At 40.3% G+C, this 72089-nt stretch overlaps 1 protein-coding gene across 2 annotated transcripts; it reads right to left on the reverse strand.

Annotated features, from left to right (window-relative positions):
* Positions 1-21159: 21159 nt before the first annotated feature.
* irx6a (iroquois homeobox 6a) lies at positions 21160-26797 on the reverse strand. 2 transcript variants are annotated; one of them, XM_073069978.1, is made up of 7 exons: positions 26032-26797; positions 24892-25155; positions 24638-24747; positions 24179-24489; positions 23264-23833; positions 22494-22602; positions 21160-22063 (listed from the first exon to the last, which is right to left on the reverse strand). In XM_073069978.1, the coding sequence occupies exons 1-7, from the start codon at positions 26095-26097 to the stop codon at positions 22054-22056; spliced, it is 1440 nt and encodes a 479-aa protein (XP_072926079.1). In that variant the 5' UTR covers positions 26098-26797; the 3' UTR covers positions 21160-22053. The 2 variants fall into 2 exon arrangements, with proteins under 2 accessions (XP_072926079.1, XP_072926080.1); XM_073069979.1 differs by having other exon boundaries at positions 21161-22063; positions 22489-22602.
* Positions 26798-72089: the final 45292 nt, after the last annotated feature.

Genomic DNA, 72089 nt, shown 5'->3' on the forward strand with positions numbered 1-72089 from the left:
ATGCCCCTCCTGCATTAATCCTTTCATTCCCAGGATCATTCTCATGAACCTCCTTTGGACCCTCTCCAATGGCAGCACATCCATTCTTAGACATGGATCCCAGAAATATGCAATGGCTCCTCCATATCAGATGGTGATGCAACCAGTTAGAACGCTCTTCACAATGCATCAGTAGAAATTTGCCAGAATATCGGCTCTTTTTAATATATTGTAATGTTTACAATCACATGTCAAAGGTCTAGGTGGGAGGTGTACTCTGATCTCTTTATTTACTCTAAATTAGATAAATTAGATTCATTGTCTGAGATGTAAGATATCTAGTCAAACAGTTTTTGACGATTCAAAACTTGCAAAACACATAGGATTCACGCAAGCTCTTTCTTTTCCAACATCCGGGTTAAGTTTTCTAGTTAGTTTAATGAATAAAAGCTTTAGAGGAGGCACCAGGACATTTGGTAACCAGGATAGGAAAGTAAAACACTGCCTAGTAAACTAGAGTCCAAATGGGGTATAAGGCAAAAGGAGAACAAATTTACTAGCACTATATATTTCATGACAAAATACTCAATGGATTGAAAAACATTTGGATTATTCATTCACAAATATAATGAGAGGTACCAGAGTTACAATAAACTGCTGCGAAATCACATCTGGAGTAGAGAACTTCAAGTAAGAAAATACATACAGTACGTCTAGAAATCTGATCATTTAACATTTTTATACATTACGCTGTCTAATTTCTACGTACAATGAAACATTATTGCTGAGCAAGGGTTAACTGCCTGGATCACAAAGTTGGCAATTTTGTTCCTGGTGCTCTCTGTGTTTGATGTGATGCAATGCTGTCACCTCGGACCTACACAATCGAATCCAACAACCTGCATCAAATATGTGGAGCAAACATGAGGAAATCTGGAGATGTTGGAAATTCAAACAACACACACAAAATGCTGGTGGAACACAGCAGGCCAAGCAACATCTATAAGCAGAAGAGCTGTCGATGTTTCGGGCCGAGACCCTTCGTCAGGACTAACCGAAAGGAAAGATAGTAAGAGATTTGAAAGTAGTGGGGGGAGGGGGAACTGCGAAATGATAGGAGAAGACCGGAGGGGGTGGAATGAAGCTAGGAGCTGGAAAGGTGATTGGCGAAAGTGATACAGAGCTGGAGAAGGGAAAGGATCATGGGACGGGAGGCCTCAGGAGAAAGAAGGGGGGGGGGGGGAAGCACCAGAGGGAGATGGAGAACAGGCAAACAACTAAATATGTCAGGGATGGGGTAAGAAGGGGAGGAGGGACATTAACGGAAATTAGAGAAGTCAATGTTCATGCCATCAAGTTGGAGGCTACCCAGCCGGTATATAAGGTGCTGTTCCTCCAACCTGAGTTTGGATTCATTTTGACAGTAGAGGAGGCCATGGATAGACATATCAGAATGGGAATGGGATGTGGAATTAAAATGTGTGGCCACTGGGAGATCCTGCTTTCTCTGGCGGACCGAGCGTAGGTGTTCAGCGAAACGGTCTCCCAGTCTGCGTTGGGTCTCACCAATATATAAAAGGCCACACCGGGAGCACCGGACGCAGTATACCACACCAGCCGACTCACAGGTGAAGTGTCGCCTCACCTGGAAGGACTGTCTGGGGCCCTGAATGGTGGCGAGGGAGGAAGTGTAAGGGCAGGTGTAGCACTTGTTCCGCTTACAAGGATAAGTGCCAGGAGGGAGATCGGTGGGAAGGGATGGGGGGGACGAGTGGACAAGGGAGTCGCGTAGGGAGCGATCCCTACGGAAAACAGAAAGAGAGGGGGAGGGAAAGATGTGCTTGGTAGTGGGATCCCTTTGGATGTGGCTTAAATGTTACGGAGAATTATACATTGGACCTGGAGGCTGATGGGGTGGTAGGTGAGGACAAGGGAAACCCTATCCCGAGTGGGGTGGCGGGCGGATGGGGTGAGGGCAGATGTGCGGGAAATGGGAGAGATGCGTTTGAGAGCAGAGTTGATGGTGGAAGAAGGGAAGCCCTTCTGTTTAAAAAAGGAATACATCTCCTTCGTCCTGGAATGAAAAGCCTCATCCTGGGAGCAGACTGTCAAAATGAATCCAAACTCAGGTTGGAGGAACAACACCTTATATACCGGCTGGGTAGCCTCCAACCTGATGTCATGAACATTAACTTCTCTAACTTCCGTTAATGCCCCTCCTCCCCTTCTTACCCCATCCCTGACAGATCTAGTTGTTTGCCTGATCTCCATCTCCCTCTGGTGCTTTCCCCCCCACTTCTTTCTTTCTCCCGAGGCCTCCCGTCCCATGATCCTTTCCCTTCTCCAGCTCGGTATCACTTTCACCAATCACCTTTCCAGCTCTTAGCTTTATCCCACCCCCTCCGGTCTTTTCCTATCATTTTGCATTTCCCCCTCCCCCCACTACTTTCAAATCTCTTACTATCTTTCCTTTCAGTTAGTCCTGACGAAGGGTCTCGGCCCGAAACGTCGACAGTGCTTCTCCTTATAGATGCTGCCTGGCCTGCTGTGTTCCACCAGCATTTTGTGTGTGTTGTTCAAATATGTGGATACCGTTTCCATAATTTTCAATCATGTACGCATGGTCCATTCACATAAAGGCATGCTTTCACAGTGCCTAACAAGCTCCATCAACATGACTTAAAAGGGACCTCTCCACGCAAAGTAAGACAGACAGACAAACTTTATTGATCCCAAGGGAAATTGGGTTTTGTTACAGCCGCAGCAACCAAGAATAGAGTAGAAATATAGCAATATAAAACCATAAATAATTAAATAATAATAAGTTAATCATGCCAAGTGGAAATAAGTCCAGGACCAGCCTATTGGCTCAGGGTGTCTGACACTCTGAGGGAGGATTTGTAAAGTTTGACGGCCACGGGCAGGAATGACTTCCTATGACGCTCAGTGTTACATCTCGGTGGAATGAGTCTCTGGCTGAATGTACTCCTGTGCCTAACCAGTACATTATAGAGTGGATGGGAGTCATTGTCCAAGATGGCATGCAACTTGGACAGCATCCTCTTTTTAGACACCACCTAAGTAACTTAGGTAGGTCCCTTTAAGTACTCTGGTCCTTGTTTTATACCCTGACTCAGTGTTCACACAACAATCAATCACCTCCACAGGTTGCAGATTTTACCCTCCAGTTTGACCATCCCCAGTTACTAACTTGTGATCAAAGCTTCCTATCTTGACCATTCTTACTCAACCTACCATCCCAGAATTGCTCCTCACCCCATCCTTCCAATTAGCACTTGCACCAGGCTCTCATCCAACCTTCCCATCCAGATCCTTCTCCATACCTCCAGCTTCTTCTGCCTAACTCCAGCCACTTCCCCCTGCCAGCCCCCCGTAGATCTTGGCTTATCTAATTTTTTTGTGTGAAGTTGATTGTACAGTGAAGAATGTTGAAAACCACATGACTGACTGAGTTTCTTGCTGGACCCATAAATAGAATGGAGACATAGGAGACTGCGGGTGCTGGAATCTGAAACCCCACACTTGAGGAACTCAGCAGAACGGGAAGCATCTACGGAGCGAAATGGGTAATGGGTCTCGGTCCAGATGGAGGACTATCTCAAACTAAAATATCAGTTTGTCCATTTCCCTTCATAGATACTAACTGACTTGCTAAGGTCCTCCAGAGTTCTGTGTGTTGCTTCACGAATAAGATGTTTGCTTAACTGCCATTGAACCGATTGAAGAATATACCTTGATCTGAGCTGGGTTCTGCACATATGTGCCATCACAAAGAAGGCACAATAGTGCCTCTACTTTCTTTTGTTTGTGTAGATTCAGTATGTCATCCAAAACATTGGCAAACTTCTATAGATGCATGGCAACTAGTATCCTGACTGGTTGCAATACCAATGCCCAAAATTGGAAAAGTCTACAAACAGTGGTGGAGTTAGCCCAATCCATTACAGACAAAGCCCTCCATGGAACACATTTCCAATAAGCGCTGCCTCAAGAAAACAGCATCCATCATCAAGGACCATCATCATTCAGGCTATGCTCTCTTCTCACTACTACCACGGGGCCTGAGGTCCAGAGCCTTAAGTCCCATGCCACTGGGTTCAGGAAGAGTTATCACGCTAAACTGTCAGGATCCTGAACCAACGTGGATAAATCCACAGACTAAGACTCACTCCCAAGGACTCTGCAACTCATGTTCTTAGTACATTAACTTTCTATATTTAATATTTGTACGATTTGCCCTCTTTTCCATATTTGATGTTTATCAGACTTTGTTAACATAGTGTTCATAAATTCTATTGTATTTCTTTATCTTCTTGTAAATGCCTGCAAGAAAATGAATCTCTAAGTAGTATATGGTGACATATATGTACCTTGATGATAAATTTTCTTTAGCATTTGGACATTGACAATTGCTGGCTGCGTTCTGAGCCTTGGGTCACTGAACATAGTCCATGGAAGATGTTCAAGGATCATACAATATTGATTATGCAAAACTGTTCAGAAGCTTGGTTTTTTCTCCCCTATATAGAGAAAATTAATGCATGGCTTAATGCAGGTTTAGCATCAGGAGCTGAGTAAGTTTATAAGGGATAGTTCAATCTATAATAATGAGATAATCACTAGCAAATCCCATGAAGAATTAAGGACAAATAACTTTACCCGGGGAGCTGGAATGTGAATCTTAAGGAGAAGCAAGATGAATACATGAGGACAAGGAGAATAGAAGGATTTTCAGAGAGACGAGGTCAAAGGTAAGCGGGGGTTCACTCCTGGGTACTTGAATGCAGGCATAGGTCACTTGAGCCAAATGGATTGTGGCTGTGGGTCATCATCCTTTAAATGTAGTCAATGGGAAGTGGAATATAATTCCTTACTTAAAGGAAGGCAGTCACTGCATACTTGACTAACTTCTTCCCACCCTATCACTCCTACGAAATTTATTGCCTTGCATCAGTTCCTCTGTCTCCACTGCTCATGATGCAGCTGACCATTCGTGGGATGCCATGAATGATCAGAAACTACTATCTGGAGAAAAAGAAATGGAGATTACACCCACTGCTATCATTGCGGCCTACACCCACAACTTCTCTATTTCCTGCACGTCAGCCCTCACTCCCACCCTCTGCCAAGACATAACAGGGATGGAGTTCCCCTTTTCCTCACCTCCCACCCTTCAAGCTTCTACATCCAATATATCATTCCCAGCAGCTTCTGCCATCTCCAGTAGGATCTCATGTTGTCCACTCCCCTCCCCTCTTCGCTTTTTGTAGGGATCATTCTCTCTGTGACTCCCTCACGCACTCCTCCCTCCCCACTATTCCCCATCCAGGCATTTATCCCTGCAACCATGCTTAGTTACATCTGCCTCAGCACCTTCCATCTCATCAGCATTCAGGCCTTGAACAGTTCTTCAGGGGTGAGTGTGAATCTACTAGTATTGTTTATTGTATCCGGAGACCCAACACATATTTGGCAAAATCACTTTGGTGAGCTTCTTTGCTCTATCTGCCGTAACAGTATCACTCAGTGGCCAGCCATTTTAATTCCACTTACCATTCTCACACCGACACATCTGTCCATGGTCTCCTCTACTGCCAAGTTGAAGCTAGATGCAGATTAGATGATTATGCTCCATATTGAACCTTTGTCATCTCCAACCTGATAAATACACACTTCTCTAACCAGTAACCACTTCCCTTTGTTCTGCCCCCCGTTATCCTACTGGCCACATTTCTCCTCTGTCCTCTTCCCCACGCTCTTGATTTTTGTCCACCATCCACACATTCCTCCCTTCAATTCCTTTCCTTTCCTCTATTCCAGGGTAAACTGTCCTTTTCTATCAGATTCTATCTTCACCCACCTATTATCTCCCTCTCAGCTGGGTTTGCCTATCATCTTCCAGCTCTTGCTCCACACCCTTCCACTACCCTCTTACACTGGCTATCTCCTCTCTTTCTTTCCAGTTCTGACAAAGGGTCTTGACCTGAAACGTTGATTCTTGATTTCTCTCCATAGACGTTGCCTGACCTGTTGAGTTTTTCCAGCATCTTGTGGGTTGTTCCAGATTTCCAGCATCTGCAGTCTTTCAATTGACTGCATACATAGCATGTTGCTTAAGCCAATGAACTGGCATATCCAATAACTATTGTACTTGGATGCCTGGAACATTACAACGTTGGCACTCTGCAAATTGCCTGAGTGAGTTGCCAGATGTTTGCCAAAAGATGACGAAGGAGTTTAAGTCTCCTTTATTATGATTTTGAAAACATAATCTACACAGAAACTGCACAACAATAACATAGGTAACCACATCCAGCTGTAAAACGAACAGTTCATCCCATCCATGATCAGTTGTTTCCTTGAGATGGAATTGAATTTAAAATAATGTATGGTATTGTAAGGTGTCAACTAAACCAACATTCATGGGTGTAATCCAATAACCGATTGGGTGGGTCTATGGCATGCCTTGTGATTGTTTAGATGATCAGCCATCTTTATGAAACCCAAGGGAGGAAGCTAGTTATTAGCTTGGGGAATCAGTCTATTCAGGGTCAGATAACATTGCCATATTGAGAGTGGCCCTATCTCGACAGGCAGCTACTTTCCTAAGTATTGCTCAGTGTCTGTGGGATGTGCGTTCCCAGCACACATCCAGGGAATCTGTTGATTTTAGTTGTCTGAAACTATAGAAATAAATTTCTGCATTGACACTATGCACATTCCACGTCAGGTAACTGGAACTTCTGTTTTGTGGAATTTTTAAAACATATTGTATGGACACCATACAACATGATGAATTTCTGTGCCAGCTGCCATGGAGTTTAATTTTCCTCTTGTATCCTATCTGAGCCATCACGCTTGCTTTGAATTAAAACACAAGGGTCAAAAATTATCTCTCTTTGTTGAAATTATAGTGGAATCACTCACTTTCTTGTGATATAGTGTGTGTGGTGCTATGCCTAAATTATAACCAAATTGTAATTGCGGTGAGATTTATTTATTTTTAAATCATCAAATCAAATAAAATAAAGTTATAATTGCAGAAAAAATACAAATACACAAAATTATGCTTCCAAATAATAAGTGGTATTATAAATAGATAAACACTAGATTTATGTGAACTTAAAATATATCTCTCTGATTTGTCTTTTAATTTAAGTTGCCTAATTCAGACCCAGCCAGCAATCTGTCACGTCTCAAGGAGAGAAGCTAAATGCCTTAATAAAATATTGATGCAGCTGCACATATGAAGGCTGACCAAATATTTCGCCTAGACAGTCAAATAAAATCAGCATTGGTGATCTTGAACAGCTCTCCTTACAGTACTGTGGAAAAGTGCACTGAATTGAACAGTTCAGCTATCAATAGTTAGCAATTCAAAAGCAATAAAGTAATAAGCAAAACAAAATATTTGAAACATGTAAGGTCTTTATATTAGTTATATTATCCCAAGAATTGTACCTTGCTTAACTTTAATTTCCTGGTGCTCGTACTTTGTGCATACTTTAGATCAGGGTGTACCATTTTTATTAAGTTTAAATTCTACCTTTTTCAATTTTTTCATGTTTCATATTAGTTCTGCATCTAACCCAGCTACAATTTTAATCAAAAACAGTATTCAGAATATGATTTCAAAAGATTATATCTTTGGAGATTTGTGATACATATCTTCACTGTATGACAGATTGCATAGACTTCTGATCTGTCTGGATAATCTGAATGACTGGTGGTTGACCTTTAATAAAAGAAAATAATAAAATGTCCTAAGAGATGGCAAACGAGTCACGTTCTCTTCCTAAGAAATGCTAGAACTGTAGGCTCATCCTAATCATTATATTTCAAATTAAAATTACTGCATCTGTGGAAATATAAATCATTAAGTATAAACCTCTCAAATATATTAACAGACCTTTACAGATACATAGATGAGTATGGGAAATATGAGCACTGCTGTGTTCCAGTAACGTCAGCCTGATTATGAACATGATGCACAATTCAGGCAGGGAAGTGTTAAATGAATGAAAAAACCTTTTTAGTGCCCCAACATCCATGGTTCATTCTTTATGTAGTCACTTCCTTGAGAGTTATGGGGAAAAAAGACTTTGTACCAGATTATGGTTTCCAATGCCAAGAACAAATATTCTTTGAAAGAACTTGTGCATGATTGGCATCGTCAAGGAATGTGAGAGGGATAGTGATTCCATAAATTTAAAAGGTACAGGATTTTTAATATATTTTTCTGTTATTTGGCTTTTTTCTGAAATCAGTAACTCCTTCTCAGGTACAGCTTCCTGGAGAAGACTTTTCTTTGACATCCTAATGCTACGGCCATGTAGATGCTTATTGTGAATGTTGAAGGGACGTGGAAACAAATAAGAGACCTTCTGCTACCTGATGTGACACTAACGCATTCATCTTTCCAGTAAGGAATGCTGAATGACATTTAGGAAACAAAAATCTATCTATTTCGACCCTTCCTATCATACTGTAGCTCTGCACACCACCACAAACACATCAACTGAAATCAGTTGCTTAAACATTTGGACTATCCTGATAGGAAGAGATTCGTTATCTACTGAAAAGGCTGGCTGAGCCATTTGTAACCTCAAGAATTGTTCTTTCTGCACAAAGTCATGGGTGTTGATTTCAATTAGGCTTCCAGATAGGGGACAGTGAATGCAATGGTGCCTATACACCCTCCTGGATATTCCTTAGTGAATCTGGTTTAACTAATTGCATTTAGTGTATAGTGTTTAACTATCTGAAAGTTCATAGTTGACACAATATACCACTAACAAACAAAAATTAAATCATACTAATGAGGAGCAGGTCTTCAATTCTGCTCCAACACTGATAAGAACTATTATTAACCTGACTGTAACCACAACTCTGCATTTTTTACAGCCTATGGGATCCTTTCACTCCCTTTATTATCACGAATCTATCTACCTTTTCCTTAAAATATACCAAGATTCTGCTTCTATCATCATTTGAAGAAGATGAGTAATCATCATTTGAAGAAGATGAGTAATCATCATTGATTACTCAGCCCTCCAAGTGAGTAAAATTAATAACTTAATCTCCATCATAAATGGGTGACCCTTTATTTTAAAACAGTGCTTCCTGTTCCACTCGTAAGAGGAAATATTTTCTACACTTCCAGATCCCAAAGAATCTTGTATGTTTTACTCATGTCATCTCCTCCTCCATTTGCTTATCTTTGCCTACTCATTTAACACACCTGCACAGATTTGTAGTTTCCCTGTCTCCTCCTCACAACTAATATTGCTGTCTATTTTCATGCCCTTAGCAAAGTTAGTTAGCTTTCCTAACTTCAGCCAGGTCACTTACTGAAACTGTGCAGAAGTTAAGGACCCAGCACCATTCCCTGTGGTACACCACTGGATACATCCTGCCAACCAGAAAAGGGACAGTTTATGCCTACTCAACCATCCAATCTTCCATCCATGCTCCAAATGTTGCCTCCTACACCATCAATTTTAAAAACAATGATGTCAAAATTGTTTAAATGTCATTCTTAATAGTTTTCAAGGTCATTCAGAAACATTGCCATCTGTCAGTCTGTTTCATTTATTCAGTGCTGGTGACGTGGATTTGCACCCTGTCAATATTTTCATCTCATATGAAATGCAGATTTCAGTGAAAGTGCTCCTTCTTTCCTTGAGTGAATTTTCATTTGATGCTTGCTTTTGGAGAGAGAAATCAACATTAAAGACAAGTGAGTGATGTGAGTACATGAGTCATGTAGTATGTGGAAAGAAAATGCAGTGTCTAATGAAACAGTGAACACCAGCAAAAGCTCGTGTAGCCGGAAAGTGAACTAAAAAGTTGCTGTAGCAGAATCTTTACATGGGCTACCCTTGGTATAATTGGGAAGTCATTCGATCAGAAAAAGGATTGGGCATTTCCCTTCACAGAAAAGACTTCAGGAAAGAGCATAAAAAGTATGATACTCAGTAAATAATTCTACTTGCTTTGAGTCTAGAACTAAGGGCCTTATATGTATAGCAGGAAACAATAAATCCAATATTTTCAACAATAATTTTCCTTAAAAAATTCAATAATTTCAAGGTGAACCTCTTTATCCAGGTAGTGGTTAGAATAACAAATCAGGGCAAGCAGTACAAATGCAATCCGTGGCAGAGTTTGCCTTCTGAGCAGTGCTGCCAGACTTTAACCCAGTGACTCACTGTTACAATAGTGGTTTCATAATTACCTACTTCAAGCAGATACAGGGAACACCCATCATTAACTCTTGGGTCTGTGGAGATGTGATTGTATCCTCCAATGCTGCTCCCTGTGGGCATCATGTGATGGCAACAAAAAGGAACTTTGATAAGCCTACAAGAAGAAATTTACAGAAGGTTATATTAATGGTCACAGGTGAGGTAACATTATGGTAGGCTCACAGTCTCTGCAACATCAGATACTCAAGAGAGTCTAGATATCAGTAAAGAATGGCATCAAGCAGGTCTAGAGCTGTGTCTCACCTCTAAGAAGCTGCCCAGTGGAGTAGAGGTAATCTATAGAGCAATGAAAGTTGGGCCCATTGGTTACATTGGGTTTATATGCCACGGTACTGATGTTGCTTCCATTCCACCAATGTGCTCAGTCCAACCTCAGTGAGAGGCACAAAGGAGAAGAGGCCATCCATACAAACCTACCCTTTTAGTACTACCATGCCTCCAAAAATAAGCTTGCAACTAGTCCCTGGAGAACATGGACCATACTGCAGGAGTCAGGAAAAAAGGCAGATGAGAAATTCAGCATCACCTACAATACCAGCATAGCCTTTGGTGATCAGAAAAATCAAGACTTCTGGCAGAAATTCCACGGCCTGCCGAGCAACACCATGCCAGGTTCTAAGATACAGCAAACGTGCTGAGGCACACACCACAGGTTGGGTAGATACCAGCAGCACTGTCTCCACAGAATCCTCTGAAGAGCAAGTGAGCCAACTTGTATGCCCTTTCCAGCCAAACATCCCCAGCAACAAGCATACAATGGCTGACATCAGACTTCTAAAATGTACTCGTCTAAGTTCCATCGTGGCAAGAGATTACCAAGTGACTATGGAGGTTCTCAATACTCCTCTGGGGAAATAGTGCAACATCAACAATTTGCAGAAGCCCCTGACACACAATAACTCAAAGTGGAAAAGGACTTTTGGGACAGCAATGAGAACCTCAAGTCTGTTGCTTGGAAGCAGATAAAGTCAATGTAGATGGAGTTGACCAGTTCCCATACTGCCTACTCACCATGTCAAGCCTGACCTGTGGCCACCACAGGAATGGAGTGGAAACCATACTCAATCCCAAGGGCCTGGTGAAGGAAAAGTTAAATCTAAATCTCTCTAAAACCATGGATAGATCTGTACTCTAATCCAGATAACTTCAGATCTTTTTCAAACAAGAGGCCAGGAATAATCTCCATTTTAAAGGGAATACCATTCTTTGAACAACTTCTCCATCAGGAGGTTGAATTATTTAACAGCTTTAAGCATTTTTATTGTTTAAATTTTGTTCAATCTCAATGTACCATGTAATGAATTGACCTGTATTGACAGGATGGAAGACAAACTTAGATATTAAAACTATACAAATAACAATATCTTATTACTACCATCAGGGAAGAGGTTACTTAACCTGAGGACACATATCCACATTTTAGGAACAGCTTCTTTGCCTCCACCATCACATTTCTGAGAAGTCCATGAACCTATGAATATTATTTCACTCTTTTTCTTTCTTTTTCCAATATTTATTTACTTTTATGTTAACTATATATTTTATATATGTTTGTCATAATCTCTTTTATATTCCATCCTGTGTAATGAATGCAAGTTTCACTTAAGCCTTCTTGCTTACCTTTGGAGATCCATAGAACTCTCCATTCCTCAGAGGTTCCTAGACCCTATTCATTTTATATGTCCTGATCTTAATAGTTCTTTCAAGCTGTAGCTTCTCATATTTTTCAAGATTAAATTTAATTTCTCTGTCCATCTTACCAACTGATCAAATCTCTGTAGCCATATATTACTTCATCTCTATTCACAACACCACCAATCTTTGCGTCATGTGCAATAACAACAGTCATATACAATGCCTATAGTGTACCACTAGTTGCAGACTCCAGTTACCAAAGCAATGCTTGACCAGGATCTGCTGCCTCTGACCATTTAACTAATTTAGGATCCAAACTTCTCCAAACCCATTCTTGGATCAATTGCCACTGACTGTTAAGTTTGAGCTCTGCTTCTATGCTCCTTGGCTCTGTTATTGGATAATAGCTGTGACCGCCAGCATTTCCCAATAAACATTTGTCTTGGAGGATATTTGTCCTATAAAAATAGGTGGACAAGTTATCAAAGCAAATTTGGCTCCAAAGATATATCAGTTCCTTTCCAAATAGTAAATTTCTTTATGTTTCAAAACAAGCATGTTCTAAATGAAGCACAAGTGGTTTCATATCGTAAAATTATCACGTATAAAATCTGAGAATTTATTGCCAAAGAATCCGCCTTGATGACACATGCACACTTTGTTCATCCATTGTATTATGTCTAGCAAAAACACTGCATTTGTAAGGCTAAAATATACTGGTCAGGAATATTCTCCTGAATATATTTTAACAATCCTTCACTCTCCTTGTTTACTACTATATTTTATCCTAATATTATAATATGTTAAGCCCTCTACTATATTGCTATTGTGTCATACTTCTCTGAAATTTGCCTGTAGATTTGATCCTATGTCATTACTAAAGCATCCTGTTTAATAAACCTACAGGTGTTTTTTTTGAGAATTTAATGGATAGAGTAGGTATAAGTGAATCATTGGATGTACTGTATTTGGACTTTCAGAAGACCTTTGAAAAAGCAACAATTTCAAGATTAATGTGTGAAATGAAAGTGTGTGAGACCAGGGCAACATTGCAAGCATGAGCAAAAATTGGTTGACGGATAAGGACTAGAGAGTCGGTATAAGTGTGTTGTTCTCGAGCTGGCAGATTGAGACGAGTGTAATTCAAAGCTTACCAATGATTTAAATAAGCAAGTCAAATTATTTCTTCTATCCTGGCATCAGAGAGGCAATGCATGATGTTGTACTTATAACCTTTGATAAGACACATTGGCTGGACCATCTGTGATTTGGTAGTCATGCTCTGTGACACTTCCTATTACTCTTCTGTGGAATTGAGCAACCCAATGGTCTGGATGCCTTCGCCATCCTGTGAAGCAGAGCAAGCCGATCCTGAGACCCACTGCAAAGTACCCTTTTTGAAAATCTTCTATCATTAATATGATCTGAGTCATCAGGGAGATTTAGAAACAGGTTTTTTAGTTATGAATTTAATTTAAATCATCTGTGATGTCAGGAAATAATACAAAACAAGATGCAGTAAAATAGAGATAATTATACAAAGAACTTCCTTGCATAATTGAGGTTTGATGACATTGAATTCAGTTGCACCACTTACTCAGCTAGGGCTTTGTAAAGCAGATGTGAAGAGCTTGTTACTGGTACAATGTGTTGTGCTGAAATACATTGCATCACAGCACATCTTGTTCCATTTCTATTATGAGCTGGTTGGAAAATGTTTTGCTAATTGTCAAATGGGCTACAGTAAGTACCGAATAATGGAAAATCAAAATGGGCAAAGTATCAAAATGAACCTTTTCCCTGTTGAAGGATGTGGGAAATTGTGCAGGTGGTAAACTGAAGATAGATAGAAAACAGACTTGTACCTTCCTTTGGACTTCATATCAAGAAAGGATGTGTTGGCACTGGAGAAAGTCCAGAGGATGTTTACAAAAATGATTCAGGATGAAAAGGTTAAGGTTATAAGGAGCATTTGATGGCTCTGCACCTGTACTCATTGTGTGGGGTGAGGGGGGTGGGTGGAAGAGAGGATCTCACGGAAATCTCTTTGACCATGATTGTTCTTAGCAAATCTTTCTACAGAAGTGGTTTGCCATTGCCTTCTTTTGGGCAGTGTCTTGACAAGACAGGTGGATGGGTGACCCCAGTTTATCAATACTCTTCAGAGTTGTCTGCTTGGTGTCGCTGGTCACATAACCAAGATTTACTATATGCACCAATTGCTCAGACGACCGTCCACCACCTGCACCCATGGCTTCATGAGACCCAGATTAAGGGGCTTAGAAAGTGCCACACCTTTCCCAAGGGTGACCTCCAGGCTAGTGGAGGGAAAGAGCACTTTACACCTCCTTTGGTAGCGATGTATCTCTATCTCACTACCCTAAATAATAAATTAATAAATATTGAGAATATGAGTTGTAGACTCCTTGAAAGTAAGTCCATGGGTTGTGGAATCAGTTCATTGTTGGAGTGAATGAAGTTGTTGACTTTGGTTCAGGAGCATGATGGTTAAAAGGTAATTATTATTCCTGAACTGGTTAGTATTGGACCTAATGCTCTTGTATCTCCTTCCTGATAGCAGCAGTGAGAAGAGGGCATGGTCATGACGTTGGCGGTTGTTGATGATGAATGCTGCGTTCTTGCGACAGTGCTCCTGGTAGATGTGCTCAATGGTAGGGAGAGCTTTACCTGTGATGGTGACACAACCAAGGGTCATTTTTAAAAGAAAAAGAATAGTTTTTTTTTTCTGTTTGTATATGGATTGTATTTTCTCACCGTCATTCCATGGGTATGCAGTGTTCCTTGGATTGTTCACCTTTTATGTCCTATTGTTTGTCCTTGGACAAGCTCTGGTTTTCACTTTGTTTTGCAGGTGCCTTATCTAGGATCATGGGGATTTTAAGCTCTTCTTGTATTTATTACTTCTATTCAATTAATTAGCACAGTATATTCAATATTTTGTATTGTAGTTGTTGTCTTTGGAGATTGCTGCTTTATCTGGACACCTATGTGGTCTGGTTCTGAATTCCTACAGGATACAGGGTGTATTTTGAGGGGTGGGGCTTGCCAACCCCTCTTTGCTCGATCATTATGTATCCTTGTCTGATAAAACTCAGACCGAGTTCTTCAATGTATCGTGAGTGATTTCAGTTCTATATAGTTTGCCTGAGTTCTTCTTAGTTTTGCTGGTTAATTTCTGTAATAAGTCTTTTTTTTTTTGTTTGGTTTGCTGAAGTCTCTGTGATTCCTGCACTTGAGTTCTCTAGTGACCCTTACAGATGGACTGGTCTGTATCCACCAAAGGCTTTTCCATTCAAGGACATTAGTGTTTCAATGCCAGTCTGTGATGCATCGGGCATCTACAGAAGCTTATCAAAGTTTTAGATGACATTCCAAATCTTCACAAACCTCCTTAAAGCAGGAATGCTGCCATGCATTCTCTGTAAGACAGTTTAAAAACTGAAGAACAGCCAATAACGACGAGTTTTTTAGGATGTGACAATCCTTTGTAAACCTGGATATTTCAGTTTCACGTGCATATTGATCTCTAGATAATGGACTTTAACTGTTTGAACTGATGGATCAGGAGTAATTCACCCATAATGGCCTCACAATTTGTGTTATTCAGTTAGGAAGGCTTCTTTGCAGTCATTTGAATACTTTTACTTCAAGGATGTTCCCAAAGATTCCTTGATAGAGTTATGTCACCAACTCCTGGAAATCCTTTGCCCATGACTGCTAAAAGTAGAGAAGTGTTCAGGAAGAACCTTCAGTCCATTCATTAGGAACACATAGAAACCTGATGTAACTGGCAGATAGGGAGCACCCATTCACAAACTACTTCCTGCTAGTCCTGCTACAAACAGATTACTCACCAATTGGAGAATCTGTGGATGTCACAATGGACTCACTGACCACTTCAGAACACACACAACTGCATCTGGAAGCAAGTCATTCTTGAAACTGACGGACTGTCAAGGGAGAAGAACAGGTTGACTACATATGCCAGATGACATGATGCCAATTTTTTTGTTGATCCTCTCACATCAGACCATCTATTGCCCTCTGTTTCTTGTTTACAAGCAGCATGTAAATGATGTGTCATTTGAGTATCATATTTAACACAACTAATCTGCTTGTGCATTTGTTTTTTAAACTTCCATTGCTCTTTCCTAACAGCTCATATTTTCAGTACATGTCCAGTTAGTTGTCAGGTGCATGAAACCAATTTTATCACCTACTGTATGTCAATCTTACCTCAGTTTCAATATCAAAAATTCCCAGCTGTTGTTGTGTACTTTACAAGGCTTGAAAGGATTATTGAAGAAAGGGCCCTTTTGTTGCCCCCTAAAACAACAAGCAGCCTAGTCCACTCTGCTTTGAGGTGAAAATTTGATTCAGTGACATCAGGTTATTGAAACGTCCATAAATTGCTTTGCAATTCTACAGAACAGAAGTGTTGTTTGTTCTGGTTACACTGAAGTTGTGTGTTCATATTGATTGACAGATAGGAAATGCAAACAATTCAGAAATGGTTACTCTAATTACATTTCACAGCAAGAACTCCAATCATCTATTATCTAACTGTATTCCACTACAAATTCAGAAAACTCATACAAACTCTCCCATTTATTGAGAAACTTTCTTTTAACTTTATGGTTCTTAATTAGACCCTTTAACTTTTTCCCTGTGGCACTTGGCAATATTTCCCTATTTCAGAATACATTCTAAGAATACCTTGAGGTAGTATATTTGTGTCTTAGCTATGTAATTCTTATTATTAAAGCCTTGAAACTATCTTGTTTGAATCTAAGGTTTTCAAGGCTTTTAACCTCCTTTCCCATCTCCTCCTCTCAAATAATTTCAATCAATTTAATAAACACAAAAAAAATGCAGGTGCTGGAAATCTTAAGCAACACATGGAAAATGCTGGAGGAACTCAACAAGTCAGACAGCACCTATGGAGGGGAATAATCAGTTAATGTTTCAGTCTGATATCCTTCATTTGGGCTCCTGAGCTCCTCCATCATTGTGTGTCTGGTGCTTAAAGCCAACTTAGAACACTTTATCATATTTGCTTCCATTTACTCTGGTGTGACAAAAGACACATCTTAATTTATGATGTATCTGCTTTTAGAAAGCAAACTAATTCTAAACAACAACTCCAAGCACATTTAAATTTGGATAGAGTATAATTCAGTTTGAGCAATTCTGATTGGTTTGAGTGGATCAGGCTACTGTTGCAATACAACCTGAGGCATTCATGTTGGATTCCATAGTTGCTTCAGTGTGAAATAACTGAGCATCAGTCCAGGGTTAATAGCATTTAAGCTGCTACAGGTCTCCATGTTTTAAACATAATTGTGTTTATGGTAAGAAACGACAACACTGGTGTCCCTTTTTATCTGAAAGCAAGATAAAAGATCAAAGGCTTCCTCTAAAGTGAGGCAAAGCACTGTTTTATGTTGCAATTTGAAACTAGTAGCCATAGGTAAGATTATTACAAAGTTGGGGGGAATGTGCTGAGAGCTGGTTCCTAGACCCTTTTGCAGAAAACATTTATGGGGTCCATTTAGAATCATTTCTAAGCATTTAGATTGATTTGCCATTTATTTTTCAATAGAAAAGGCAAAGACCTCAATTGATTCACAGACTGGTGTTGCTCAAGGACTTCTGCTAAGGAAACTTGAAGTTATATTTAAAAACTTTTACTTTAGCCAAGTTTGTTGATTATTAGAGAGATACCAAAATAACTATGCAGCTTGTTTTGCATCAGAAACCTCTAAAGCTACATTAAGCTTGGTGGAAGGAAATCTGTGCCAATATGTTTTAACATGAATTCAAAATTACAAGCTAATTAAGTCTGTATTTAGGAGTTGCCACAATTTCCTTGAGCCTGCAAGACCACAAACTGTTTGGTATAACTGCTAATTCATTCCTTGAGCCAATGGTCTATCTGAAGTTGCAGAACAAGCCAAAGAGTATAAGGGGAATGAAAACGCAACTAAAGTAAAGGGGAGAAACTAAAGTTTCCAGTTTACTGATATGTGTAAAAAGTCCTGCTGAATTCAAGGAGCCCCAGAACAGGATGATAGACATCAAGTCATAAAGCACTGCCCAAGCCTGCAGGGCCCTGTCATCTGAGGGGAAAATCATGCCGAGGCCTGATGGGTCATACACTCGATCAAGGCTGCCATCAGCCCCTTACGGTCTGGCACACTAACTGCCTCATTAAAGCAATAGGCTGAGAGGACAGTCACCGAGCAGATGGAGCCTTTTTCAAAGGAGACATGTTGCACCACAGGGGGAACCATGAGGATTACTCCAAAAAGATTGCTAAATGTTTAGAAGTAAGACTTGGCCCTCCTAACTGTCTACTCAATCAGCAATCCCCTTCTGATGCCAGTCTGGGCCTGACACTGGTGAGCCAGAGAGAGAATGGTGCACCTAGTCTGATCCTTTAGATCCAAGTTCAGATTTATATCTAGATCCGGTTCAAGGCCCAGACATTATAATAGTGTTGGTCCCATGTCTGTGATTGTATACCATTGGGGTACAGTACTAGAAGGCACTGATCTGTTGCCAAATTACACAGATATACAGTGCTGATGAACATGAATAGGTCACTGAACACAAATGTTGGACAGTCCTGGTTAACATAGTCTGCTAGGAGGTACATATCCATCCCTCCTATTAACTGCAATTTCAGCGTGTTCCTTTAAAGCCAGGTCCAGACAAAAAGTACTGTTACATTCTTAGAACTGTCATTCCTGATCTAGCCTCCTTCCCAGATTTGGGCGTTATGGTAGGCATAAATCAGTGAGCTTGGGGGGCTACAGGATAAAGCTGATGCTGCGAATTGAAGGTTGAACAGGGACGAACTATGTCCCCTTTACTGATTTAGGAGCACGGGAAATGTGTGAATGTAAGAAAAGGGAGAATGAATGAACAGCTAGTTTCTTTTTTAAAATTACTGAGTGTTACTGCGGTGCCTCTTCAGTTTACTGCTGACGATCGCAATGCTTTCAAAAACGCGGTCAGCATTCAAGAAGGGATAACCAGCAGATTCCGCATTGTACTTCCTTTTTCCTCCGTCCCTTAGTTAATATCCACAGACCCTGGGCTGACTGGCCCGCTGAACCTGTGTTGCTCCGGGGACCTTCTCTAGAACTGCAAGGCTTCTGACCTCGCCCACTGGCCTCACACACAACAAGCCCGATCCACGGTGGGGGTTGGTGTAAGGTCTCCAAATCCCTCCTTTCGCAGAGACCCCATACATCCGAGCAGACCATCAATATGTCAGGAGCAAAAGTGCTCGAATGGCGTCGGGTACTTCAAACAAGATTATGTGTTGGTCCGATTTTTTGCTTCTGAAAACAAACAGTCTTAAAATTTCGTATTATTGGGAGTTTCTTGGAACTAGTTTAACACAACTAAACCGTATGGTAAATACAAGGGAAAAGGAGGGTTTATAAGTTATTTGTTTTATTTATTCTATTCACGTCCCCCAGTGTCAAAACCACGCAAGAACTTGCAAGCAGCCTCGAATCGGACTAATACCCTTTATTACATGAACTAATCCTTCCAAATCCGACTTGAAATAATGTTTATCTTTTGGTAGCTTAATTTCCCTCACTGAAATCTCGGGGTCAGTCCCAGCATCAGATATTGTACCATTTCAGTATTTTAAAGAAAGGGTGTCTTTAAAGAAAACTATCGAAATGTGCTCAGTGTCCCTACATTAAAGCAAGCCCAAAGATTATGAAAATGATAAGTACAAAATAAGTAGCCCTGAAGAAGATGAACTGCACAATTGAAAACAAAAAAAAATTCTGTTGTTATGGATAAAGTCAGGAAGATGTGATTTAAACCCATTTCTCTAGGTAGTGTAGTATGGAATAGTCACAGAGGTGCACTGTAAGGCAATTCTGAATTTAAATTAACGGCATCTTTTCCTTTTAAGTGCGGTGTTATGTTATAAGATCGAATATTTCTGATTTCATTCTGAATAAAACACATTTTACGCGTAACAACACCACTGGGCTTCAGCGAAAAATTAAAGCGTACACTTCTGTGATTTGGATGGCGGTTTAAAGAAGTGAACTCTGCTAAGAGTCACGGCAGGCGAATCTGGAGCTCTGAAGGTAAAAGAACGTTGTCCATTTGGGATTATGTGCTCTGTGTGGGAAACCGTGTACTGTTTTAATCACTGTGTCTATTAAGATGTCGGGGGGGAAAAAAGGATAGTTTTGTGTAATGAGATTCCCACAGCCACACACTGGTCATTATTGCTAACACACTGCAATCGGATTTGGACCTTGTGGTACCACACTCTGAACGTTTGCTTTGGACTCTCATTAAACTGATCCTTCGCCCCCCTGCGTCATTCACTGTGAGCGTGTTTGAAGGGGCTGGTATGATTAGAAAGAGAAAAATGACAACACAAAGATAAGAATGCTTCTTCTAGTATGTTTTTATTACGCAAAACATCCACCTTGCTCAACGGATCGCTGCAAGTTCACTGTATAAACCCGAAACTTAGTAATACAGTACCAAACGTAGGCAAAGCTGCAGGAAAATGAAGGGCCAGAATAATATACTATGATGCTACGACACGTTACATTATTTATTTTCAATGTTCTCTTGTGATTTAGACGCACTCTTTTATTGAGAATTGGATTAGGTTTTGTTCCCTGCGCATTATTCAAGTCTGTTTTTTTATATAGTTGCGAATATATCTTCGTAAAATGAACATCTGAAACTAGGGAAGATTTTAGACAATGACTTTCCGAAACATCATCCATGATTTTATGTATTTTTAGTGACAGCGACGTGGCTGGATTTGGAAATTGTGAGCTTTCTGTAGTGCTTGCTTGTAAGGCACCCCCGCTTTAGGTGAAGAGGATCATTTTCACAGATACGTTATATAAGCATGGATTTATATAATTTATCATATTGTATTGTTTTGTGTTATATTTTACAACACATGATTAGCAAATTTTGAATGAAACTTTTGTTCTTTAACTGTTACAAATTCTATCAGGCAACCTTTACAAAATATTATAATAAGCGCACGCGTGTGCTTTACAACGCAACTTTCTTTACATTCTGAAACAAAACGGAATTCTCCTGATTCTACCCCGCCTCCTCTATTCTGAGGAAGAGTGTACAAGCAAAGCAGTCAGTCCTAATTAATGGCAAACAATGGAGAAATTTGTCGCTTTGCTTCTCATATGCAAAGTGGTCGATGGCGGTTCGTTGAACTTTCACCTGCTATGAATTACACGTCGCACAGTTCCCCAATTAGTAATGTTCGACAACAGAAAAAAATGTTGGAATTGTTACATTAAACTTTTATGTTAGTCAAATAACTTAATATAGTTTTCATTTGGTGCTGGAATCTTTCATAGCTGTTGAGTATGTTAAAGAATAAACTAAAGAAATCTTACATGAATGTACTCTTTCCTCATACAGCAGATATCAGACATTTCAAGATCAATAGATTTTCAGACTCCTTTTATTTTGAGTTCTGGAACCGTCTTTTACAGGAACAAAATATTTATTTTTACGCCCCAGCAACTTATATGGTTAACTTAATTAATAAACGTTTTAAGTAGGACACCGCGAATATGCAGTTTTCACAGTCATTATTAAATATCATAACTGTATTTTAATGGCATTTCACAGAACAAATAAAAGAAAGTGGGTGGGGTGTGTTCTCCGAAGTAAACAAAGTGGGTCTGCGTTAAACGCAAGAGTGGGTCAATCAAAATCAACCACGTCCAGGGCAATGGGGTGCACGTTAAACTCTATAAAACAGCAAAAACAACGTGTGACCGGGTGTCAAGTGGTTTCATAATCATTAGAAGGCTTATTTATCACAACAGCTCGAGTGCATCCCCTAAATCTTAAATATATATTTTTTTCAAGTATGTGTTATAACTTCGTGCATGGACAAACGGTTGGAAGTGGCGTTTCAGATTTTGGCAAACAAAATCATTGACGTTGGTTGAGTCTAGGCGCGTCCGTTTGAAAGTCAGTGCCAGTGCTCAGAACGAACACATCCTGTTTTATTTCCAGGGTATTGTCGGATCACCAGTGCATAAAGTGAAGGAGCTGCGCGAGATTACCCTCGGTGATGTCCACCGCGCTAACCGAACCTGTTTTGTTTTAGAGAGAAAATGACAAAGTTAAACATACAGTAAAATGGCCAGTCCTTGAACCTTCTGTGGAAATTACAAGAAAATGATCTTATTCTCCAAATACATAAAAAAGTAGAGTACACTGATTACACTAGCCACTTATGCAAATAGAAATACAAACGTCAGATCCTGCTTTGGATACATTGGGTATCCAATGACCTGCAGCTCTTCCTTAAACAACTGTAAACAGCTCTGGGGTGCAACTTTCAAGCTCAAAGGGGCTCAGCGGCGTTTGGGCCTCTTGCTTGGTTCACTTTGTATTTTTTTACGTGGATATTGTTGTGTATTTTCCGAGAGGGCGTCGCATGGTTGAACACCGATGAACTTGGTGGAGGCGGGGTGGGGGATGTGGAACTTGGTGGAGCGCGGAAATAGTCACTTACCTCACCTCTTCAGCACAGGTCTGAAGGCCGCTCTCACTCTCTCCTCCTGGCGCAGTAGACACGTTTCCGTAATATCTGTTGCCCCCAAATCAGATTTCACATTTCTTAAAAATCCTGAAAAATACCGTATGCTTTACAAACGTTCATACCTAATTATCAACACTAAGTAACCACTTAATTGGCCAATTCGGCCATATCGCTACATCACTAAGCTTTTGATGAAGTGCTTCCCAAAATTAAGTAAAATACTGCGGCTGCTATAAATCTTAAAGCAGGAAAGGTGGAAAGATCATCACCAAAAGGATATCGGGCTTAAATGTTAAGCCTTATTTTTCTCTCCGCCGCCTCTGCCTAACCTGAGAAAATGGGGATGGAATTTGCTGCAAATACTCAGCAGGTTTGGCAACGACTGGAGAAATTTTGGTCCCTAGTGTTTTCGTGAAAACTCTTCCAGAATGTTCTTTTTTCTCATTCTGGGGCAAAGGTTGTACAAGGATAACGTTAGGTGATGTCCTGTGAACAATTTGCTTTTGATATTTAGCTTTCACTGTTGCGCACTTCAAGGGCATCCACGTCACGAGGGTTAACTGTTAACTGAATGTTTGGTGTAATTAAGAGATACCTACAGTTACATCTTGAAAACAACACATAGCGCCCTGAATTAAAATGAGGGTGGGGTGGGGGATAATGATTGCTATACCGTCTTTCAGTTGCATTTATTGCCATTAGAAACATTTTGGGAGCCAGCTGGAGAGAAGTCAACGTGCAAGTGTACCTTCAGTCCCTGATGTATACTGGCAGTTGTCTAGCGCAGGGTAGGAAGCGCAGTGCAACTGACCAGCCGCTACAAGCGTTTGTAAGTTGAATGTAGAAGTTCTCAGAATGCGGGCGGCTTGTGAAGAGTCTCCGAGGGAAATTATATCATCGACTTGGTTCACCATGCCCTGGGATGGCCTCACCTCCGCGCAGTACCTCGCAATCCGGCTCTGGCCGTTCTGACAACCCACCAGACAATTGGAGGCTGCCGTGTGCGCCAGGGACCAAATCCTCGGCTTCTCCGCTGTCCCGAAGCGCTGCGGGAGGCTGTTGCTTGCGACAGAAACAGATGGCTTATTCGTTATCGTATCTAGAAAGTCGGACTCGAGGGTAGAACAGTTTTTGGAACAGGAAGTGTGCAGGTTGTTTGAAGGAGATACATTGCAGTCATTGCCTTCAGTCTCGATCAAGCCTCTCCTCGATCTGATTTCACTTGGTGCCTTTTCATGGTCACTTTCTAGTTTTTCTGACTCATCATCTTCCAGATCGCTCAGTCTCAACTCTTTGCTTTCTCTGTATTCTTTCTCATCTGTGAGCACATTAACAAACATATTTTTTCTCTCAGCAATGTTAATCTACGTTGTTTTCATTTACTTTCAAACACAATTTTAAGAATACTCTGAATAAACTTTACTCAATAGTCTGTTACGAGTTATATATGAGGTTGTCAGGGACAAATCTTTGCTCTTTGTGATAAGATTCTGAAACTCTTTTCAACTTTACATTTTGATTCAGTTGCCCACCCCCCCCCCCCAATTATTTACAAGGTAATTACATTTAATTAAACATCGAGTGGCGGTCTGCGTGCTCTGAGTAGTTGCATATTATGCCAGCGAATGTATTACATTTTCTGTTAATATAGGTGAAGTCCCACCGTTTTCCATGCTGTCCGTTCCATGTTCCTCTCTGTCCCTTCTGGCACTCTCCTCTTTCTTGTCATCCCCTCCTTTGTTTCTGGGTGACCAGGTCATTTTATTTTCCTTCTTCAACCTCCTCCTGGCGTTCGCAAACCAGGTGGACACTTGGGTCAGCGTCATTTTCGTGATGATGGCCAGCATGATCTTCTCGCCTTTGGTGGGGTAAGGGTTCTTCCTGTGTTCGTATAGCCAAGTCTTCAGGGTGCTGGTAGTTTCTCGGGTCGCATTCTTGCGCCGTGTGGTGCCGCTGAAGTCCACGGTGCCGCATCTAAAAAGTCAGATGAAACCGTTATCTGGAGGAGGGATATGGCAAAACCAACACATTTAACTCCATTCATCATGGACACTAAGTACAGCTTCTGTTTTGTTTTGAACTGTATGCTATTGACATTACTTGTCTTGGTCTAAGGGCTCACCTGTCGTATTGGTAGTGTCCCAAGGAGTGTTCATACGGATAGTAAGTAGCTGTCGGAGCAATTCCCGAGTGCAAGCTCCCAGTGCTATCTTTAATTTCGTACTGAGAATTCTGAAAGGGGTGGAGGTAGAGCAGAACACACGAAATAGTCAAAAGTTTTTACTATTGTTCAAACGTGGGAGGCTTCGGTATATCACACGCTATAAAGGAATAGTGATGGAAAACGGGCTGGTGTTCCCCACGGCCGCAACTCACCAGTGAAGAGTAGAAAGCTGAAGGATCTGTACTGTATGTAAGGTAGTTCCCATAGCTCTGGCTAGCTGCGGTTGCATAAGCAGGACTGCTGTACATGCCCAGCGCCGCGGCAGCTGCGTTGATCTCGGTCCTGGCGTTGGCCAGCAGTCTGTTATCGTAGTTGGGACAGCAAATGGCAGTCTGGGCCGGGCCAGCGGAGCCTTCGGATACAGGTCTGGAGCCTGGTTCGCAACACGCCGTGCTGGGACTCGCTGACACGAAGAACTGGACGAAGAAAGCATGAAAGGAGCAACGGAACACGAATCAGCAGATCACACATTGCAACGAGCAGAAAAATGAACAGATGCATGCAGCAACCGAGATGCCTTGAAGCCAACTGCATTCAAAATAGATGACAAAAGCAGGATAAAGTGGGACTCCACTAGAGTGAAGGTACAACTGGAATCGGGACTTTACAAAGCAACGTTATACTGGGGAATCGTGACAATAAAATGTGTAAATTATTTAGTACTCAAACAATTGCGGAATGCCCTGATATTCCTGTTTAGGAGGAAGATAGAAGTATTTAAAGGCACACGAACGTATGGGAATATGCAGGGGAATTATTGAATCATTCTTGCGCTGTGCAAATAGGTAAATAATAATGAGATAATGCAGTTAGATGCACTTGGACTGGTTTAGAGGAATGACGATGTATATAAACCTACAAACACAAAGTATTAACATATTAATAAGAAATGTAGAGGGCTGAAATATCTGACTGGAGGAAATTATGTGACCAATACCATGCAAGTTAAAGTAGTAAGGCATCAGTATGGACAGAGAATGGTTAAACGTGTAACTATACGGAAATAGGTGGAAGTGATTCCAGGTGAATCATAAGTCAAAAGTGGCGGTAAACACCAGCCGAATAACCGTCTGTTACAGAGTATATTGTGCGTATCGAGACAAGTGGTCTATTCAAGACAAGCACAGGATAAATAATGCAGCGTGGTGAAACAGACGACTATATAAAGGGGGTATGGGAAAACGCATTATAAATTGAAAGTGAAACAGGCTCCAAAAATGTCAATGCGTAAAAAGAATAGCGAGTAGCGCAGAGTTTGGGTTAAACGAATGCTAATTGATGGCCAGCCTTACCTGTGAAGTGGTATTGTAAGGGTATCCAAACTGAGAGAACGACATCGCTGCTCCTTTTGTTACCATAAGCAATATTTCTTTCTGATTGATTATAACCAAACCTACTTCAAAATGCACCTTCTAGAGAAAATTGCCCGCATGGTCTTTCGCTTAATAATATATGATTCCACTTGGAAATCGCAAGGCGCCGTAAACTGGCATTCAAAGCTTATCGGTACTCATCTCAAGGCAAAATTATCGATTATATTTAGCCGAAGAGGGTTAAAAGACATAACGGAAGTCCTTCCAGATATAGAGTCTGCCAGTTGTATTATTTGCTGGTCTATAGTTCTTTAGCGTTCATCCATGGAAGAGTATCAAAGTGACGTCACATTAATCCCGAATCGACATGACAGAAAGGATATAATAATGTCTTTGCCAATCATATTTAACATCTAATATTCTTAGGTTCATTCAACACTTGTTTCTAATGTTTTCAAGTTGATTTGTGATGTACATCGATGGATGCTGAAGTAGTTGGAAGCTTTTTATGTCACTTTGCAACAATAGAAAATATCGAGAAATTTAAAGGTCACCGCCACAACAATGTTTAGGAGATCTGAAAGCTTGCTGCACTCCTCAACTACTGCATCATGTACTACCGCACGCATTAAGAGACACTTCCTTGCCTAACTCAGCATAAAGGAATATATCTGGACCTCGTTTACTTCAAGTTCAATGAAATACAATGAAATCACTTCTAAGATATGGAATTGTCCCGTGCTCAAATGTAGCGTTTTCACGTTGTTAAACAGCAGACTGAGATTTTTAATTACTCTCAATCTCATATATCTATGCATCCAGATTCATACTGGCATTCTCTTTATAAAACATCAATATTGATTTGAGTGGGGCTCAATGTATACAGCCTAGCCCGTGCCCTGGTTCGGTTTATATTCTGCTGCAGAACCTGGGCCACACGCCGTTTTCTTTGAGATCATAATTCTGACTCTTTTCGCCTTAATTGATTTGTTTCGTGACAGATCGCAGCACATTTTTCTGTTCCTTCCACAGCAAACTGAATCAAAGTTCTAACGGCGTTAAACAAAATGAAAATCAGAGTAGAGATGCAATAAATTAAAGCGCAAGCTGACACGAAACAGGCGAGGGAGGTGTTCAGGACCCAGGAGAGACAGTGGTTTGACCTCATCCAATAGATGACAGTTAATAATCAGAAAAATGGAAGTGGAGCCTTTGGGTGTCCTGAAGCCGACTCCCTCACTCTCCAACCGTCCGATCCGTGGCCAAAGGGCCAGTCACTAATTAATGATGATGATGTATCCATTTTTCTCTATTAGAGCCAGAAATGGTCCCCAAAGAAATAAATGTACGGCTTTGACAGGTCAATGGTGGGTGATTGATGGCTGCCTTGAGACCGGCGTGCCCATTACGAGCAGTGCGTAATTGCATCAATTAACAAATGGAAATTGGAGACTTGTTTAACCAACGATTTACACTAGGAAAAAAAATCAGCCCTTCAGTTCCGATCCACCAGACAAAGTTTTCACTCGTCACTCGAAGCTATCTGAGTTGCTCTAATTATGGCCGACGAGAATAACGATTTGGAATATGTTTCAATTAATGAAAGTGCTTTAGGCTTGCACGTGAGACATAAGATCGCTTGAATATCCATCATCTTCAAACTTGTACACACTCTTGGAATCTTTAAAACGCGGATCATTTCAGGGGCAATTTCTTTTGAAGTGAACAATGGGTTCCGGATCGCATTACCAAATGTCAATGACCGGTGCAGCCAGTGTTCCCTACTTTAATTTTTTTTTCTCGTTTCTTTGCACTTTCGTCTATTTCCCTGCGTGTTTTCACTCTCGAAATTCCCGAACTTCTACAGAATTTTGAGTCATCATTGAGTGCAAACTCCCGGTGGTTACAGGGTTAATCCAACCCATTTTAGTTCTTTAACAAATACCAACATCATACTCTTACCTGCTCTACTCTTGTCCGACACTCCAAATAATCCATTTATAATTAACACGCTGTGCTTATTACTGATAAATACATTTGGCCTAAACTTAACTGCCTCAATAGGACACATTTTGCAGTATATAAATTATATCTCGTTTAGTTCCAGGTAAACAAGGGAACCCTTGCACTTGGCTTGTATTTGAGAGTGCGTTTGTTCTTTTGCGCCCTCTGGGCGCAGTTGGATCTGGCCGATGCCATTGAATACTTGTTGTGTCCGGCTTGCGAAAGGGTTGAAAGGAGTGCCGCTAGCTCTTCTTGACCCCATTTTACAAACTAAAGTCGCTGACATTGTCTGCCGCGGCTTGTCGCAGTTTTCAGCTTCCTCCAGTAGTGGCGCTAGAGAGCTACAACTGGAAAACCTAAGTGAGCAGACCCGAGGACAGAAGGCAGGACGGCAACTGTGCTTTTTTTCATAGGGTTTAAGAGCAAATCAACGTCCAAATTATTGTTTTAGGAATAGCAAGACAAAAATATAAACCTTTCATTTCTTTATGAGGTCCCTTATAATAAATAGGCTTTACCAAAGATCCTTATAAACTTTGCAAACGCGCCCCCCGCCCAATGAACATTAGATAAGAAGTTATGGTTGTTGCTATTTCTGTGAAAGAAATAATTTCAACCTGTTTTAAAATAAAGTAGCTGTTTGGTTCTATTTAATTTGTGTTGCCCAATTAACTTTTGAATTCAGTTACAACACTTTGGCGTCGGATGGATCTTAATATGGTTTATATGTCTATAATTAGACAAAATCTACATCACGTCAGAGAAAATCTGAACCACTGACTAAAAATTAGCCAAAGAGGTGTGTTATAAGCGAGGTCCTAAAAAATTGCAGTGCGACATGCTAAAACAAAGACATATGTTCAGCAAAATCTAATTGGATTAGTAAGGATACACTCCACACGCTGATGCAGAAGTTACTAGCACCTTGCCAACTCCCCACCCACCCCAAAAAAGCTCATACAAACTATTGTCAGATTTTAAAAAAGGCAAAGGGAGAAAAAAGAAAACATGTTTTCACTTCAGAATCTCTTTCCGTTCGAGCAAAGTCTGAACACCACGCACGTACGCTAACGCCAAGACTGATAATAATTTTTAAATTACTATTAGGTTAAAAGTAGGATTATCAAAACAGATCCTATTGGAAGTGCGGAAATTAAGGCACGGAACTTGTTTGGCTTAATGTTTTGTCTTATCTGTGATAAACCATCGCTTTCAAACGCAACTGCTCCTTCCAAATTTGCAAATATTTCTTTCTCTTAAAAGTTTACTTCGTGACAAATAGCAATTACATTATTTCGGAAATCTTTACAGAACGCGATCGAGTCAGATAAATTCAAGAATACGCATCGTTGCTGAAATGAAAGAAAACCTATCAAACTTCTATCCAGTGGCATGGTGTGTACAGAGACATCCCACCAGTTTTATTGGTTAGGAAGTAAATGGCGTGCTGCTTACATTACTCGAACTGGTTTTCGTGCTAATGTTACAGCTCTAGCGGTGGAGATAGCTCTTGAATGCACAAGTGCAGCTGGACAGGGCATGCATAATTTATATTGACCAGTCCCTGTACAGTAGGTAGCAGGGAACAAAAACATTTTAAAAAAGAGAGACAAATGCCGGCTTTTGTAACAGATTCTTTGCCTCTCTTAGAATTCCCGCAATTCTTCGATCTGTTGATTGATCCATTCCGCGGCTTTCTTTCCTTTTATCAGCGCACGAAGTCCTCAAAGCGGGGTTATCTGTGGAATGCCCGCTTCAGTCTGACAAATCATGCAAAGTCACATAATACAATCACAATAACCAAGACTATCCCGAATACAAGCGTGCGCCATTTCATTCAGAAATTCTCATTTAGAATTACACGTATATATAATCAGGGTTGGATTTCTTTTTACAAGTTCACTTCTCCTGAACTTTGGCGGTCTTACTTAATTGATGGTGCTTGTAATTAGCAGGCCAGGGCGACAATGGGTAAACGAGTCAAATATGGCGGGATATCGCGCCGATATTATCGGACCGTGGTCAGCTTCTAGTAGTGAAATTCATGCTGCAGGAGGGGCAATCGAATTGACGCCGGCACTCAGGGGTCTGGTCTCGTGAAGAACGCTTGGCATTCAGAATTGGGGGTGGGGGGGAATGAGCTACCTCTTTCCAAGGAGAGTTGTAAATTGTTTGCAAGTTTCTCCCTCAGAGGAGTGTGCACACTGAAGGCTGAGATCGATGGATAGGAGATGCAGTGTGTATGGTGACTGGCTGGGAAGGCTTTAATCGGCAGAACACCAGCATTGGTCTAATTGACAGGGGGTGCACAAACCCAATTCCGCATTTGATTCTTCTGTCCTTAGCTCTAAAATCAAGTAGGGTGTTACGTTTGCATTTCCATATATAATTGAACTAACCTCAGTATAAGACGTTTTATTGTATAGGGTCAATTACTGATGTAAAATTCTGAGGGGAATTATGGAAAGGAACAGCTTGTCGGTTGGCGAATGGCAAACACAAAAGTCAGATCCCCATCTGTTTGTGAAAACCTCTGTATTCGCCGGGTTTCAGATTTCCAAACCTTGGAAATCGTTTTGTTTTTGACAGGGACTTGAATACTACCGCATCACATCAGAACACACTTATACATCTATCACACAACTGCATTAAGTGTGAACGGAACCTCGAGAAACTGATCAGGTCTGCGCACTATAAACTGTGGCGGGGAGAGAACTTAAAGACAACATGACCCTTTGCTTGTATAGGTTTTAAAAACCACCATTTAAACCTACTTCCAGAGAAAGTAGCAAAATTTCAGAAACGATGTCGTATTAATGAGCGTAAATTGGACACATTCTGTGCCTTGGTATAACGATATTAATTCTGCTGAACGTTTCTTTTTTATCGCCTAATATGCGTGTTCCGTTTGAAGCCTCTCGGTGCTTTCTCTCTTTTCTGCAATTCTCGATTTCCATAAATAATGAGCAAAACTGATTACGACTTAGAATTCAATTTATGCATGCTTCTAGTTTCCTCCAGACTTTGGTTATAAGCAGGTAACGTCAGAGATGACGCATAAACCCAGAATAAAAAAAACAATGAGCTGTTCCACTGCCTTTATTGTGAGTCAAGTGGAGGCAAAATTTGCAACCAGCTAATTGGGAGTAATCAGAAGAGAACAAGATACTTCAGGAATGAACCTGAATTTGGTCTATCTCACGTTGCACTGAAGTGGTCTAAATGTACAGAAGTAGAATATACTTTTGAAAGTGGTATTTTTAAACAGGTGATACTTAGTGTCAATGAAACCTTACTGCGTGATTTTTGCAAACGGCCCGTTTACATCCTGTCCACAAACAGTTTCGAATTCTTTTGCACAAATTAAAAAAAAACAAATTTACAATACATCTCTTTCATATAAACTTGTCCTGACTGGAAATAGTTTTTAACCTGCGCGGTAGATAACCTTTCCTTCCGTAGAGCGTGTCAGCGATAATACATGCGGACTTTACCCAGTCGGAAACCATATTTTAAATTCCTGTACTGGAAGATGATAACTGAGTGGGGATAGATTCCTATGATAGGGATGATTTGAAAACAAGAGCCAAGGAAGACTGCTGATGCTGGAATCTGGAGCGAAAAATAAAATCCGAGCTGCTAAACAACTTTTACTGAGGATGAAATCTCAGTGATTCAAATGCGGGCTGTTATAAACAAAGATTATACTTATGTCTGCCATTTAGCTGCAACTTTTTCCATATATAAAAAAATAAATCGCAGGACCATAATGGTCCAACAGTTAAGAGCATTGTAATAATCCCAAGCGGGCTAAGGTAGTATTCTGGAAAGTTGATGTTCATTGACCCTGCACGGATGACGCAGCTCTGTCTAATTGATACGTAAGTCTGAATTTACGATATTTGCATTTCCAGATAGCTTACATTACACTCGAATTCCAGCTGTCGCATTTAATATATCGTCTGTTCATTAAATGTAAGCAGGGACGCGCTTGAGAAAACTCATTAAGAATACTCCTCATTTTCCAGAACCATCCTGGCCGTTGAAAGCTCTGTAATGAAACAATTCAAGTCAACTTATATCGCTGTATGAGGTCCGTCAGCGCAAAGGGGGGGTTTTGTCCGCGCTCACCTTCGGGGGTTGTAATGTGGATTATGAATCAGTCAGCGGCGGGGAAGTTGCTGGTTGCTTCGGATTGTTAGAATAGAAGGCATACGGAATTCAAAGTGCAGGAGTTCTTTGCGACTTGAATGCGCCTCGTTATCTAAAACAGGGGTTCTCAGCAGGGGCCACATGGCATGCCAGGGGGCCATGCCGGATTTCGTAGGGGCCACAAGTAAAATAAAACAAGAAACTAGGGGCCATTGGGGTTTCTTAATGGGCCGTGACACTATATAGTAATATAGTATATATTACTAAAATGTATAAATGAATACATGTAACTTAATTGGATAAAATGAGTAGAAAAATATGCCAGATGATGCAAACGACACAACAAAACAGTTGAGCATGTTTGTTTTGGGGGTACAGGGTGCTTTATCTCTGCTACTGCTTGACCCCGTACAATTCACCGTTTAAACCCCGCAGGGCGGCCCGCTGAGCCCTGCTCCATAAACACCCCCAAATCACCAACTGCAGGTTAGGCGGGGCTGTCTGCAGCAAGGCAGCTCAACGAGTACACGGCAGGAGGCTGACCCGTGCGTGTTATAATACTCATAAAACGCGATATGAAGGCTGCAGTTACTGAAATGGGGTCATCAGCCAGAAACGGCTCAACTGCAGAGAGGCGAGAACGCATGAAATCTACCAGCACATCACTATCTGCCACTACAACCTCCATTACATCCCTGATATGTATCATATTTTGAAAGGAAGTTCAATTCGCTTTTCTTCGTAGTATTGTAGCATTTCAAAGTGATAAGCAGCTTGAAGAACAAAATTGTCTGACATATTTTACTGTCAGATGTATTTAAAAAACTGAATTCATTTTAAGAAAATGCAATCTAACAATGCAAAGAGGTGATTACTGTTTTACTTGGAAAAACAAACTTTTCAGTGGCAATACTGGACCAAACGAATTTATGTAATTTCCTTCACTGGCTACTCTCAAAATAGAATTGCAAGATGACGATCTGATTGTCTATCTTGATCATTTGAAACGACTGCTCACTGATATGGAATTTCAGGTCAGAGACCCGCTGGAGACGCACATTCCAGATTGGATGGTGGATCCGTTTGGGGTGAATGTGAAGGACCTTGGCACCACGTTGCTAGAAAGTCTTTTTGCTTGAATGTAACAACTCAAGCAAAACTCAAAGGCAGCAAACAAAGTGGCAGCATAACTGGTGACATTCAAAATAAGTTTCCACAGCTCTTGGACAAAGCATAGTTGTTTTTAATTGGATTCCCCACCTCTCATCCAGTTGAATGTGGTTTTAGTCAAACTCTTCCCTTCCCATCAAAAGCTGGTAACCATCCTAACGTTGTGAGAAGAGTTGATCTTCAACTATCTTTCACCAAGTTGCAACCAGATACTAGAAAAAAAACTTGCGGACTTGCACCAGTTGCAAGGATCTCATTAGATGAGAACCTAAGAAATAGGAGCATTGAGTGGGGCACCTGGCCCAACTGAGCCTGCTCCGCCATTCAATAAGATCATGGCTGATCTGGCCATGGACTCATCTCCACTTCCTGCCTTTTCCCCATAACCCTTAATTCCCCTTAATTTGATATCCAAAGTAAGACTATAAAGCACTTTTTCATTGCTGGTTGGAAGAATATTATCTATATTATAAGTAAAACATCCTATTCAGATGTTTGAAATAGTTTTATTTTTCATATCCATGTACACTTATATCATTATAGTTAACATATAATAATGCCTATAACCTGTTAAACATAAATATTGACTGTATATTAGAAAAATTAGTACAGTTGATCAAAAAAAATCTTCGGTAACTAACAGAGACTATGATGGTTGGGGTTCTCAGAGGTAAATAAAAGTCACAAGTGGGTTATAAACAGAAAAAGGTTGAGAACTACTGATACCTGTTGATGGGATTTTTCCAATGAGGGAGTTGCAAGGAGCAAAATCTGCTGCAGAATATGATCAACTAGTCACTACCAAAACATCATGGAAATTAACACATGGTACATTAATTTTAGTGCCAGAAATATCCAACAAAAAGGTTGCTAGCCCTCCTTTTGCCCCATATGTCATCAGAGGAAGCCACTAAAATTAGTATAAAATCAGGGACAAGAATAAATAGAGTCATGTTCTTTCTTTTCCTTTCCACCAACTCTTGCAGGAGAGATTGCAACTTAAATTATGTAATTTAATGTTTGTCCTGTATTTCTGTTTAGGTAATTAGAACATAGAATATAGAAATCTACAGTACATTACAGGCCCTTCAGCCCATAATGTTGTGCCAACCATGTAACCTACTCTAGAAACTACCTAGAATTTCCTTCACAAAATGCTGGTGGAATGCAGAAGGCCAGGCAGCACCTATAGGAAGAAGCACAGTCGACATTTCAGGCCGAGACAGCATCTGCAGATTTCCTTGTGTTAGAATTTCTCTAGTGCATAGCCCTTTATTTTTCTAAGCCCCATGTACCTAGCTAAGGGTCTCTTAAAAGACCCTATCGTATCTGCCTCCACCACCATCGCCAGCAGTGCATTCCACGCACCCATGACTCTGTGTGGAAAAACTTACTCCTGACATCCCCTCAGTACCTATTTCCAAGCACCTTAAAACTGTGCCTCCTCGTGTTAACCATCTCAGCCCTGGGGAAAAAAACCTTTGGCTATCCACACGATTAATGCCTCTCATCATCATTAACACCTCTATCAGGTTACCTCGCATCCTCCGTCGCTCCAAGGAGAAAAGGCTGAGTTCACTCAACCTATTCTCATAAGGTAATGAATCTTTGTACTGATTGTCCCCATGTGTAGAAATGTATGTGCTTTCCACTTTCAATAGTTTTCTCCTTCAAAGTGTCTGCTTAGAGGGAGAATTAAATGTCATTGCATGTCAATGCATGCCATTTTGTCTAGAATTGTGCTGACTTAGGTGTTGATGAGGCAGATGCGTGGCCTTGCACCTTCCCCTGTATAAACACAACAGATTTTGCAGAAGCTGGAAATCCAGAGTATGCCTGGTTATTTCAGTGGTTTAGTTAGGTGTGTTAATGCACAGTTGTACTGAGAGGAAGCTTTAAATTTATCCCTCTGATTACTGCATTCCTTATTCAGGAGCTTTTCCACAACGATGATTTAAAATTTCCTCATTGGCACCAATGTCTTAAACTGCTGAGGCCTGAAGACCTGGAAGTCTGTAAAAAACATTGTATTATTCTTAAAATGCATCTCCTCAACTAGGCCTATACTAATGTTTTTTTCTCTCAGCTCCTTGGAATCAGATTTGTTTGATAACTCATTGACACACTCATCTAAGTCATTTACAATTAAAGGTAGCTTGTTATTTTGTCACCCTCCAGGCCCTTGATGAAAGAAATTCTTCAACATAGCCAGACATTTATCTGAATGCAGAGTTTTTCACTGTAAGCAGAGTCAACATGGCTTTGTGTGTGGTGGGTCATATTTAACCAATCTATTGGAGTTTTTCAATGAGGTTATCAAGAAAGTGGATGAAGTGAAGGCAGTGGATGTTGTCTACATGGACTTCAGCAAGGCCTTGACAAGGTCCCGCATGGGAGGTTAGTTAGAAAGATTCAGTCGGTAGGTATACATGGTGAGGTAGTAAATTGGATTAGGCATTGGCTCAATGGGAGAAGCCAGAGAGTGGTAGTGGAGAATTGCTTCTCTGAGTGGAGGCCTGTGACTAGTGGTGTGCCACAAGGATCAGTGCTGGGTCCATTGTTATTTGTCATCTATATCAATGATCTGGATGATAATGTGGTAAATTGGATCAGCAAATTTGCTGATGATACAAAGATTGGAGGTGTAGTGGACAGTGAGGAAGGTTTTCAAAGCTTTCAGAGGGATTTGGACCAGCTGGAAAAATGGGCTGACAAATGGCAGATGGAGTTTAACACAGACAAGTGTGAGGTATTGCACTTTAGAAGGACAAACCAAAGTAGAACATACAAGGTAAATGGTAGGACACTGAGGAGTGCAGTAGAGCAGAGGGGTCTTGGAATACAGATATGTAATTCCCTAAAAGTGGTATCACAGGTAGATAGGGTAGTAAAGAGAGCTTTTGGCACATTGGCCTTTATAAATCAAAGTATTGAGTATAAGAGTTGGTATGTTATGGTGAGGTTGTATAAGGCATTGGTGAGGCCAAATTTAGAGTATTGTGTGCAGTTTTGGTCACCTAATTACAGGAAGGATATTAATAAGGATGAAAGAGTGCAGAGAAGGTTTACAAGGATGTTGCCGGGACTTGAGAAACTGAGTTACAGAGAAAGGTTGAATAGGTTAGGACTTTATTCTCTGGAGTGTAGAAGAATGAGGGGAGATTTGATAGAGGTGTATAAAATTATGATGGGTATAGATAGAGTGAATGCAAGCAGGCTTTTTCCACTGAGGCTAGGGGAGAAAAAAAACCAGAGGACATGGGTTAAGGGTGAAAAGGGAAAAGTTTAAAGGGAACATTAGGGGAGGCTTCTTCACAGAGAGAGTAGTGGGAGTGTGGAATGAGCTGCCAGTTGAAGTGGTGAATGCAGGTTCACTTTTAACATTTAAGAAAACCTGGACAGGTACGTGGATGAGAGGGGTACAGAGGGATATGGTCTAGGTGCAGGTCATTGGGACTAGGTGGAAAAATGGTTCGGCACAGCCAAGGAGGACCAAAAGGCCTGTTTCTGTGTTGTAATGTTCTATGGTTCTATTTTCAATTAACTCTTTGAATTATCAATGCATGGCTAGGTAACCAAACTGGATAACCCCCAAAATGGGTGCCTCTTCAATTAAAAGATTGCTCAGTGCAGTAGCAGTAAACGTGTAACTTAGTGGCTAACTACCTCTGTGTAGACTAGTTATTTGAGTGTCCATGCTAGTTAAAGCAACCTGAACCTCTTATTGAAGCAGTGGAAGCTATCTCAGTAAATATATTTAAGATAAGATTGGATAGATTTTTGTGTAGTAGAGGAATTAATGGCTATGGGGAAAAGGTAGGTAGGTGGAAAAAGTAGGTAGATCACGGCCAGATCAGCCATGATCTTATTGAATGATGGAGCAGGCTCGAAGGGCCAGATGCCTACTCCTGTTCCTGTTTTTTTTTTAAGAAGGAGCATTGTGGTTTTGCAACCCGTGGGGAAGATGGCTCAGAATTCAATCTGAACTTGCAAATTTGCAACATTGCAAAACAATGGGAAGGTAGATTCCGCAGTTTATTGATGCCATGTGTAGGAAGTGGAGAGGAGATGAGATGTCCTGCTGCCAAAAATGTCTCATGCCTGCAAAGGAGACCCTACAAATGGGCACTGCTAAAGCAGAGGGAGCAGGCAACCCTCACAGCAGGCAGAGATCAAGTGTAAAGTCCTAGATGCATTGTTCATGATGTTAAATGACTTCACCTGAGCAGTCTTGGTTAGTGGATGCATTCTCCAATGCCATATTCCATCAATTCAATATCTGTGCTCCATACATCTCCATCAGTTTTCTGACCATGATTTCTAATTACTCTGAGCTCACAATCTCCAATGCAACTTATTGCATGATAGATTGGCTGGTTAAGTGGTGTCACAGCAACAGTCTCAAGCTCAGTGTCAACAAGCTGAAGGAACAGATTATGAACTTTATGATGGGAAAGTTGGGACAATGCACACCAGTCCTCATTGAGTAGTCAGTATTGCAAAGTAGCATAAAGTTCTTGCGTGCCAATATCTCAGAGGATCTGCCTTGGTCCTTGTATATTGATGCAATCAGGAATGCATACCAGTTGTCTCTACTTCATTAGGAATTTGAGAAGATTTGGTATGTCACCAAAGACTCTTGTAAATTTCTATAGATGTATGGTATAGAGTATTTTGATTGGTTGCCTCATAGCTCTCTAAGGAGGCTCCAATGGAGGGTCAGAAGGGGTTGCAGAGGATAGCAAACTCAGACAGCTCCATCACAGACTCAATACGCCCCATGGTCAACAAGATCTTCAAGAGATAACACCTCAAGCAAGCACCATCATCATTAAGGACCCTCACCATCCAGGGTATGCCCTATTCTCTTTACTACCATCAAGGAAGAGCTATACTTACCGGAACACCTACATTCAATGTTTCAGGAACAGCTTCTTCCCTTCTTCTATCAGATTTCTGGATGGTCTATGCTATTGCTATTCCATGTTTTTCTTTGCACTTATGTATTTAATTTTGATATTCATAGATTTTTATGATTTGTACTCTACTGTTGCTGCAGAGCTGCAATTTTCATATTGTCAATGATAATAAACCTGATTCTGACTCTCGTCTGAACTTCGTTGAATTAGCATCACTGCAATGTTTGCATTCACTTCTCATACCTTACACATACTACCATCAAAGACTTATCATCTGAATGCAGTGCATGGTACTCATTAGCAATCTTCTCTCTACTGCCAGATAAGGTGATGCATTGTAATAAGCAGCATTAGTTAATGGTTGTTCCACCTTATTCCATAGAAAAGACCATGCTCACCACAGTGGAAGCCGCTATTAGTCAATGCATGGTACAGAGTTTAATTTAGAAGTAAAACTTGCACCTGGAGTCAATAAGCAACCAGGACTGGTTATAAGAGTCTAGATGCCAGATGCCTGGAAGATGAGGTCACATATTTTGCCTTGAAGGACCTGTGTGAGTATTTCACGGGGAAGCCCCCAGGAACTGTTGGCAATCCACAAAGAAATACTTGCTGGACTGGCAGTTCTGTCAGAAGCAGGGCCGCAGTGTGAAGGAAGATTGCAGCACTAATGTCACACATGTCCTCCAGTCTTTACTTTCTATCATGGAATGAATAACAATGAATTCCATTAGCACACTTATGGATCCAGTAATAACACCAGGTTTATTCTCTTTTATTCCAAGTTGATTTGACCTTCAGGGTGTTACTTCCAGAGGAAGAAGATCAGAAGAGCTCCAGCCTGTCGTGATCGTTCAGCAAATGCAAACGTTGCTTAACATATCTTTCTAAAAACAGTTAAATCAAAATTGCTGAGCGTGCCGCTGTTTCTACCACAGCCCAAACAGAATCCACTAAATTCTGAATTGAATATAGGACATAGAACAGTACAGCAAGGTACAGGTCATTCAGCCGACAATGTTGTGCCAACACTTTAACCTACAAGCTCAATCTTACCCTTCCTTTCTCCATAGCCCTCCATTTTTCTTTCATCCATAGGCCAATCCAAGTCTCTTAAATGTTTCTAAGGGATCTGCCTCTGCCACCATTTCTGGCTATGTGTTCCATGATGCACTTACCACTCCCTGCGTTAAAAAACCTACCTCTGACACCCCCCTATGCTTTCTTATAAACACCTTAAAAGTATGTCCTCTCATATTAGCCATTGCCACACTGAAAAAAAGGTGCTGGCTCTCCACTCTACCTACGTATGGCTTATATCATCCACCTCTATCAAGTCTCATCTCATCCAAAAGATAAAGTCTTAACTCACTCAACCTTTCCTCATAAGACAGGTGGTCTAATCCAGGTGGCATCCTGGTATACCTCCTCTGTATCCCCTCTAAAGCTTCTGCATTCTTCCTTTAACGAGGCGACCAGAACTGAACACAATATTCCAAGTGTGGTCCAATCAGGGTTTAATAGGGCAGCAACATTATTTCACAGCTCTTGGAATTTAATTCCTAGACTAATGAAGGCCAGCACACCATATGCCTTTGTTGAATCCTCCTTTACACAACCTCATTCAGCCTTTTTACTGTGAACAAAAGATGCGGCATAAAAGCTGAAATGGTGGAGGGTGTTGGGGCAGGTGTATGTTTATTCCTCCTCAATAAGCTGGATGTAGGTCACAAGTTTATGACAACTTCACATTCGTCAAGGTCCCTCTCACTGGTGTATATTCATTAAGGACCTTCCCTACCTCCTCCGACTCCAGGCATGTTTCCTCTTTTTCCCTGATCAGTGCTACCCTGACTCTAGTCACCCTCCTGTTCTTCATATACATGTTGAATGCCTTGGAGTTTTCTTAATCTGCTCCCCTTCTCCCGTCCCCTTCTAGCTCTCCTAGATACATTCCTAAGCTCATTCTTCTCTATCTTGTAATTCTCAAGAGTCGTGTATGATCCTTGCTTCCTAAACTTTAAGTATCCATCATTCTCTCTCTTGGCTAGGTGCTCCACATCCCTTGACAACAATGGTTTTATCATCCTGCCTCAATGGGACAAACCTCTCCAGGACGTCTTGCCTAAGTGATGCAACAAATCAGCAGTCAGCAGGATATCACATCAGTCTGGTAATATGACTGCCAACAGATGATGAGGAAAGCTGGGAGACTCTCACGTGAACTGTAAAAGTCTCTATGGACACATACATGGTAATCTCAGTCAGACTGACAAGCATCCATGGTCCAGTCACTGTAACTCTGCCAGGGTCCCTGGTGTTTACCTATTGCTGGCCAAGACTAGACTGCTATCACTCCTATCAAGTAGGCGCTGCTTAAAGACGGCATCTTACATCCTGAGGCTACTTTCCTCAGTCATTTACAATCTTCCCCATTGAATCCAATACCATTCCACCAGCAATGTTGTGTCTACAGGTGTCTCACTGGAACGGGCAGAGGCATCTGCAAGGTAAGCATTAAGGGGGTACTCCAGTGTGATTAGATGAGGTTCATGTGCTCTTTTGATTAGTTTAAATTATAAAGCCAATATCAAGTATTTACTTTTTTTAAAATAAATTTTTTAAATTGAATTTTCAAATAGGTTACAGAAAGAAAAAAAATTATCAACCCTTCCCCCCTCCCCCCAACATATCCCTGTAGAAGAGAAAAAAAAGAGAGAAGAAAAAAGAAAGAAAGAAAGAATGCCTGGATATCGGAAGATCCCCACATGCTCCATGGAGTTCATAATAGCTTTAGTATATATATTTATTTCTTTCCCCAGATAACCAATAATTTTATCTTTAAAGTATTTACTTTATGTTGGCCTGGTGTTTTGATGGGCTGTTGGACACAGGAAAAAAAATCAGATTCTGTGGCATTGATGAATGCCAAATTTCATTTTGCACTAGATGAATTGCCCATGGTATTTTACCATGCTGCCAAAACACAGTTTCTGCTGTGCTTCCTGTCCTTTCCTTCGTGTCCCTTTTTGCAACTCTACATCCCATTCCTTGAAGGGAGTCAAAGGATATGAGATCAGAGCAGGAGAGTGGTGCAGAGGTAAAATATCGACTACAAATGTTGGAGCGAGCTTGAGGGGCTTAATGGCCTATTCCTGTTTCTGGTTCTTATGTCTATATATTATCAGCAGTAAAGCTGATGCCCAGGTCTATGCCTGGAGGTGGAGAGATTGTGTAATTTACTGTAGAACACCATGCCATTTATTAAAGACTTCATCCAGAGCAGTGGGCTTGCAGTTCAAAAGTATCGGCTTTCTGTTCTATCGTGTTGTATATAACAGCAAGGCTTTCTTTTAATGCATGTTCCCCATGAATCCATTGAACAGAGTGAAGAAGCGCTCCCACAGCAGGACGATCTTGTGACCCAAGTTTCTTTTGTGCTGACAGGTAGCACAGTATGATGCTGCATAATGAAGCCATCGTGAATACTGGCAGAATACTAGAATGATCACCCTGAATGAATTACTGTACCTGGTTGCACCACATCTGGATGTAAACATGGTGTTATTTGTTGCAGAACCAAAGTGATATGTATGTAATCAATACTGCCCATGGGGAATCCTGCATTCTTTACAGAGCCATCTACTCACTCTACCAACAGTCATATCTTTTTTTAACTTACTCACTTTTTGATCTGGGAACCACTAACTGGACCAGAATTATTTGTCCTTTGCTAAATGCTCTTGAACCACTGCAGTCTTTATGGTGATGTTACAGCCACAGTGCTTTTGGGTAGGGAGTTGCAAGATTTGTCCTAGTAACAATAAAGGATTGGGAATATATTTCAAAATCAGGATGGTGGGTGACCTGGAAGGGAACCTAAAAATGGTAGTGTTCTCATGCACCAGCTGCTCTTGCCCTTCTTGGTGAAGAGGTTGTGAGTTCAGGAAATGTTAATAACCTAGATGTGCACTTTGTAGATCATATACACTTAGCCATTGTGGATTTGCAGTGGAGGGATTGCAGGTTTATGGTGATTAATGAGGTGCCAGTCAAGGATTCTACGTTGTCTGAGTTAGTGTCAAACTTTTTGAGAATTGTTGGCAGTGTACTCAACTGGTCCTGTGGAGTGTATCATCATATTCCTGACTTGTCCCTTGAAGATGGTAGAATGACCATTGGATGTCAAAAGGAGAGACAATTGCCCCATGCAGCCTCTGACTTGTTGTACTCACAGTACTTATGTGACTGGTCAATTGAATTTCTCATTTATGGTGACCTACAGTACACTGAAGGTGGGAACTGAGTGATGATAAAGAAGAATGAAATGTTTTGAGGTCTGCTTGAAAACAATGTTATTGACTTCCCATATGCAGCAGTAGGTTGCAGCTACAGGATGTTGCTAATATCTGCAGCTCTGTCCTGGAAGGATACTGAGTTGTGAAAGTTTATGGCCACACTGGTCTTGAGAACCATTGCAATGAAAGCCTCAGTCTCTGATGCAAGTTGTAATTATACCCGGAGTAGGCGGCAGGTTTCAGTGAAGGCAATCAAGTTCTACTGCAAATAACTCATGCACATTTCATACAATGCATTTGAGGTCTGGGTAGAGAATGGTAGAAATGGCCATCTGCTGAAAGCCTCTCTTCCAACCACCTACCTTTCCTTTTCTATCTGCTCTTTTGCTCCTCTTCCAAAACATGGTACGTCAGGACTGGAAAGGAAGAAGAGTTCCTCCCTCTTTCTTTCCAGTCTTGATGAAGGGTCTCGGCCCAAAACATAAACTGTTTATTCCTCTCCATAGATGCTGTCTGACCTGCTGAGTTCCTCCAGCATTTTATACTGTTGCTCTGGATTTCCAGTATCTGCAGAATCTCTTGCGTTCAGATCTGAGACCACCTGTTTCTGCAGAAACGGTGAAGGCAAAGTCCTTTGGAGCTCTTGCACCACTTATTGCAGACTTTAGCAATTTTAAGTACTCTAGAATGTGCTGAAAAATTCTAGAATCACAACAAACAATGGAATCAATCAGTAATCCCTTTAAATCATTTTGTCAGGATGTGTGGTGGTATCATTCCTGCTACTGAATGTCTATTCAGCCATGGGAGATTATAGACAAGTTAACTGATGTATTGATCTCCAATTTCTGCTCTGTATTCAAATCAGCTTTACACATGAGGTTATGACCTCAAATGCATGTACGAAATGTTGTTGGAAGCAGGTTCAAAAGTACCTTCCAAAGCTAAATGGAATAAATATGTGTGAGAAATTGAGGGTTCTGAGTAAAGTCCAGGGGAATGTGATTAATTGGATATATCTACCAAATCTTCCTTGTGGTTTAAGTGATTTTATTCTGTTTCAAAATTATATTGCTGTAGTATGTTTTTGTGTTTAGGTTTAATAGATGCTGAAAACTCGATATGATTAGGAGGAGCTAGATTTGATCTACATCTCGGAATTCACTTTGTGAGCTCGCGCTGGAACTGTATTGTCTTTGTCACTGTGTTGCTTATACTGATTAGTAATACTGCTAGAGTCAAGGTGTACAGTAAGTTCATTAATGTGCAAGCGAGACAAATCTCCTGTACACTGGGCACTGCGCACAGAAGATGAAAAGGTTTGGACATTTCCACCGTGCTAATTACTGGGGAGCAAGACAAAATCAGGTGAGTCCCATTGGTTATATCTTCTGGATATTTCAGAAAATATGGGAACTAATTCATGAAATATTATCCTTTTAGAGCACTTTATTTCATTTTATGTACTTGTACTTACACCACTGTGAATGCTTCTTTTTTAGCTGGTATCCTTACAGTAGCCTGGAACTCACTCAGCCACTGCAACTTGGTACAAAAAGGCTGTGCCAATACAGCTGAGAGCTTGGATATCTTTGTTTGATTGGCACATTGGCCTTGGACTTGGCATTTATCCCCTGCATTGCTGATGAAGCAAATATAATTGATTTAGTTAGCATCATGTATTATCTGCAAAATGCCCTGAAACAACTCAGAAGACACCTCTGTCTCCTGTGGCATCTACCACTGTGATTATGAAAAACAGCTGCAGTGTACATATACTTTTACCATTCAGTTTCCTATTAGGTACCATTCCATGTTAAGTTATCCTTTCACCATTTCCACATTAGTAATTTGGGAGGGACATGACCACAGCAGTGCAAATCCATCTCCATGTCACTTTGCCTGCACGATCCAGACCTGAAGATCAAATGACAATTATTTTCACCTTTTGACATTGATGTACAATATTGCTAGACGCAAGTTTGGCAAGGTTAGTTATTGAGCAGGATTTTGCTTGAATGGATGGCAGTGCGAGAATTTAAAATCCTGAAATGAATAAATAGTACCATTACAAGTATTACAGGCCTAGAGCCGCTTGGTCCTGCTGCTATTCTCACACCAACCATTTTCCCTGTATCTCAATACATGTAATAAACACAGCACCCAATGAGAACCTGGGGATTCAACCTGCTTGCAGAGTTTGACATTGATAACATCTGGTTAGAACTTCAACTGAACTGTTTCAATGATAGATGTGAGTGAACATGTGGAGATTGCGGGAGAAGACTGGCCCCTAACCTTCCTTCCATTGTTTAAAACATTGCCCTTCCTCCCCAACATTTTAGCCCCCTGTCAAACTCTCCTTTCCTCCCCTCAAGCCCCTTCCAAACAAAGATGATGGGTGGGCTGGGACATTCTTCAAAAAGTGGTCAGGGCTCTCCACAGCGCCGACCTAGACTGTGGTTTACCAGATTTCTGCAGTGGCTCTAAACATACTTAAAATTTTAAAAATCTGTTATAAGCTTCTGCAGTTTAAAATCATAAATTCAAATCTTTTTGAAAGTTAAAAAGCAGTCAATAGGTTACTAAAATAAAAACTAAAGGGTACGCTGTTAGTACTTGGGGTGTGGTGAGGTTGGATGTTATCTAAATCCAGATTTCTGTCGCGCAATTTTTTTCAGCCCCAGTTCCTTTCATGTTCCAATTCCCAGCCTGCGCTGTTTCTCAGTGCTGCTGTTGAGTCACCACGTTCAATGGAATCAATAGGTCTGGCTTGTTGACATTGACTGCTGCTGGATCTGCAGGGAGACTTCCCCAAGGCTAATCGACACTTCCCCTCTGGACAAACGTTTGGCCTTTCCGTTAGTTCAGGGCTTCCACATGCACACCTCTAAGTTCTAAGGAATTTCCAACAGCGACCATCAAGATCACGCCAATTGATTGGATTGAGGCTGAAAATAATGCTTATTTTTCTTCATTGGATAAAAGAAAACCCTCACCTTTCTCCTGACAGATCTCACATCTTTCGTCTCACTTATTCCAATGTTATTATTATTCCTTATCCAATATAACATATTGCAGAATTATTGCTCCAACCCCCTCCTTCACTGATGTGGTCAAGAAACTGAGTTTTGCTGTGTCCAATTGAAGCCAGAGCCTGAGGAAAGAGAAACGGATGACATGATTCAAGTCAGAGCTCTTCAGTCAGAACTGGGAAAGGTAGAGAAAAGAAGAGTTTATTTTAAGTTACAGAGAGATTCCGAGTATATGCAGTTTTCTGGATTTTCATATGAATTTGGAAAATGAGCTCCAATTCTCAAGGGGGAAGAATTTTTAAAAAGATCTTCCTAAGATTCCCAGTCATAGAAAGAGAACTTTAATCTGAATGCTACCTGGAGACTTATCCTTTCGGAAAGTGCCTTGGACAAACCATTGCATGAAAAATAAAGTGGAATAGGTAAAAGAATCAATTATTTCTTTGGATAAAACTTTTGCAGTTGAAGTTTGTTGTTGACTATTACTATCACTGTAATATATTCTCTGCATAATTGCAACTACATACCCAGATGCTAATACTATTGGTATAAAAACAGAAAATGGCTCATCAGGGCAGGCAGTGTTAAAGAATCAGAGTTAATGTTACAGATGGACAACTCTTCATTTTTGACTTAAAGTGTTAAGTCTGCCTCTTTTCCAGTCAACGCTGCCTGATCTGCTGAGTGATTTAAGCATGTTCTGTTTTTATTTCAAATTTCCAACATATGCATTACTTTTTTTGCTTTAAATTGTTGATACTAAAATCAGCCAAGAAACTTCTAAGCAAGTGCAATTTCTTGTGGTTAGTAACACTTCTATTGTGGTTAGTAATATTTCATGGGCTAAGGAGATATTAAAGCCTGCAGAAAGCTTTGGAATTTGTTGATAAGATTTTATCTGAAAGTCAGAAAAGTAGGAATCTGATGATCTGGTGGTAATGTTCTGATTATAAAAGCAATTGAGTGTCTTATGCTTGAGTGCACTCCTTTCCTGTTCTGTTCTTCATCATGTTGATAATTTCACATACTTCTGTGTTGACACAGATCACTTAAATGAGGTAAGTTTGAGAAGGAGTAAAAGTTCAAATAGGGTATTTGTTAATTATATCTACTGTGTATGCTTGTTACCCACACTACTTTTATCCAAAGGTATGGTTGACTGTGTTTTAATCTATATGGTACAGATTTATGCTGTAGATATTACTGCTAGAATGTGCTGGAATTCTAGTCTGCTAGAATTTCATTTGCGTTTATGTTATTGAGAGAGACGTACTTAGTTCACTTAGAAATAAATTATCACATTTGGTATGATAGCGAAAAAAAAAGGCTCTGGTGCAACTTGAACACCACTTCTTCAACCTCAATGATTGGAAAAGTTACACTTCATAAATTTTATGTTTATGATTTTATTTGTAACTAATTTTCTACAGTAATCTGTAGTGCTAATCTCACTGGGCACTACAATGCTGCTGGACTCTTCAAGGAGTTCAAACTTCATAGGAATCTTCAGTATTACTCTGGGGGATCAAATTTTCAGACCAGTGTTCAGTCAGACATCTGATAATCCCATTTTAAATAAACATCATCCATTTCAGAATGACTGGGGAAGTTTTTATTTGTTATTTTATTTGTAAGGTCATTAATGATTTGTAGGTGTTTCAACATGCTTTTAATTAATCTTTTTCACTTGTTACTATTTAACCGTTTTAACATATTTAACATTATTTCTTTCAAGTTTAACAGTTTTAAAATATCCCCAAAGATCAGAACCAATGGAAAGTTGTTCCAGTCATCACTAGGCTTTGACAGAAAACAAGCTTATATTCCAGCTTTGCCTCCTGACATACCCAGCCAGGGTACTGCAGGACCATCTCTTCATGACTGATGCTTGGTTACCAATGAGACGGACTCCATGTTTCTGTGTGCCAGTGGCAACAGTTTTCCACACTCACAATCACTGGGAGCACTGGCATTTCTATAGTAGGCTAGATTCAGCAAAATCAAGTATTGACTTATCCATTTTGTCATGGCATTACTTAAATTTATTATAATCAAACTTTTTATTTGTCAGAAGGACAGTAACAAATAATAGTAGGTCACCAATTGTGTAAATACTGAATATTCTTACTCTCATTCTTACCTGGTCATTCTTACCCTCGGCCATTAGGCTTCATAATGAGTCAACCGTTAGATGGGGAAATGATTACCCCCCTCCTGTTAACTGAATTTTTAAAAATTCTTTCTACATCTCTTCTAATATTTATATCTGTGCACTTGTGATGCTACTGTAACACTGTAATTTCCTTTGGGATTAATAAAGTACCTATCTATCTATCTGTCTATCTATCGATCTATCTATCTATTTCAGATCTGTCATATCCCAGAATATTTACTTTTAAAGTAAAATACACTTAACTGACCTCAAAAATTTTGTGGTATTGCTAAGCAAGAATATAATCATATAATAATTACTTTAAAACAATCATTTGCTCATAGATATTATTAAAACAATATTTGTTTCACATTAGTTGACTTTGCAATGATTTTTAAAAAGTAAACATACCAACCTATAGTAAACTAATAAATGTTGCCACATCCTTCTTCCAAGCAAGTATTTTTATTTCTACAATTGTTAATAATCTCCAAGAAATGAATCACTTTACTTTAGGTGACTCCCTTATTCTTCAGTTTGCTTGCTAATACCAACACAAATTGTAAACTATTCTCGTTACTCTTTTGACATTGGTGAGAGCAGGAATTGAAAGTAATAATATGTTGAGCCTGTCGATTGCTGGGAGTAAGGAATAGGATACGAAAATGTTGGATCCAAGTCAGCACCTCATTAGTCATTACTCAGCAGTTCCCTTCTCAATGAAAGGAGCATGTTATCTCTTAACAAAGCATTTGATGCAATGTTGGCTGCAATAATGTTTTTTTACCGACCATGAAGACGATCACGTATTTTGCAGTTCTTAAAACAGAGAGATTCAGAAATTTGCAACAATGCCAAATTGTGACAAGACGGCTGGTTTAAAATTTTTGAATTGATGATGCAGCCTGTATTGACTGAAGTTCCAAGGGGTCTGAATATTATCCTTTCCCAATCATTGGACATTAGGAGTAATATATCTGCATTTCTTTAAAAAATAAGTTCTATTACTTTTAATGCAAAAGCTTTGCTTGATACAGTCTGAGAACCACTGGTTAACAGTCCCACAGAATATCGCTGAGATCACTTTATTCACAGGGCTTCTTGAGGTATATTTTTCTTACAAATCCAAAGGGTAAGGCTTTAAATGCATTCAAGTTCAATAAATCACATTAAAAGCATATAAAACAAACCCTAACAATTTACCAATAAGCATTTAGGAGGGGTATTATCACATTTATTATACTGAAGAGAAGACCAAGTGGAAACTCTACACAGTTTGCTCCCTGATGTCTCATCACATTTACTGTTATTGCTTGGTTGTTTTCTCCTATGACATCTTATAGTGGAGAAGCATGGATTAGAGAATCCTTGGAGATTTTATACAGAAGTTTTCCTTTATCATTATGTTGTGCTTCAGTGACAAGAATGTTTCCACAATCATTTTTTCCTTTCATTTTTTTTCACATCTTGGGAATTCTGAACAGAATATGTTCTCCTTGGTACATTCTGCTCAGTAGCTCAGTGCAAAGTTTAGGGCCATCTGACAGCCATTTGAAAATCTCCAAATATATAACATTTAAGAAAATACAATAGGACACTGCATAATTAAAATGTGCTAAGGACTATAAACTAACATATGTTGAGTTATAAGAAGCTTGAGAATGTTATTGAAAGACTCATAATGATTATATGCCACAGATGATTTATTTCATATTTTATTTAAAGTTTTGGTGATTAAATTAAACATGTATAGAGAGAATAATGAAGTGGTAGATAATATATTACATTTTCTCTTGACACAATAATACTGAAACAATGTGCAAAACAAAATCTTGATTTATACATAATAAATGCTTCTGTAAAATGAAAAGCAAGGCTCATTTTCCTCAACTTTTCTTCTGTATTATTTTGTCCAGACAAATTAGAGATGATGAAATGTCCTTTCACTTTGGTTTCTGGCTTCAAATTTCAGTCAGCCTGGTGATTGAAAGCAAGTCTCCATTAGTTATAGAAGCTTTCAAGTGAAACAGGAGAAGCAATCTCAACACAATCACTACTTGGAATCTGTGCACAACAGAATTCATTGCAAATTAAAATTTTTACTTGTATTGTTTAATGCTGTAAATGTTTAAAGCTGTGTTTCTGAAACATCAAATGGAAAGGAAGATTTACCATTTAAATTATGCTTTATCAATTCATAACTTGTTCTTTAATTTAATAAAGAATTACTTTATTAATATGAGAACCACAAGTCTATCAAGCTTAGCACAGTTCCAGAAAGAACAATTAATTTGAAGGTGGAATAACTTGCTTTACTAATATGGATTGAGAGATAAATGTAGAATTATCTGATCATAATTTCATTCAAGTCTATGAACTTGCAGATGAGCCAGTAATTTACCCATTCATCTCAAACCAGTGGTTCTAGTGGTATGATATAGTCAATGCACAATGGTATTTTTAAAATATGTCTTCTGATTCACAAGTGGAACTGAAACCAGAATCTTCTAACTCAAAAACAAAGCTCTATTAAAAGTGGCTTACTGCTTATTTGATTCACATGAGACCTGCCAATGAAGTAATTAATTCTGATAATGGCTGGCAAGTCCAGCATTTGAAAATATTTCTGATGTGTAACATCTAACAAAAACATTGCTTTCAATGCTGTATGCTCTAAAATCTTGCGCAATCAATCACATTCTTCTTAAAACCAACTTTTAAATTTAAGATTATTTTTCAATTGTTTAGTTCATGTTTTCAGTTCAATAGAAGGCGAGGCTTAATATGATGCAGACTGTAAATTGATGACAAGGCAGGAATTTTTAAAGCTGTCAATTAGAGCTGGGTTAGATTTCGTCTCTTTGGTTTGCTGTCTCATTCTCAACAGAGAATAGCATAAGTGATAGATAAATAAGTTTGTGTTTTATTTAAACAAAACTACTGCTCGCTGGTCACCCAAGGCTGATCTTATTGGATTTTAAAGCAAATATTGAAATTGGTAGCCAGTAACTTCAGGCAAAGCATTGAAGATGATTGTTGATTATGGGACTCTAATATAGTGTACGTGTTCCCATTATCTTAAGAAGTAACTTCCAATTCCAGTTTTTCAATAAGTTATTTTATTAGACCATAAGACCATAAGCCACAAGAGCAGGCTTAGGCCACTTGGCCCATCGAGTCATCTTTGCCATTCCATCATGGCTGATTTTCTATCCTTCTCAACTCCATTTCCCTGCCTCCTCCCTGTAACCTTTGACACCCTGACTAACCAAGAACCAATCAATATCTTGCCTTACCTCCTTCCCATCCACCCCATCGCCCAAAGATTGAGCTAAATATCAGTCAGTTGCTCAACATGTGCAGTATGGCCATTATATTAAAATGAGAGCTTAACTTTCAAACTGGTATAGCTAGTGCTTCTGCTAGTACCTTTGAACAGGATCACTTTACCTACCTCTCATGAAGGGCTGCCTCTTTGAAAGTCCAACCTTCTATTTAATTAAAATAATTCATGGGAGCTACATATTTGAAATTCAGGGACAATTGAATTGGAAAGGGCTGGAAATGGGGATGGAGGGGTGATGGATGGTGTGAGGAGTTCATATCTGTGATAAGTACAATCAACAGCAAATTCCCTCAAACCTGTTTGGTGTTAGCAACTAACTTGGATTAGTTCCTCTGGTTTTCAATGTGGTAAAAATGGAACAAGAAAGAGAAGTATGTTACAGACAACTTTGTATTGAAGCTTGGGAGATTAATGGATGGAATTGCACTGCTGATAAACGATAATGATGTTGGCATAACAGAGAAAGACAAGATGCAGTGAAGAGAACTAGAAATGGAGACAAGAAGAGTAGCATATGCTGTAGAGGTGAGATAAGAGAATCAATGGAACTGAGACTAATGGAAGTCCATTTGCAAAGCTAAAAAAAAAGGAAGTGATTAAAGACGTGCCACCTGCTTTTCAGTCCTCAAAGACTTTTTAAGAATGTTTTGCTGAAATATAGAAGAATTATTTTTTAATTGATCATTTCAAGAATAAGATCAAATAATTTGCTAATTTCAGATTGAAAGAACTGTGCCATGAGAGAAGGTAATCTGAGAGTAGGTGAAGAAGCTCAGATGATAGTTATATTATTGGCATGAAGATGGACTAGAGTGGAAGCCAGCACCGAGCCCTAGGAAGTATCTGTGGAGACAGCAAGAGAGGGAGATTAAAATTCATTAATGATAGCGATATTCTTAAGAGGAGATTAAGCAGGAATTGACATTGTTCAATGTGAGGCCTTATAATATTTGGATGGAAGACCATGGTGTTGGCACTTAACATGAACTTCAGAACACCAACACATTATCTGATATGCTCAGAAGCTGTTGCCAAGATTACTCAGGACTAAATCACATTGCAATCCTCATTTCAATATGGACCACCAAGCTGAATTCTAGACAAAATGGGACTGACTGCTTTCGACATCTAAACAGGAATTGTATGTGGGGATTCCAAATCAATGGCAGATATACTGTACATCCAGTGATGTCTGCTGTTCATAAAGGAGAATGATGCTACATGATCAAACCCAACACTGCTGCTTCTGAACAGACATTGGCAAATACAGTACACGTGTCCAGCTGTGCTGCTGGGTGTGGCTGGTTTGCATGGCAATAGCATACTGAGTGTTCTTAACCATGTCTTGATTGCACACGTTTTTGGGCCTCTGGCTTGATGGAAATGGTGAAGTGAGAATGTTCAAGGATGATGAAGGAATGGCAAAGTACTTCCAAATCAGCTAGCTTGCAATTAGGAGGCGAATGGGCAATTCATAGTCTTCCCAATCTCCTGCTGCCCTTGTCCTACTAGACAGGTTGGGAGTGTCAGAGGAGTCAGGGTAATGACGATGCGCACTGTAGGTGCAGTGTGTCAATTGTGGAGGAAGGAATGTTTACGCTGGAGGTTCTGGCACTAATCAAGCAGGCTACATTGTTCAGGATTGTATTCCACTCTGAGTGGTGTATTCTTTGCCAATCTGTGAAGCTTGATTACGTGAGAAGAAGTGTTGTACAGTAACACTGTGGGTAATACCTTCCATTGCTTTTATGTAGATGAAGATCAGACTGATCAGGCAGTAATTTGCTGCTTCTTGTGGAACTGACACTTTGGGATAAATTTCACGGTTGTAATTGTACTGGAACATGATGACCTGAGTTGCAGTTTAGTTCTACGCTGCATGTCTTCACTGCCACTGTGTTGTTGCTAGTTCACACTATTGTTGTGCCCAATGTTCTCAAATACTTTTTGATAGCACCCTTTGATTTGATGGAAATGGTGGAGTAAGGACTTTAAGGCCTCCATGACTTATGGACACTCATGTATGAGAGAAGACTGGGATGAATGAAGATGGATTTGCTGGTTGCAGTGGAGCTGCAGGCATCTATTGTCAAGTGGGAAAGAAACACTTCTGCGTGCCTTCTCTTTCCCCCACCCTCACCCCCTCACCCCCATCCTCACGCTCCTCCTCCCCCCAGCTAAGCAGCAACAACGAGCGGCCAGGAGCACTGAGCAGACCCACTCACTCACTGAGACAGTAGGGACAGCAGGCGGCCATTCTTCCCATGTCTGTTCGCCCTCCTGTCATAGCCGTTCCTGTGATCATTTTTTGTTCATTTCTGACTTACAAACAATTCAGGTTATGAACAGTTCAAGTGAACGGAACCCTCTTGCAACCGGTTGGAACAAACATTTTCAATGCTTCATGGAGGTCCTATTTATTGACATTTAATATTTATCCCTAAATATGCCTGAGCTGAGGAAGGTGCTGGGCTCTTTCAAAGACAATTAAGCTCTCCCTGTTTCCTGAATCTGTTGTTACAGGTAGACTAGACTGGAGAAGATAGCAAATTTTCTTCCCAAAATCAAATGGATTTTTAATCTCAAGCTGTGATTTTTGTGTTTACCATTACTAATATGATCTTTCTTTTTTCATTCCAGGTTTTAAATTCTCCAGCTGTCATGCTTGGATTCAACTTGTACTTCCAGATCAATTATCTGGGCCTCTAGCTATTAGCCCAAGTACTCAGTCACTATGCTACCATATGGTCGTCTCCGGAACTGTGAATGGGATGTCTGTATCTTTAATAATATGCATGATTGACAGCTTTCTTTAATTTTGAAAGAGGTGCATTTGATTTCCTTTGTTCCTGTTGGTCATTCAAAGGATACCAGGCTGTATCTCAATTAGATTGCTACCAGTTCACCAGCTCTTCGGCAACAGTAAGGGAGACAATTAACAACATGCGATTCAACTTCAAAAATGCCACACAAAGTTATCATTGTGACTTTATTGCAGGGTCAGTTTTACCAAGAATATTAGTAAATGACTATCTTCGCTTACTGCTTTACATTTGAAACTGCATTTGGTATTATAAGCTACATTCTCTTTGCTTCTGCTTTTAATAAAACTGTCCTTTGGAATATATCAGAAAGTAGTTTTGACTTGCTTTTTGCATTCTCAGCTGTTCAACAAAACTTGCAGCAAATCTGATGAGTTAAATGCATTATTTATTAGAATAGATTTTAAAATGTCTCAGAATGTCAGAAGCATGTAAAAGATGTTAACATAAATTGCAGGCTTTGGCATGGACAAAAACTCTGTCCCCAGTTTTGCTTTCTGTCAAAGCCAATTGGAGAGTTAAGGCACAATATTGCCCGGGGTCAAGCTGTCACTGAGTCCTTGTCACTGGACCTGAGGGTGAGGTGCGGAATCAAGATTAGACCTCTGCATCAGAGGCAGGTATCACTGGTGGTTTCCATGGGTACACACAAGAAATTCTGCAGATGTAGGAAATCTTGAGCAACACACATAAAATGAAGGAGAAACTCAACAGGTCCAGCAGCATCAATAGAGGGAAATGAACAGTCAGCAGCTGTGTGCTGAGACCCTTCATCAGAACTTTGAATGTAGCTGACTTGATTCATCGTAATCAATCAATTAACACAGAACATCTGGGATGAGCCCTATAAAAAGAGTCCAAACAATTGGTAGAAAGGAAAATGGTTAGAAGGAGACATGTATCAGCAAAGGGACAATAACAGCGACAGAGTATATTGTATTTACTTACTATGTCTTCCTTAAACTAAAGCATTGCTTAAATTTGTCTTACCCATAAATGTGTAAACATAGAAACATAGAAAATAGGTGCAGGAGTAGGCCATTCGGCTCTTCGAACCTGCACCGCCATTCAGTATGATCATGGCTGATCATCCAACTCAGAACCCTGTACCTGCTTTCTCTCCATACCCCCGATCCCTTTAGCCACAAGGGCTATATCTAACTTCCTCTTAAATATAGCCAATGAACCGACCTCAACTGTTTCCTGTGGCGGAGAATTCCACAGATTCACCACTCTCTGTGTGAAGAAGTTTTTCCTCATCTCGGTCCTAAAAGGCTTCCCCTTTATCCTTAAACTGTGACCCCTCGTTCTGGACTTCCCCAACATTGGAAACAATCTTCCTGCATCTAGCCTGTCCAATCCCTTTAGAATTTTATACGATTCAATAAGATCCCCCCTCAATCTTCTAAATTCCAGCGAGTATAAGTCTAGTCGATCCAGTCTTTTTCCTATTATCACATTATTGAAAATTGATAACTGCAGTTACAAAGTAACAATCATACTCTATGTATGACTTAGAGTGAATTATGTGCAGAACTCATCAGTAACCAGGGGGCTTCTTGCAAAGCGAAAGAGATGAAAGTCATCATTTATTCTAGTTGAAGCAACAATATATCCTTGGATTTGTTGATAAACATAAGAAAAATCATAGATAACTATAACAGAATAGTCCAATATTCAATCTGTAAATACAGAAATAAAATTTGACAAAGAAGCTCTTGAGGAACAAAATTCATAGAATCTAAAATTTTGAAATGAATAAATAGTTACAGAAATTATCCCATATCTGGTTGAAAAAAGAAATTAGAAATGATCCATGGTACGATTTAGTTTTTCTTTGTAACTGAAAATATTTAATACCTAGAAGCATTTTCTTAACAGAAATATTAATGGCAACTTTAACTGTTTAATTCACGTGCTATTGCTTTACAATTCAAAAATTTAATTTTGAAGCCAGCTAGTTGCCTTGCTGAGGGTTAAAAGTTAATACTTGTTACCACAAGTTGTAATTTCAGTGAGAGAAAGGGCACTGGAAATATAGAAATGAAAATCAGCAGATGGTTTCCTACCCTGTACTGATACCCTGAAAATTCTTTTAATTCCATGAAGTCACTTTGAAAGAACAAAATAAATCAGATGGGGAAATGCTGAAATAGTGCTTACAGTTAAGAGAAACTCTATTTTTGGAATTTTGCATTGGAGATTCTGGAGGGGGGTAATTGGATACTTGAGAGATTTTAATGGTAGTAAGCATGAGTAGGAGGTGGAAATGCCAAGAATATGTATGTGATAGGAACTAAGAGTCAGTCAAAGCTTTTAGAATATGAGCCAGGAGATGTAGAGGGGGACAATAAGATCCATGTCTTTCTGTGACCTGAACCAATTGAAGGTAGCTTTTCCCACCATCCATTAATGAAATGATGCTGAACTATGAGGCAGACAAAGGAAATATGCAGGATGGAGACAGACGGAACACAGCAATATGGATGCATTGAAGAAAGAAGCACCATGGCGAATCATCATAGGACATTAGCTGATATATTTGAAATCTCCTAGATGGTGATGCCTTGCTACTTCAGACTAAAATGAAAGAGTAATGGTGTAACTGTAATGGGAATAGTACCACTGCTTCTACTTAGAATACTTCTACTTGGCCCAGAGGTGGCACTGTAACTTCAGAAACACTCCTGGAGGAAAGCCATTTATTCTTGTTTACTCCTGGGATTGGCGCCATAATATCTTTTGGTGCACAAGAACAAAGAACCAAACAACACAGTGGTGGAAGAGTGGCAGGAAGTGAAGAGAGATGATGAAGGGAAGTTGAGTGTCAGACTGTTACTTCGCAAATGACAATTTTCATCTCTTTCACTTTGCAAGAAACCTCGATTTCTGATGGGTTCAGTACACAATTCACCTTCTGTCAACATCAAAGGAGATAAGCTAAAATTGGCAAGAATTAAATGAATCCAAACTAACCCTTTTTAATCCATATTGGGTAGGTTAAAATTAAGCCTATTCTCTCTTATAGTTTCCCCATTAGGAAAGCACCACATGCAGAAATACTTAAATCTGCATGTGGAGGATAACTGAAATAAAACCATAACTCTGTCAAACTACTTGCAGGTCAGACCACATCAATGGAAGTTCTGGTTACCTCAGCTGGTCGGCGATGTTTTGACAGAACTGGAATTCTCTGAGTTCAGTCACTAGGTAGTACATTTGTTTAAATCAGGTTGATGTGGCCTTCAGTGGAAATGGTTGGGTAGAGTGGAGGTATCTAGGCATGTGGGCTTAAGGCCTCATACTATGTTCTTACAATGCAGTGAAACATGGAAAACATCTTTGCAAGTGAAGGCAATCGTTATGCTGCTCAGAAATATCTTCAATCTTTATGAGATTACAAAATGAAGATAGGTTACTGTTAATCCAATGTAATATATGCAATGTCAACTCAGTATGTTTGTGCAGCTGCTACAAGGTAAATGCCCAGAGAAGTGTTGTACATCATAAAGGCACTCTTCAACCTATTATTAAAGAGTTGTCTTTGCCTGATAGTTGCTCCTATGGGAGGTAGAGTTGGAGGAGGAAGACAAGCTGTAAGACTTCCAGATTATCGGTGGGTAGATGTCCCAGCACATCTATCCATTTAGCTGTCTGAGTTTAATGAAGACCATCTACATCAAACACGATGTGATGATTGGTACTTCATTACCAAAGACAAGAATTCTGCACACCTTCAGGATGGTCCTGAGTTCAGCCTACTCACTGGTACTTCTTCAACCTCCCACAACATCCCAGAGTCACAGAACACTACAGCACAGAAACAGGACCTTTGTTCCATCTAGTCCATACTGAACTGTTAATCTGCCTAGTCCCATTGACTCCCACCTGGACCATAGCCCACTACACCCTCCCATCCATGTATTATACCTACCCAAATTTCTCTCAGGTGTTGATATTGAACCTGCATTCACCACTTCAGCTGTTAGCTGGTTCCACACTCTTACAGCGTCTGAGTGAAGAAGCTCCCCCTCATGTTCCCATTAAACATTTCACCTTTTACCCTTAACCCATGACTTCTAGATCTAGCCTCACCCAAATTAAGTAGAAAAGGCGTGTTTGCATTTACCCCGTCGATACCCCTCATAATTTTGAATACCTCTATTCAGGGTCCGAGGGAACATAGGGATTTGTCCACCCTAATTTGCTAATTGTCACTTCTGTCCAAGTCCAACCTTCCCTGGAAGAGAGCCCAATGATCCAAAAATCTGAAGCCCACCCTCCTATTCCATCTCCTTAGCCCCATGTTAAACTGTATAATCTTCCTATTTCTGGCCTCACAAGCAGGCGGCAAAGGTACTAATCCTGAATTCACAACCCTGGAGGTCCTGTCCTTTTACTTAGCACCTACTCCCTTAACTCTGACTTTGTCACACTTTCTACCCACGCCATTGGGTCTGACATGGACCACAACCTCACCCTCCCACTTAAGAATGCTGTAGACCCGATTGGAAATGTTCCTGACCCAGGTACCTGGGAGACAAATTATCATTCAGGAATCTTGTTCTCAACTACAGTAGCTCCTGTCTGTTCCCCTAACTATCGAATCCTCTTCTCCCCTCTTCCTTTCTGAGCCACGGAGCCAGGTCATCCCTCTGAATAGTATCATAAACTGTTGTTGAAGGGAATGGCCGCAGGGGTAGTCTGCACTTCCTACCTATCCCCTTTCCCTTACCTGTGTCCTGCACCAATGGTGTAACTCCCTCCCTACTCAACAACCCTTCAGCCTAACGAATGATATGGAGTCCATCTAGCTTCAGCTTCCATTCCTTAACGCAATCTGAAAGAAGATGCAGCTGGATGCGGTTTTTTGCGGGTGTAGTCATCAGGGACACAGGCAGTCTCCCTCAAAGATCAAAGTTTAAAGTAAATTTATTATCAAAGCACACGTCTTAGTATACAACCCTCAGATTTAGTTTCTTGCAGTCAAACTCAATAAATCCAATAACCAAAATAGAACATCGAACATAAAACACAGAACAGGACAGCACAGGAACAGGCCCTTCAGCCCACAATGTTGTGCTGAACCAGCTGAAAAGTAAATTAAAAAAACCCAAAACTAATCATTCCTACAAAGTCCATGTCCTTCCATCTTCCTCATATCCATGCGCCTATCTATACATCTCTAAAAGCCTCTAATGTATTTGCCTCTACCACCATACCAGGCAGCACGTTCCAAGCATCTGCCACTCTCTGAGTAAAAAGTTACCCATCACATCGCCTTTAAACCTACCGTCTCTCAGCTTCAAGCATGCCCTCTGGTATTAAACATTTCTACACTAGGAAAAAGATCCTCTCAGTCCACTCTACCTATGCTCTCATAATCTTATAAACTTCTGTCAGATCTCCCCTCAGCCTCCACCTCTCCAAAGAAAACATACTAAGTTTGTCTCATGATAGTACATGCCTTCTGAACCAGGCAGCATCCTGGTAAACCTCTTCTGCACCCACTTCTCCCCTCCCCAAAGCCTCAACATCCTTCCTATAGTGAAGTGACCAGAACTGTGAGCAATATTCCAGATGTGGCCCAACCAGAGTTTTATAAAGTTGCAACATAACCTCAATGAAAGACTGCAGCAACAGGGTGGACAACCAGTATGTGAAAGACAACATATTGTGTAAATACAAAAGGAAAAATAATAATAGTAAATAAATAAGCAATACATTTTGAGAACGTGAAATGAAGAATCCTTGAAAGTGAATCCATGGGATATGGGAACAGTTCAATGATGGGGCAAGTGAAGTTGAGTGAAGTTATCTCTTCTGGTTCAAGAGTCTGATGGTGAAGGGGTAATAACTGTTCCTGAAGTTATGTGCTGTGAGACCTGAATCCCCTCTACCTTATTCCTGGTGGCAGCAGTGAGATGAGAGCATGGCCTAGGTGGTGGGGATCCCTTATGATAGATGCTGCTTTCCTGTGACAGTACTCCAAGTAATGTGATCAGTGGTAGGGAGGGGCTTTACCCATGATGGACTAGGCCATTGTTCCTACTTCTTGTAGGGTATTCTGTCCAAATACATTGGTGTTTCCATACCGGACTGTGATGCAGCCTGTCAATATGCTCTCTATCACGCATCTATAGAATTTCACCATGTCTTCTCAAACTTCTAAAGAAGTAGAGACACTGCCGTGCTTTTCTTTGTAATTGCACATACCTACTGGGCCCAGAAAATGTCCTCTGAAATTATAGCACCAAAGAATTTAAACTTGCTGACCCTCTCCACCTCTGATCCCTTGATGAGGACTGGCTCATGGACCTCCAATTTTCTCCTCCTGAAGTCAATAATCAGCTCTTTGGTCTTGCTGATATTGAGTAGAAGGTTGTTGTTGTGGCACCACTCAGCCAGATTTTCAATCTCCCTTCTTATATGCTGATTCATCACCACCTTTGATTCAACTACAACAGTGGTGCCATCAGAAAAATTAATTAGGGCATGGGAGCTGTGCTTAGCCGCACAATCGTAACTGTAAATTCAGTAGAGCAGGGGTCTAAGCACACAGCCTTGTGGCGCTCCTGCCTTCCCACATCCTGCAAGAGGAGCATTCCACTATCCAGCCTGGTATCTTCACTGCTGTAATTGTGCAATAAAGAAAGAAAGAAAAAATGAAAGAAGAAATCTACCTGTAGCCTCTACTTCTCCTGAATTCCTCTCTCTAACATGGGCCCACTCACACAATTGCTGCTCTACTTAAACCTATCTTATTTTTATTGGCCCTTGCCAAGTGCCAATAAGGTCAATGAACTTGTTGCGCCACAGATGAGCAAGTATGATGTTGTAGTCATCATTGAGTCATGGCTGAAAGAACATTATAGCTGGGAACTTAATGTCCAAGGGTAAACATTGTTTAGAAAAGAAAGGCAGGAAGGCAGAGGGGGTGGTGTGGCTCCGTTGGTAAAAAAAAATAAATTAAATCATTAGAAAGAGGTGACATAGGGTCAGAAGGTGTTGAATCATTGTGGATAGAGCTAAGGAACTGTAAGGGTAAAAAGATCCTGATGGGAGTTGTATATAGACCCCCAAACAGCAGTAAGGATTTAGTCTACAAGTTATAATGGGAAGTAGACAATGCATGCCAAAAGGGCAATGTTACAATAGTCATGAGGGATTTCAATACTCAGGTAGATTGGAAAAATCAGGTTGGAAGGAGATTCCAAGAGAAGAACTCCCTAGAATGCCTATGAGATGGCTTTTTAGAGCAGCTCATGGTTGAGCCCACTAGGGGATCAGCTATTCAGGATTGGGTGTTATGAGCCAGAATTGATTGAGGAGTTTAAGGTAAAAGAATCCTTAGGGAAAAGTGATCATAATATAATCAAATACACCCTGAAATTTGAGAAGGAGAAGTTAAATTCAGATGTATCAGTATTACAGTGGAGTAAACAAGGTTACAGAGGCATGAGAGAAGAGATGGCCAGAATTGATTGGTAAAGAACACTGGCAGGGATGATGGCAGAGCAGCAATGGTTGGAATTTACAGAAGCAATGTAGAAGGCACAGGATATATACATCCTAAAGAGGAAGAAGTATTCTAAAGACAAGTCCATGGCTAACAAGAGCAGTCAAAGCCAATCTAAAAGCCAGAGGACATACAATAGAACAAAAATTAGTGGGAAGTTAGAGGATTGGGAAGCTTTTGAATATCAATGGAAGGCAACTAACAATTCATTCAGAAGGTAAAGATGGAATTGGAAAGTAAGTTAGACAATAGTATTAAAGTTTCTTCAGATACATAAAGTGTAAAAGAGAGGCAAAAGTGGATATTGGACCACTGGAAAATGATGCTGGAGAGGTAGTAATGGGGGACAAGTAAATGGAGGATGAACTGAATGAGTGTTTTGCATCATACTTCACTATGGAAGACATTAGCAGTATGGTGAAAGTTCTAGGTGTCGGGGGCATGAAGTGTGTGAAGTTACCATTAAAAGTGAGAAGGTTATTGGGAGGTTGATTGTTCTGAAGGTAGCTAAGCCACCTGGACCAGATGGTGCACACCCTAGGGTTCTGAAGGAGACTGTGGAAGCATTAGTATTGATCTTTCAAGAATCACTAGATTCTGGAATAGTTCTGGAAAACTGAAAAATTACAAATGACACTCCACGCTTCAAGAAGAGAGAGAGGCAGAAGAAAGGAAACTATAGGCCAGTTCGTCTGACCTCAGTGGTTGGGAAGATGTTGGAGTTAATTGCTAAGGATGTGGTTTTGGGCTACTTGGAGACACATGATAAAATATGCTGTGGTCAGCATTGTTTCCTCAAGGGAAAATCTTGCCTGACAAATCTGTTGGAATTTTTTGAAGAAATAACAAGCAGGATAGACAAAGTAGATTTGGTTGATGTTGTTTACTTGGATTTTAAGAAGGCATTTGACAAGGTAACACACAGGAGGCTGCTTAACAAGCTATGAGCCCATGGTGTTATAGGAAAGATTCTAGCATTGACAAGGCAGTGGGTGATTGGCAGGAGGCAAAGAGGGGGAATAAAGGGAGCTTTTTCTGGTTGGCTGCCAGTGATTAGTAGTGTTCTTCAGGGGTGTGTATTGGGACAGATACTTTTTACATTATATGTCAATGATTTGGGTGATGGAATTGATGGCTTTGAAGCAAAGTTTGCAGATGATATGGAGTGGCAGGTAGTTTTGAGGAAATAGAGAGGCTACAAAAGGACTTGGACAGATTAGGAGAATGGGCACAGAAGTGGCAGATGGAATACAGTGTCAGGAAGTGTATGGTCATGCACTTCGGTAGAAGAAATTAAAGGGTCGAATATTTTCTAAATGGAGAGAAGATACAAAAAATTGGTGGTGCAAAGGGATTCAGGAGTCCTTGTTCCAGATTTCCAAAAGGATCATTTACAGGTTGAGTCTGTAGTGAAGAATGCAAATTGGATGTTAGTATTCATATCAGGAGGACTAGTATATATAAGCAAGGATGTAATGTTGAGACTTTATAAAGCATTGGTGAGGCTTCACTTGGAGTACTGTGAGCAGTTTTGGACCCCTTATCTTAGAAAGGATATACTGAAACCAGAGAGGGTTCAAAGGATGTTCATGAAAATAATTGCAGGATTAAATGGCTTGCCATATGAAAACAATTTGATGGCACTGTGCCTGTATTCATTGGAATTCAGAAGAATGAGGGGTCACCTCATTGAAATCTGTTAGACGGTGAAATGCCTTGATAAGAGTGGATGTGGAGAGGATGTTTCCTAGGGTGGGTGAGTCCAAGGTCAAAGGACACAGCCTCAGAATAGAGAGGCATCCTTTTAGAATGGAGATGAGAAGGAATTTCTTTAGCCAGAGAGTAGTGAATCTGTGGAATTCATTGCCACAGGCAGCTGTGGAGGCCGAGTCTTTATATGTATTTAAGGCAGAGGTTGATAGATTCTTGATTGGTCAGGGCACAGTGGGACATGGGGGGGAGGTGGCGGGAGGCAGGAAATTGGGATTGAGAGGATAAATGGACCAGCCATGATGAAATGATGAAGCATACTCGATGGGCCAGCTGGCTAAATCTACTCCTGTATCTTACGGTCTTATGGCTAAGTGCCTAACTATGCACAGTCCAACATTGCCTTGGGAAATGGGGTGCAAAGAATGTCTCGACTGACCTCACTCGCTTCTTTTGAAATCTCTCTCCTGCTACACAATCAAATATTTCCCAGAATCTGTGGCGTGCTGAATATTCTTACTTCTGACCTGTTAAAGTGTTATAATTCACAGCTGTGAGCCAAGATAAATGAAGCAAGACTTTGCATTTAACGCTGCAATATAACATTACTGTATGATAACTTCACAACACTTAGAATTAAGTCCAAATTCAAGAGAAGTCCATTAGTGTTTTCTGCTTACTAGAATGTCAAATTAGTTCATGATTTTTCATTGGAATAAGAGACCTGAGTAGGAGATTTAAAGAAATATCAAGCTTCTGACATTTTAAGAAAAGATGGTCATTCCTCCTTATACCCTTGCAGGTTGAGGGTGTTGTCCAAGGGAGAGATTGAGCAAGGCTGACAGTATGTTGACCAAAATTTAAAAAAGAGAGAGTTGTTTACACAGGGGTTTATAAATCTAAGAGGAATGATGGAGCTCAGATGTCGAATATGTTCAAGCTTAAGTTTGATAGATTTCCGAACAAAATGATTTGTGAGATAAGAGGTTTATAGCTGGCCAAGTAGATTTGAGGCACAAGGTAAGTTATAACTTTTAGATAGCCTAGCAGGCTTGAAGGGTTACATGCCTTTCTCCTCCTTGTAGTCTACTTGTCCAGCATTAGCAGCTATTCATCAAAGGCCTGGATTATGCATGGCCACATGGTAAGGCATCGCTGCACATAAAAATATATTTGAAAGCCACATTCAGCATCAACAGTTTGAAATTATAACATAACATGGCTTTGGTGTGAAGAATAAGTTCATGAAAATAAGAAAATATAATATTCTGTGTATGATGGCCGAGATAAAGGTGACTATGCAGAAGAGCCTAATGAGCGATTAGTGTTTATTGATGTTGGACCAACAGATTGCAGTCCCTTTCTGACAACTTCCATAGAAAATGAAACTGTTTTATCACATAAAAATTGATTTTTATGATCCTTGCATATTTATGATTATTGGTTCATTCTCTGCTTCATTATCATTGGCCACTGCTGAAATTCCCAATGGCTGGAAGGTGGTTAATATTATTCTGTTAAGAAGGGTAACAAGGATAAGCCAGGGAATTACCAGCCTGTCAGCTTGTCGTCAATTGTGGGGAAGTTACTGGAGAGACTTCTAAGGGTTAATCTCTACCAGCATTTGGATAAACAGAGTTTGATTAGGAGGAGTCAGCATGGCTTTGTGCCTGAGAAGTTGTGCTTGACAGAACTTTTAGAGTTAGTTGAGGAATAACCAATAAGGTAGATGAGGGTAGGGTCGTGATGTCGTTTATTTAGACTTCAGCAAGATCTTAAGCAAGGTACCACGTGGCAGGCTGCTCCTGTAGGTTAGGTCCCAAGGAATCTAGAGAGAGCTAGTTATGTGGATTTAAAAGTGGCTTGAGGTAGGTGATACTGAAAGTTGTTTCCTGGAATGGGTGCGGGTGGCTAGTGGTATGCCACAGGGGTTAGTGTTGGGACCCTTGTTATTTGCTATTTATATACAGTAAATCATTTGAAAGCAAACGTATAGAACTTGATAAGTATGTTTGCTTATGACACAAAATGAGAAGGTGCTGTTGATGGTGAAGAAGGGGATCGTCATCAGTTCGGGAGATGGACCAAGGAGTGGCAAATGGATTTCATTATAGATAAGTGTGAGGTGGTACATCTCAGAAAGTCAAAGCGGTGTAGGATCTGTATTATAAATTGCAGATGGACCAGAGAATTTTAGGAGTACAAGTATATCACAGGTAGACAGGATGGTGAAAAGGCATTTGGCACACTGGTCTTCATTTGTCACAGCACTGAATGTGGGAGCTGGGACATCATACTGTACTTGCACAAGTTGTTGGTGAGGCTGCACTTGGAGTACTCTGTACAGTTTTTGTCACACTGTGTAGGAAGGATGTCGGTAAACTAGAAAGAGTTACGAAAATATATATGAGGATGTTTCCAGGACTGAATGTCCTGAGTTATGGGGAGAGGTTGGCCAGGTTGGTTCTTTATTTAATAAAAACACAAAATGCTGGCAGAACTCAGCAGGCCCGAACCCTTCATCAGGAGTGAAGTAAAATGGGATGGTCAAGGGGGGGATAAGAAGTTCTTTATTCTGGTTCTTTATTTCTTGGATTATACAAAAATGAGGATGGAACCAATGGAAATGTTTAAGTTTATAAGAAGCATCGATTAAGTGGATGGTAACAGTCTTATCCCCAGAGTAGGGGCGATTGAAACTGGGGGTCATAGCTTTAGGGTGAGAGGGGAAAGATTTAAAAGGACCAGAGGGAAAAGCTTTAAAAGGGATCTGAGGGGCCACTTTTACGTGAAGAGATAAGTGAGCATATGGAATGAGCTGCCAGAGGAAGTGGCTGGGGCAGGTACAAAAGTATAATTTAAGAAGTAATTGGATAGGTACATAGAGATTTAGAGATTAAAGGGTTATGGACTGATGGCAGGACATTAGACATTAGTGGGCACTTCGGTTAACATGGATTTAATGGGCTGAAGGGCCTAAATCCCTGTTGTATTGTTCTGTGATTCTAATATGGGACCAATGAATGTACAATGAGTGGTTGATGGACAATATTTCTGTATGCATTGACTTATGCTTTAGGTTATTGTGAACTGCAAAGCTTTGAAATATTTCTCAAATGTAGTGGAAAGCATCATGCTAACATGCAAAGACTGCTTAATAAACTATTCTGCTTCCAAAGGCTCTAACAAAAATATCTAAATTCTGTATATTTGGTTGATGCAATAAACTTATTTTAAGAGGCTACAACTGAAGTATTATCAGAAAATCCTTGCATTTATTATGAGTACAGGGCACTTACAACTTTGTATCATCACTGATGACTCAAATAGTTCCATAGTAAACAAGAGATGGATGGGTAGTGGCCGAGAGAGATGGTAGGAAGGTGGAGTGAGTATGAGTGTACTTAGTGTTTGGCAAGGACTCGGTGGAACTAAAGTGCCCTTTTCTGTGCAGTTTGACTCCATGATTCAATGACTAGCATCAGAAAATAATGATTTTCTTTGAACCTCCACTACCTGACCTGAGAACAAAAATAAAACATCTAATTAGAGAGGATTATATATTTTAGGAAACCAGAAACAATTTGAATTGTATAATAATTCTCTTTATAAGGATTGGTGAAGTCCAACAAAAAAGAGTTGATATGTACATATAACACATCTGGTTAAAGAGATCAATAAACCCTTCTCTGAAACGTGGAGTTAAAGGATTACTAATCAAAACACAATTACTGGTGGGATTTTATTTATATGGTTGAAACCATTATATTCACCTGAAATTGAGTGGATTAGTTGAAATATATGTTAGATACAAGATTCAGTACAAGCATAACTCAGGCTAGTTTTTTTCTATAGAAAATGAAATTTATACTTCACTTGGAGAAATTAGAACATTTGCTCCCCGGGAGAGTGACATTTAGGACAAGTAAGCAAGAGGTGAAGTTTTTCACCTGATTGTTTACTTGAGCAACTTTCCACAATCATAATTTAATTTGTGGCTATTGATTCTAAGCTTGCTCTGATTTATTCTGTTTACATTTCCCCCTATAGTGTGTTGCTTCTAGCCTTCGACCAATATCCCTTTTAGAGTGCTTTACCTAGGAGTTTTATACTTCCAAGGCAGACAAAATGACGTGTAACTCTTGGTTCGGCTAGCGGCTTAATCTAGGGGAAGACAGCCTTCGGCCCGGCCAGACTTAAGAAATCTTGTTTGGGTGTATGCTGCACGATGTGTCCCCGTGACAAATCAGTACCACGGAATATAAAACAGTAAGCAACACACACAAAATGCTGGTGGAACGCAGCAGACCAGGCAGCATCTACAGGAAGAAGTACAGTTGACGTTTCGGGCCGAGACCTTTCGTCAGGACAGAACAGTACTCAATATGAGATTAAATGATTGAGCTTTATAATTCTTAATTTCACTATATGATTAGCAAAGAAACAAAAAAAAACAGAAAAGGGCCTATTGTCATGAAACAGTCTAATGCACAAAGTTGGGGCTCACAGTTCCGTTCATTTGCTCCCCGTCGGTCTCCTCCAAGTGCAGCCGACCCTCGGACCCTCATTCCGGCGGTCTACCAACTCTCTCCATTCACGTCTTCTCTCCTTATCTCTCCCCGGCAAAAGACCGCGAAATCCCTGCTCTCAGACCTACAAGAAAGAACAACCTCCCGCTCATTGGCTTCCCTCTTCTTCAATTTCCCACTCTAACTCTTACCTCTTTTACATACCTGCCTATCGCTAGTGCCCTTCCTTCTTCCCTTTCTCCGTGGTCCTCGCCCCTCTCCTATCAGATTCCTTATTTTCCAACCCTTTACCTTTCATGCCTTTCATCTTCCTGCTTGTTACTTACCACCCACCTGACTTCACCTATCACCTTCTAGCTTCCTCTCGCCCCCACCTTCTGGTTCTGGCATCCTACCACTTCCAATTCAGTCATGATGAAGGGTCTTGACCTGATACATCAACTGTTTATTCACTTCCATAAGATGCCGCCTGACCTGCTGAGCTCCTCCAGAATTTTTTTTATGTGCTGCTCTGGTTTTCCAGCATCTGCAGAATCTCCTGTATCTACACTAAGCTTGGGCTCTGTTTATCTGTCTTTATCCCTCATGTTTGGGCTGGTCATAGGCATTTACATTGAGCCCCTGGAATCCAAAATTCTCTTCTTTTCATGAACGGTGGTCTCCTTCCTCAGTTGGTGCCTGTGATACCTTTCTTGAATGGCATCCTCAGGGCAGGCCATCAATGGTTGTGGTCTTCACTGGCTCCTCACTGCTCTCCACCAGAGTGGACTTATCACTCCTCTGGTTTATAGCTGATGGTTAGTTATACCTTTGCTATGGCTTTCCAGGAGCTTCTTTCGGCTTGACGAGGTGGGAGTGCCACTACTAGTCACCTGAAATAATAATGTCTTTGAGGAAAGCTTTAATGATTGGCTCATGTAAGCAGATCACATGGACAAACTTTGTACATCATCCAGGCAGTAAAAACAGAACAGAATCCTGGTATATAGTCGCAGCTGCAGAAACAGTGCGGTGCATGTAAATGAATGATGTGCTGAGGCCATGATGAGGCATTTTGGGAGATCGAGAATTCACTTTAACACTTATAAGGTCCATTCAAGAGTCTGGATTAAAGCTGCCTTTGTGTCTGGGGTTATGCGCATCAAGATTTTGTATCTTCTGCCCAAAGCGAGATGGGAGTAAAGAAAATGACCAGATGGTGTTGACTCTTCCTCGAATGACTCTCATATGACCTCTCATATGACCATATGAGGTAGGGGTGGGAACTGAGAGTCTATTCCATTTTCTACTGTTTCTCTTTCCCTAGACTGACATTTAGAGTATGTTAGTTATTTAATCACAGTGATGGTCCAACAGTCATTACCACCTGATATTGCCGTAGTATCACTAAAATGGAGTTCCGACTGGATGGGTGGCCTAGCTATTTTTGTGGAATTGGATCTTCATTTTGGCCAACTTTCCCATGATTCTCAGCTCCCTCTACTGAGGAACTGATTAGCCACAAGTGGATAGACTCTACGTTATCCACTAGAGAAGTGGAATACCCAATTTCTATGAATCCATGTCCGCTGGAGGCTGTAGGGCTAAAGACAGCCTGTCCTGGAGTTGGTAAGTGCGTGGGTGGGAAGGAGGAATGGGGCTTGTTTTGCCATTGTTGTTGCTTGCTGTGTTCTGTGTTGTTCTGCTGAGCATTGTGGACATGCTATGTTGAAGGCAGTGCATGTAGTGACAGTTCCGGGTTGCTCCCAGCATATCCTCGACTGTGTTGGTTGTTAACTCAAACAGTGCCTTTCACTGTAGGTTTCATTGTACTCGTGATAAATAGAGTTGAATCTTCCAATCTATAGTTTAGGAGTTTGGATTATTCTTTTTCCCCTTTACCTTTTTTTTTTACCAACTTTAATCTCCAACTTAGTCTGATACCTACACTGAAATACCTTTAATGTTTTTCTGTGGACAGCTATGTTTTGAAATAAACTGAAATCACAGAGAATTAGCTGATGTTAAAATTATTTTTTGCTACTGTTTGGAGTGTGTTACACCATTATGAATAAAGTTTTGTGTCTGGCTCTGTAAATAATTGTTAACTGTCTTCAGTTTCAGGCTAAGAATTTACAGAGATTTAAGCCAATCATTATCTTAGAAGGAAAAACTTAATTGGTTAATCAATAAGGTTCCCTTTTTTTAAAAAAAATCTGAATTTATAATCCTCTGGAAATGGAGGTATCTATACTAAGTTTATGACTGGTATAGAATGAACCTCACCTTGAAAATCAACCCAGTTAACTCAAGTGTGTTTCATTGAAACAACACAGCTACCACGTGAAAGGAGAGCAAGCATTATATAAAATTCTCTTTGCTAAATCTCCTGATCAGAGCAAGCACTGATTTGAAACATAATTGATTCTGGAATTTTATATCCATTAATATGTATTCATGATATCCATTGCACCCTCTTCACATATTGAATCCTATTTTTTATAAATCAAAGTTCAAAGTTCAAAGTAAATTTATTATCAAAGTACATATATGTCACCATATATCCTGAGAATCGTATTCATGTGGTCATTCACAGTAAATACAGGAAACATAATAGAATCAATGAACGACTGCACCCAAGGATACAGAAAAACAACTAATGTCCAAACACAACAAAAAAGAAAAACAGAAATAATAATAATAATAATAATAATAATAATAATAATAATAATAATAATAATAATAATAATAATAATGCTCTTCAGATATGCAGGGCAGGTGGGAAATTAAAATAAAACAGCTGGGGACCAAAAGAGAAACAAACCCAGGCAGCTGTCTCCCCAGACTGAGCAGTGCTCTGGTTAGTATTTGTTCTGCATGTTATGGGTGGTTCAAACCAAACGCTGGTATAAAAAGCTATTTCCTTTCACTTTAGAAATGGAGAGATGTCTATGGAATAGAATAATACGGACACTGTCGGGGATTGCCAGCGGATGCTTGAATGCCTGGAGCTACTGTTGGGTGTCACAGTAAGTGAACTGCTAGTGGTGCACTGCTGAATATGTAGGCAGGCACCAGAAGACCCAAAAAAGATACAGCCAGCATTCAAAGCAGACCTCCAACACCACAGACTGTGATCTCTGCGGGTGTTCGTTAGGGGTCAGTCTACTTACAATTGAGACCACTTAAGCAGTTAAGAGAAGATACGCACATCAAGTGGTCATTAGAAGTAAACACCTTCAGCATGCATGTATATTCTTGAGTAACGGAACCTGAGATTGACATGACAGCATACAGGGACAAACTTCATCAACAGTTTGTAGCACAATATCCCTTCATGTAAGTGCGTGCTCAAAGAATAGCAGATCAATGCAGAGTGACAGTAAAATGTAACTTCATGGCTATAGATCTGGTAAACCAAATAAAATATGAAATAGCACAAGAGCTAGAAAGAAACCCTGTAAAAGTATCAGCAGCAATACAACACACCTGGAGTCTGGTTTTGCTGTTACCAAAACACTATTTTATTAGTAACTACGTACTATAGTAACTTAAACCAGGTAAATCAAAAGTTAACGGTGTAAAAATAAAGTTCCCAAACTTCTTCAAGCTTAGATGGCAAGAGTTACAGTCTTACGATAGTATGTAAGCAAGTTCTGTTCAGATGCACAGGTTAATTAATGCGAGATGTTTGTAATCCAAAGGCGAATGTTGTGAGAAGGCAATTACGTCAATATACCACAGATTCCATAACAGCAATACAAAATAACAATAGCAGTAGGTTTTATCTTCCGAAGTTGTTCCACTCCACACACCAAGTGTCACCGACAGTGATCTTCAACAAATATCCCTTCAACGCAAGTGGTACCACCCCCGAATTCAGCTACGGGACATCCCAAAGTGGTGGCCAAAGGATACTCAAACAGAATCCACGTATGGATTATCACCAACAGTAGCTTATCACAAAGCACACCGTCTTCAAGGGAACCACCACCCAGGCAAGGGTCGACACACCAGTAGATTCTGTAAGGTTACCCCAATCACACACAACGTGATAGCCACTTATCCAGTTCCATGACATATGAAATAACTCCAACAGTGATTTGCCACAGGAGTGCCTTTCTACAGTGAATTACCGCACCCAGATAAAGGGTAAACACACACGTGGTATTCACCAAGGTTTTTTCCCTCATCAGAGAACCCACTCCTGCAGATTAACTAAGTGACAATCAAACTTTCATAGCCAAATGGAAACAAACTCACTCTCACGGACTACTTAGAGAGAGAGTCCAAACAGTGATCTCTTTGTCACTAGGTTTCTTCTGTTTCAAACCTTCCTCTCCTCTCCTCTCTCTCTAGAGCAGCTCAAACAGTGTCCAAAAGTTAGCCTCATTCTCCCAGT

This window comes from Hemitrygon akajei, chromosome 17 (assembly GCF_048418815.1).
Source record: "Hemitrygon akajei chromosome 17, sHemAka1.3, whole genome shotgun sequence".
In the NCBI taxonomy this organism is placed as follows: Eukaryota; Metazoa; Chordata; class Chondrichthyes; order Myliobatiformes; family Dasyatidae; genus Hemitrygon; species Hemitrygon akajei.

What these genes read in the sequence shown, in the direction of transcription:
- irx6a (XM_073069978.1), bottom strand. Translation starts at nt 26,097, where the DNA reads ATGGTAACAAAAGGAGCAGCGATGTCGTTCTCTCAGTTTGGATACCCT. An exon ending in CTTACAATACCACTTCACAG is followed by an intron (nt 25,156 to 26,031) that starts GTAAGGCTGGCC and finishes TTCTTCGTCCAG; the next exon opens with TTCTTCGTGTCAGCGAGTCC. An exon ending in GTATACATCAGGGACTGAAG is followed by an intron (nt 22,603 to 23,263) that starts GTACACTTGCAC and finishes GGTATTTTTCAG; the next exon opens with GATTTTTAAGAAATGTGAAA.